The following is a 72,089-nucleotide window of genomic DNA, read 5'->3' as shown; positions in this document are numbered from 1 at the left end:
ATGCAAAGGGAACTCTAGAGCTTTTGAGGGTGTTCCTACTATTGTCTTTGTGCCAAACCCCCCACCCACAAACAGAGGAAGCCTTCTTGAAAGCGTACAAGGAGCTATAGTTAGAAAAGGAAATCATGGAAGCACTTGTGCCTAGACATAATCGAGAGTGTATCCATGAATTTTTTTGGATCAATATAGCTCCTATTTGCATGCATTAAATTATAACCATGTACTCCAGGTGCAGCAATGGTAGGTATATTTAGACCTGGGACTTAAAGGCCTTATGGGCCCCTGGTCTTTAGATGGTAATGCATATTACTTCACTTTCTTCAGTCTTGCCCTCTTGTATTTTCTTCAGAGTGGAACTCTGCCCCAAAGTCCTGCCATGAAGACACCATTGAATGGGGGGCAGTGGGGTGGTCAGGGGATAGGACACCCATACCCTTCCTATTGGGTGTCATCACATGATGGAAGAGGTAGGGGTGGCTGCATCAGCACCATCCAGGTTGTGTCTACTAAGTGTACACTGGAGTTCTATATCAGATGTTCCTTACATGGTCACTAGACAAAGATGGTCTGGGTCATCGCGATCCATCCCCTCCAGACAACAGATCTATCAGATGCAAAGTAGGATAGGGGCAAGTTTTTCATCACACAGTAGCAGTACTGGCTCTAGGTTTTTGAGGGCCCTTGGGCACGGACTCCGGTAGTTGCAGCAGGGCTCTGGAGAAATCTGTGGGACCACATGCACCCATATCCTGCTTGTGGGTTTCATTAAAAGCTGATTAGCCACTTTGTGAACAGAAAGCTGGACCAGATGGACTTTTCTAAGCAACCTAGATTTCACTGCGGTGGATCCCCCTAGACTGGAATCTGGAGGTTTCGCCGATCCCTACTCATGAACATTGGGCAACTGTGTAATAAAAGATTCAGGTAGCTGAAATGGATTTCAGAATATGGCTTTTGGGATCTATGCTTTGTAGAGCGGAGGTCCCCCCCTGTTTTCCTGTTGCTAGCTAATACCTTCATCTCAAATACAAATCCTCCCAAAGGGTCCTTTTTTCTACTTCCGTATGACTCAAAGCACATCTCTTGGGTAGCATCTGGTTAGTTTATATACTCGCCGGAAAACAGTGGTTGAACCATTCCTGACCTCACAGTTTGTAATCAAAGCCTAGCACGGTGGACAAGCAAAAAGAAAAACATCTAATAGGAAGGTATGAACCTGGCATCCTTTCGACGCTTATGCCTTGTTTTCCCTTCACCCTGCTCCCTAAAACTTTAAGCCCAACAGCATTCATAATTGGAATATGGGGTGGGGATGAGGGGAAAATAATGGACATTTGTGTGAGCAAATTTCACCAAGCAGAAGCTGTTTCAGGTTTCCTGCATTCCCATTTCTCATGCTTCCTGAGGTGAAGCAGGCTTCCATCAGAAGTGACCAGAACCAAAGCTGGACCCTGAATGAGGCTTTGCTTGCAATTTGGCCTCAAAAAGTCAGGCTGTGCCTTTCGGAAAAAAAATAACATTGTTTGCTTTCTTTCTATAAATGCTGATAGCGGAGGCGGGTGGCTCTGATTTCGGTGGGGCTGTGAATCCATTCCACCCTGTTATATCCTACTTTGGGGACAGTGTTCAGCACCTTGGATAGCTCCTTTAGAGTTCAGACTGAAACCTAGAGTGGTTTCACAGCCCCACTAAAATCATAGCCTCCAGCCTCCACTGAATGCTGATGGGGGCAGATGTGATGGCTAGACCAACTTTCTAAGGGCATGTCTACGTAGGGCGATATCCTGGGGATCACCCTGGGACTGTCCCTGCGCGTCCACATGACACATAGGGGATTCTGGGAGCAGGGAGAGATGATCCCTCCATTTCCCCGGGATATCGCCCTACCCTTTAATCATGGTTTTTCCCATGGTCTCGGGATGATCCCGAGAACGCGGGAGGTGTGGCCCGCCATCGCGGTTTCATACTGGCTCCTTGCGAGTAACCATGAGGACCCGAGACCTGGGCACAGGGTTTTTCAGGAGCTCTGTGCCCATTGGGGTTGGGGTGGGGGGAGCGGGAGTAATTTTTTTTTTTAAAAAAAATACTTACCTTTTTGAAGGAGCACTCGAGCGCTCATCTTGAGTAAAAACAAAAAAACAAAATGGCGTGTGCGATGTCCTCCATCCTCCCGGGATGCCTCACTCCACGTGTAGACTGAGCGGGAGGATCTTGCGATCATCATATTGTGAGATCCTCCCCCTCCACCCCCCTCGTCTAGCCATGCCCTAATCCTAGGATATTGTTTTTACCAAGGGCTCTCCAGTCCCTGTGCTTTTGGGGAGGGACTGTGAGATGACCATTCTTCCATTGCCTTCAACATGCATTGTATTGAATGTTATTTTCTAAAATATATTATTGTATTTTATATTTTAACTGTTTTATAGTATTTTGGTGTTTTTTGTTTTGTTTTGTTTTTTTAATAATTTCTAATACACCCAAAGAAAATTAGTTACTGGCTGAATAGAAATGTAATAAATAAAAATAAAATAAAAATATGAACAAAGAACTGGATTTCAATTAGAGCTATGCACCGCTTAGGTTCCAAATCCTGAGCTGAAGCAGGGCAATTTGGACACATCTGGATGAGGCCCATATCAGTCTGGATTGGCCCAAAGCAGGTCGTGATTGGTCCAAAGTGCCCTAAAGTGCTTCAGACTGATCCAGATGATTCAGAGGCCCTGTCTGAATTGTCCACTCGTACCCAAGAGTTGCCAGACCCATTTTTTCACACCCAGCAGCTGCCTGCTCCTCTATGGGAGCCACCATTTTTACCAAAGATGGTGGCTCTGTATATTGTGTACAATGGCAGCCTTAAAGGGCATTTCCAGAAGGAGCACCTACCTTCAGTAAAAATGGTGGCTCCCATGGAATAGTGGGCAGCTGCTGGGCATGGGAAGATGGGTCTTATAAACAAGTCAAGAAGTAAATCTTATATACACTTATCTGGGAAATGTAGTCTTTCTGGAGTGTGATGTTCTGGGGGAATTTCATTTCCCATCATCTGGGAGGGGGGCTGAGCCAGGTTTTGAGGGGTTCAGGAGGTGAGCATGGGAGGGAGGGTAAGTCTAGAGCACCCTTAACCTCCCTCAGCTTCGTGCCTGGCTGATCCAGATCTGGATCCGAAGCGTGTTGGGCCCGATTTGGGCTGAAGTGGTTCAGGGCCAATCCACCAGCCCCGAAACAGCCTCCAATGCAGGCTGGAGGTGTGTGTCTGTGCATAGCCCTAATTTCAATCAACATGGCCTCCGTAATATCATTAGCACTGCAAGTTTCTTGTCTGGAGACTAGGGCTGTGCAAGCCTCAGCTTCGGATTTGGATTTCCGAAGCCGAGGTGGCAATTTTATGACGAAGCAGCCAATTAGTGCACTGTCCTAGACCAAGGTGGAGAGAAAGCCTACAACTCCCAGCATGCCTTGAATATGTTTAGGTGACATTTAAGGACATACGAGAGGGATCAACAAGTTGTAGTTGCATGATCAGTGTCATCCATCTGTACAGTTTGTTGTAAGACAGCAGGACTAATGCAGACCATTGAGTTTTTCTTTCTTTCTTTCTTTTTTTAATGATATTTTTTATTAAGCATTCCAGAGTTATAAATTCAAATGAAAAGTAAAGACCTTCAAACAGACTGAACAACAGTTACAAAGTAGTACACTGTGCTAGCAAATAAGCCAAAAAGGAGAGTCACACATAGCATTCTCAAGGAAGCCTTGATGATGCATGTATAAAGTGCAGATCAAGGCTTGCTGAGCACCTTTTTCCAATTCTACTCTAAGAGACAGAACAAGCAGGAGTGACAGCTAGAACAGCTGCTGAATTGAATTGTTCTTTCTCAGTGTGGCAGCTGGGATCATGTTCCTGCTTCCTCGACAGTGAGGCAGGGGGGAAGGAAATGAGCCACACAAAATAAATCAAAGCACTAACTTAGATTTGATTGAAAACGAGATAAACTGTGGGGAAAGAAGTACCTAGTTGTTGTTTTGCTTTAATAAATGTCCATGATAGGCCAGCCCAGCATGGCACAAAATACTCCAGGAAGTCCTGTTATTTAGAGACAGTATGGAGAATGCAACATCTGCTAGAAAGTGGAAAGCACTCACGGGGTAATCGCTAAGAGTTGGAAAACTGCAGGACTTCTAACACAGAAGTCTTGGTACATGGAGCTGCGGCAAATAGCCGTGGCAGAACAATTGATCTACTAACTGAAATTAGCTAAAGTAAAAGTCAAAATCTCTGATTTTTTAAAAAATAAAATATAAAATGCGGCATGATTTTGTTTCATCTCAAAATCAGAGGCACATACAGCAATATTTATCAGAGCCTTTTTGCAGATTTTGGAAGAGAGGCTGAAGGCACAATCCTATGTATGTTTAGACAGAAAAAAAGTCCTACAACTCTGAGGATGCACCTTATCTGGCCTGCAGGCTAGACATTCCCCATGCCTGTTCTAAAGACCTCGATGTGTTTAGTGCTAGGCCTGCACAGGATTTGTAAGCATGTTTAGCTGACTATACTTATACACCATCAGGTTTCCTGAACTACACATGAAGATATTTGGGGCAGCTGGGCATGTGGGGATGTTGAAGTTGGGTCTTACATCTAGCTGCCATGGATACATAGCTTTTGACAGACCTATTCTCCATGGATTTGTCAAATTCATCTTAACTACTAGCTATCACCACCTCCAAAGTTTCCATAAAAGTACATTAGACTGCTTTTGTGCATTTCCTATCAGATTTTGGTGAGTGGGGCTTTCATTGTGTGAGGTGACACCTGGCCAGAGACTTGGATTTGACAAAAGAGGATCAATAGCCCAACAAGGTATTTCCATGGGAAGTAATTCTTAGACCATGACTGGGTTCAGACAACACAATAGCCAATGGATGATTAAATAGTACACCATTGCTTAAATAGTTCATCAATGACTATTGTGTCATCTGTTGAACATTTTTACACACTGTCAGGTATAGGTTTCAGCGAGGCCATTGAGGCCTTGCAAGTTATAGTTAGATTTAGTTAGAACTAGTTTGGAATGTCAGAATCTGTACAAGCTTATCTCTGTCAGGGTTCTCAAGGAAAGAGTTGAAGGAAGCAGTTTCATTCCTCTTGCCACGACCTTGAGGCTGCAAGACTTCTCTGGAAACCTGAAGGTGGAGGCGCTTTCCTGAACAAGTCACTCAGGCCACAGCTAGACCTAAGGTTTATCCTGGGATCATCCAGGATTCACCCCTGCATGAGCGCTGGATCCCCTGTGTGTCACCTAGATGAACAGGTTTGACCCTTGGACGATCCAGAGATAAACCTTAGGTCTAGCTATGGCCTCAGATTGTAACATCATCTTGGTGGGCTGAGCAGTACTGCCCTGTTTGGACAGGGGCATGATAGTCCAGAGCCCCTGACTGTCAAGTGGTTTTGAACAGGCCCACGCTGTGGCGTTACACCCCACAAGTCAATTCCAAATGTTTGTCTGCGGTTTATAAGTCTGTGGTTTTTAGAATGTTGGCCTGAGTGGGCGGAGTTAGAATGTCTTGGGAGCGGGGAGAAGTGATATATAAGGGAATGACTGAGAGGATTGAGAGGCTTTTCAGGGAGACTTGTTAGGTACTCTTAGAGTGTTTAGTGCTCTTTATGGTACTTAAGTTCTGGGAAATTTGAGAGTCAGTGTAGTGAGTGGTGTCTTTAGAGTGTAGTGTGCACGTAGTGGATGTATATTAATCAATACTGAGAATAAAGAAAGTTCAAGAGCGATTGTGTGAGAAAAAGGAAAGCGTGTATGTGAATGAGTGACAAGATTGTATGAAAGGTTTCAAAAAAGTTTTTAAATGTTGTTATTTGAAACAAAGCTTATGAACTTTTAAAAATAAATTTTGAGTGTTTTGTTTTTAAACTACCACAAAAAGCCCACGTGTCTGTTTGGCATTTATCATCTTAAGTTTACACATATAACACCCACTCTGACAATCATTCACCTAAGCAGATATAACTCACAACGCATTATTATATATATTAAAATCCATTCTTCATTTTAAACCCCTTTCTCCACATAGTTTGGAGGAAGGTAAGTTTTATCCCTTGCCTCAGGCGTAACAAGTGGTGGTGCTTGACTTGAGCAGAGAGTAGCTGTGGCCGGGTCTGGTGTTCAGAGCCTGTGTCGTGGCACACGCCGCCCTTTATAAGCAGGAGGAAAGGCGAGGAGCCTTTGCGAGAATCATCTTTCAACTCATGGCCCAAAATTCCGCCCCCCTGTTTGGATCCATCACCATTTGGGACTTTGAATGCTCTGTGCACATGGACTCTCTTCTATTTGGACATTGGATTACTAAGGACTGTGCCATGAAAAGTATTGTGAGGCTTTTTATAGACTTGAACTCTTGTTTGTTGTGGATTGTGTGTTTGTTCATCAACCGCTCAGTGTAAGGGTAGACTGGGGTTGATTTTTATTGTTGGACCTTTTCTCTGCAGGCTCAGGTGGCGGGGATGTTTATTTATTTATTTATTTATTACATTTATATACTGCCCCATAGCCGAAGCTCTCTGGGCGGTTTACAAAAGTTTAAAACAGTAAACATTAAAAAGTATACAAAATTTAAAAACCATCAGAAACATAAAAACAACAGTATAATGTTGTAATGTTGTATTATGTTGTAATCCAGGTCTCCGTGTGTGGAGTAGGGATGGACGAATTGGTCAATTTCCTTTTCTCTCAAATTCTCATTTTTCCCCCAATCTGGTATTTAGTTCATCTTGAACTTTGAGATATTTTCTAATCTCAAATTAAGTTCGTCCTAAACAGTGAGAATTCCTCCTCCTCCTCCTCCTCCTCCTCCTCCTCCTCCTCCTCCTCCTCCTCCTCCTCCTCCTCCTTTTTTTGAAGTTTGCATGAGAATATGTACCCATTTTCATGTGCGTTTCTCCTACTGTGTGCATTTCTGTATGCGATGTTGCCCAATATACACATTTTGGCAAACAATTTGCCTGATTTGCAATTCTGAACATCGTTCAACCTTGCCACTCCAGTGAACACTAAGGCCATAGCTAGACCTAAGGTTTATCCCTGTATTGTCCCGGGGTCAAACCTGTTCATCTAGGTGACACACAGGGCATCCAGCACTCAGGCAGGGGCGAACCCTGGATGAACCCAGGATAAACCTTAGGTCTAGCTGTGGCCTAAGTCCCAGGTGCAAGCATTGAGGAAAATCAGAGCTTCAGAATGAGGCCTCTGCTTTCTCCTCATTTATTAGCAAGACATTGAAAACAACAACAACAACCCACAGTTCTTCAGAAAGTGTTGACATATTTTAGTCCTCCTGCTTCAATAGTGCCTGTGATGCTTGAGTGTGAAGAGGAAACTCCTAGATGCTATTAAATCTTGCACTTCGGATTGAACATGCATGGAACAGCCATGACTTTCCCCTTCTTAGGCAACTGGCAAGGCATTAAAATGGCAGCCTCTCTCTGGAAACTTTGGATCCTGGCCTTTACATCCGATTAACAGGTTTATTAACTAGACCTAAGGTTTATCCCTGGATCGTCCAGGGGTCAAACCTGTTCATCTAGGTGACACACAGGGGATCCAGTGCTCAGGCAGGGGCAAACCCTGGATGATCCCAGGATAAACCTTAGGTCTAGCTGTGGCCTTAGTCTCTGCCTGATGCCTGAAACCTCTGTTTTCATTGCAATTGATGGATGCAGGGAGTTCATGGGTTGTTGTTTTTTGGCTTGGGTTACAAGAACAGAACTTCATGCAAGGCTGGACTGGCCATGCAGCAAGGTGAGTCAGGCTGCTTCAGGGGGAGAAATTGATGATGATGATGATGATGATGATGATGGCGATGATGATGTGATGAATGTATGTAGTGCCATTAGTGCGCATAGCATTTTCCAGGGTACAAGAGATGCTTACAGTCTAAAACTTGCCACAGGGGCCCTGTCAGCTCCAGATTTGTGAGGGCCCTTGGGTAAAGCACCCTCAGTGCCCCACTTCCTTAGTGAGTCTCCTTTCTCACCTCTGTCTGGTCTGATACTTGAAGCTTTATTCAGATACTGAACATTCAGGAGAGCTGCTCTTGCTTGTCCCTCCTCACTGGCTTGCTTGACAGGCAGAGAGCAAGGAGAGGCAATGGCATCTATTTATTGTTTTATTATTTATGTATTTCATTTATAACCCACCTTTCTTCCTCCAAGGAACCCAAGGTGGCGTACATAATCCTCCTCCTCTCCATTTTTTCCTCACAACAACAACCCTGTGGGGTAGGTTGGGCTGAGAGTCTGTGACTGGCCCAAAGTCACCCAGTGGGTTTCCATGGCCAAGTGGGGGGCTAGAACCTGGATCTCCCAACTCCCAGTCCAACACCCTAGCCACTACACCACACTGGCTCTACTTCTCTTTTCATCACCATCCTTGTCTGGCCTAGGGAAACCAGCCCTGGATTAACCTTTAAGCAATATCAGCATGTGCTTAGGGCACCAAGGGAAGGGGGCACCACAGAGTACCGGTTCCATAGCTGTAGCCCTCTAATTTTAAGGAGTTCCAGATTAAAAATCATTCTCAATAAATTTTTGCATTTGCATTTCACCCTTATAACACTTTTATTAAAAAAAATGCATACACAGTGATGAAAATTTGTATTTTTTTCTGTTGACCTAAGTAATTGGCTTATATTGCTTGCTGCTATTTAGTGTTAAATAAATATAATAAAAACAGTTTCTATTTAATATAGTTGTGTGTTCTGGCATAGGGGATGGCCTTGAAGAAAACTGAGTTTTTCATTCTTATTTCACCTTCAGCACACTTATTAAGTCTTAATGTCTTGCCAGCTAAGCAATGGAAGGGCCAAGGAGGCACCATTACTGTGCTGTGCTGAGGGCATCAGCTGGCCTTAATCCAGCCCCGAGGGGAACAATCAGGTTGCAATGGTGAAGAGGAGGAGTAAGCCATGGATGCTGTAGTCCATGGACCCCCGCCATGGTGTGGGCCCTCGACACGTGCCCAGACATGCCTACCTTTGATGCCAGCCCTACACAGGGGAAGCAACAGAGAAAAGGGAAGAAAGGAGTGAAAAAGGGAGCAATATGCAATTGTGGCTGAGTTACGGGGCAAGTTAAAGTGGGACAGGGTTGGGCAATACCATTTTCCCAGCACCCGCCATCCCACCGCTGCCACAATTTTCCTTTGAAACAAGGCATTCTGGAAGCACGCACATTGTTGGGAGCAGAGTTGCACTCCCAGACATCTCCTGGAAACACATTTTTAAACTTCCCAACAAGGTGTATGCTCCCCAATGTTCTTTCTTTCTTTCTTTCTTTCTTTCTTTCTTTCTTTCTTTCTTTCTTTCTTTCTTAATTACATTTATATACTGCCCCATAGCTGAAGCTCTCTGGGTGGTTTACAAAAGTTAAAAACAGTGTACATTAAAAACAAAAATACAAATATAAAATTGCAGATTTTGGCCACTGCAACTAATGTTGACGTTGGCAGCAAAATTGGTGATTTGGTGATGGTGGAAATTTCATCATCAGGGAGGGGGTGACCCCAGTGGTGTGTGTGTGTGTGTGTGTGTGTGGCCTGGTTCAGACAACACTCTGGGCTAAATGGTTAGCTTAACCATGTTCAGCTGTGGTTAATGCTAACCACATGCGGAATGCTTGGAGACAATACTTTTAACCCTTTTGTGGTTTAGTTTCCCTTAGTGAGCCTATTCAGACGACATGCTAAACCTTGCTGCTTAACCACAAAGTGGTTAAAGGAATCCTTAGCCATGGTTTAGCATGTCATCTGACACATGTTTTGGCTAAAATTTTGGTCTGTTAACCACATTGTGGTTAGGCTCACTAACCACGTTCTGCAACGTGGTTAGTGGCACTAACCATAGCTAAAAGTGTCATCTGATTCTTGAATGTGGTTAATGGGCCAAAATCATAGAGCCCGAAGTATAGAGCGGCTGAAATTGCCATGGCTGCGCTATACTTTGGGTTCTGTGCCCATCAGGGGGTGTCTGGGGGGAGGGTGAGCAGTTTTAATTTAAAGTGCCCATCGGGATGTGTGTGTCTGGGCTAGGGGGAGGGTGCGTTGTTTATTTTTAAAAGTACTCACTTCAGCGGAGGAGCGCTCCTGCGCTACATCCAGCCCCAAAAATCCATTCAAAATGGCGGACGTGACATACTCCGCCCTCTAGGCATAAATCATGGTTAAGCATTCCATTAGCCATTTTGTGGTTAAGCAGCATGGTTTAGTGTGTTGTCTGAATGGGTTCTCTGTGTGTTAATGCCTCCCTGGGCCCACCAAGTTGCCCACCTTTGCAGCAGAGCAAGGAAACAAAGCAGCAATTGATGTCTGAATGGTGCAGTGACACTTTTGAAAGTTTCGGCCCTGGCATGGGGGTGGAGTGGTGCATTTGGATCTCTGCCTCCAGCAGCAAAATATCTTGGGCTGGCACTGACTTTACGGATGAACCCTGAACACCTACCTCTTTCAGAGACAGCAGGCCAATCTGGTGTTTCTAGCTGACAGCCATCACATAAGTATTTATAATGTATTGCTACATGTTGTGGCACATTTTCAAAAATCAGATCTGATCGTAAAGCAGGGACATGCGAGCACAGAGCTTCAATGCAGAATCACCTGGCTGCAAAATTCGGAAAACATTTGCCAAGGGCGGTGGGGAGGAAGACAATGTGATTTGGTGCCCATTTTAAAGATGAAATTGGAGTCATACATCCACTCAATTGAGGCATTAATCCTTGAAAGTGGTCTTCTCCAAATAACCTGAAACCATGTTGCACGCAGTGGCGATATGGTCAGCCAGAAACACCTAACTGGAAAGAAATCCATCTTCTTGTCCAAACCACAGACCATTTACAGGGAAAACACAGAGACAACGAAGAAATGGCATCATTCTTCCCCCCCCCTCCAAATATCAAATGGTTCTCAGTAACGTGGGGGCGGGGAAAATAAGATTGTTTGTGTCTTAACTCATGGAGTCAACAACGTAATGCTGGAATTGACAGTAATACAGCAGCTTATAGTTTGGCACACAAACCTTTCAAAGAGCAGTAAATGCTTGTTATGCCATCTCAGCAGGTGACCATGTACTTGACCTCATCACGCTGAGACATTTCTTCTGCTCTTCCTCCCTTAAAAGTGTTTGGTGAGTGAGAGAGTTAATTTTAAACCTGTAGATGGCCATTTTCACTCAGCATCTGAGGTTTACACAGGACAACCCACAGGGCGTAACCCAATGAGGAAGCCATAAAGGGTCTCTGGGGGGGGGGATATATTATTATTATTATTATTATTATTATTATTATTATTATTAATTTGTATGCAAAAAAAAATAGCTGAAGCTCTCTGGACGGTTTACAAGTTGGTGGTTTTGACTTTAAAGCCTTGAAGAGTTTGAGACAAAATTATTTCAAAGGCTGCCTTCACCCATATCACCCTGCCTACACTTTAAGATCAGCAAGAGAGGTCCTCCTCATTTCCCCATCTGTAAGAGAAACCACAAGAAAGAGGATCTTTTCTGCAGTGGCTTCACCTCTAGAACAAGATGCCATCGGGGGTCCACCAGGCCCCATCATTGCAGGCTTTTAAGAAGGCCCTAAAAACATACTATTTTAGTATCACCAATGCTGATCTCTTAATGTTCCAGATGTCTGCAAGCAAGCGTGTGCATCTGTCCACCTCTGACTCCTTAACGGCTTCATTGGACTGGGCAGGAGAAGTACTTAGGGCAGGGTGACCATATGAAAAGGAGGACAGGGGTCCTGCATCTTTAACAGTTGTATTGAAAAGGGAATTTCAGCAGGTGTCATTTGTATATATGAAGAACCTGGTGAAATTTCCTCTTCATCACAACAGTTAAAGCAGCAGGTACCCTGCCCTCTTTTAAATCTGGTCACTCTGGCATAGCTCCTGCACCTTTAACTGTTGTGATGAAGAGGGAATTTCACCAGGTCCTCCATATATACAAATGACACCTGCTGAAATTCTCTTTTCTATGCAACTGTTAAAGATACAGGAGCCCTGTCCTCCTTTTCATATGGTCACCCTAACTTAGGGTGGCCATGTGTCCTACTTTATAGAGGACAGTCCTCTATTTGAAGGCATCCTCTGTTTGAAGGGCTGTCCAGTCCAATTCCAGTTTAAAGATAAAGGACCACATGGACCGTTGCCCATCACTAGTTATCACCTGGACGGCAGACTGAACAGGCAGGCCCACCAGTCACCTGGTAAGTAGGCATGTGCTTCGCTCCGATTAGAAGCGTAGAAGCAGGAGCGAATTGGCCTGCTCCGCCTTGCCCAGAGGCGGAGTAGAAGCGGACCACAGACCCCTAGAAGCAAGGCAAAGAGAAGCGGCCATTTTCGGAGCGCTCCGGTTTCCACGGTCCGATCCGATTGCCATCTTGAAACATTTCACCCAAAGGATTGCATTGCGGAAAAGAAAGGGGGATAACTGTGTTGTTTTTGAAGCTATCTTTCTAAAAATTCTTGTGCTTGGAGAGTCGTGGATGGGGGTCATTTTGAGACTGCTCTCAACTCTCTGCGTGGTGCGGGTCGTGTGCTATAATTTTTTTAAAAAAATGGCGGGAAAATACCTTTTCCGAAGGGCTGAGGGGCAGAGTCAACTCCCGGTCATGATCACATGATCCCAAAGTTGGAGGAGGGGATAGGCAAAACGGGTAACTTGGGATTCTGGGAACTTCTCTTTTCCCAGTGTTTTTTAAAACAGTAGCCCCACCAAATGCACAAACACAACCTGAAATCATATACTAAGCCAATAATAAGAGATAGAAACACAGCACTGCTACCCACCCTAACTTTGGGGAACAATTGAAAAGATGTGGTGCAAGGGGATGAGCTCCCCTAGGGCATCCCATGTGGACATGCCCCCACTCTCTCCTGTACTTGGAGGGCTATCAGAGCCCTCCAAAGAGAGTAACCCGGTGGAGCAATGCCAATCATGAGTTGAAGTGAGAGCTCTACTCCTCAGCTCTCGTGGTGAAGCAATGGCTTTCATGAGTTGAACTGGCAGCTGCTTCCCCCTCCCCTGGGCACGTCCCCCTATTGCTGGTAAAAGACAGATATAGCCTTTTTTTTAAAGTTCTTCTTGTTGTTTATTCAGCAACACTGCTGCTTTTAATTCCACCCCTCCTTTGTTTATTTATTTATTTATTTATTCCATTTTATATGCATTACTGGCTTTGAAACTATCCTTGGCTCACTTCCTTGTGCCCCCAGAAATGTCTGCTGCCTGCCTGCCTTCCCTCTCTCCTCCCCTGCCCGCCTCGCAGCGATGTTGTATGTGTCTGGCTTTGACTCAGGGGAGAAGTCCTTCCTGCACTTACTTGGAGTTTTGGAAGTTCCAAATCCATTTTTCAAGTGTGGAAGAAGATTCATATAGGTTTATCTCTACTCCCCAATTCATGGCATGTTGGGATTTCCTTTGAAATGGCCCCATTGAGATGTCTGCAGGTTTAAGCCCCGCCAATAAACAGGGGATGATGGGACTGCCTTGAGTGTGGGCGTGCGTGTGTATCCCTGGATAAGCTATCGTGGTGGCGAGTTTGAGGTTTTAAACGTGCAAATTGATGGAGCTATGGAAAGGGGTGTGAATGGGGTGTTGGATTTTTATGAATTCCCCAAAATTCAGGGGATGATGGGACTGCCTTGAGTCTGGGCATGCGTGTGTGTCCCTGGATAAGCTATCATGGTGGCGAGTTTGAGATTTTTAACGTGCAAATTGACGGAGCTATCGAAAGGGGTGTGAATGGGGTGCCCGATTTTCATAAATTCCCCAAAATTTAGGGGATGATGGGATTGCCTTGAGTCTTGGCGTGCGTGTGTATACCTCCATGAGGTGTCATGGTGCCAAATGTGAGGTTTCTAACTTTCACAGAAAAAAAGTTGTATACTTTTTAAGCTTAATGCAAGCCTATGGGGGAGAAACAGAGCTCCGATCCGGATCCGGAGCTCCGCAGCAGAGCGGAGCGGGCATGGGCGGAGCGGGGGTGGAGCAAAGTGGCCGATCCGCAAACCGCGGATCTGGAAGTGAAGCGGAGCGGGGGGTCCGTGCACACCCCTACTGGTAAGCCTCCTGTGCTATGGTGAGATGCATTGTATTTCTATTCAAATTACAATCACAAGTTCTAAATTTGCATCTATGCGCATGAATCGGCCCCTGCACATTTTATACAAATGTGCGTCCTCTTTTGTTTCCTTTACTTGGTATTACATTTCCTCTCTTTCGGCCATTCGTAAGTAGCCACCCTAGAGTCAGAAATGTTTGAGATCATGGTGATTATCCAAACTCCACCATGAAGCTCGGATTCCATCACTGCTGTTTCTGACTGCGATTTTCTTTTCTTTTCATTCGAACAGGAAAAGTTTGGGATGCATTTTTGGAAAGTGTACATCCAAATACATGCTCCCACCACCGCAGACTAAAGTATGAAAATGCATTTTGGGGTGGGGGTGGGGAATGCAAATTTTTTAAATACTCTTTTTTTGTACTCTTTTATTTTTTTTTAAAGTGTGCATTGCTTCGAATGCAAACACAAGTTCGGGAACATCTGAGCTTCCCCCCCCCCTTCCAAATGTACTCACATCTGTGTTCACATTCAGAGATACGAACGGGACAGATTTGAAATAAAAACAAAGCAAAATGACACCCTCCTGCATTCCAACCTGGAGGCGCTGTCGGAAAGTTGAGAGGAGGGGAAGCTTGCAGACTGCGTTTGGGGAACCTGTTGGGCCTCTCACAAAGATGTTCCCTTCCAGAAGGAAGAGCAGTAAAGCCAAGCCTTTCTCAATGCACACTCAAGGGCCGTTGTGAGACCACAAGCCTCCCTGGCCGTCCACCCTCACACCCTGCCCTTTCTCCTATTAGCATAGTTGAAAATCCCAAGCTCACAGTGGCAAGCTGTGCTGAGCTACATATCCAGTGATCTCAAATATTGCTGCTGTTCCCTTCCCTAACTCTAAGGTTGCCACTTATCCTCCAATGTTGCCAAAGCAGCATAGCTATGGCCTGAACAGACAACTGAGTGACAGTGTATTATCTTAGGGAAATGACTTCATATCCCTTGCCTGTGGATGACAACAACAGCAGTAGCAACAGCAGCAGCAGCAACAACAACAGCAACACTTTCCTATCATACAATGACCCCCCTTCCAATCCACATTTTAATATACTTTGCCACCATTTGGAGATTGCCCCACTAGCCTGGACGCAGTACTCTGTGGCAAGAGAAAACAAATGTTTCAGGTGTATCTGCCAGAATTTATGCTATTTATTTATTACATTTTTATACTGCCCAATAGCTGAAGCTTTAGTTTTAGAAGTTCATGAAGTTTTAGAAGTGGAAGGGGCCTTGAAGGTCATCTGATCAACCTTACCCAATTCAGATCTTACATGGCTCTGGGGAGTGTGTGGTAAATGTGGTTATCCATGGTAGACACCCAGGTACTTAAAGAGATGCATGTCTAAGGAGTCTAGGCTAGCACAGAAGCTCTGGGGTAGCCTTTCCCAACCTGATACTTTCCAGATGTTTTGGACTTTAACCTCCACAAGCCACAGCCAGCATGGCCAATGGCCAGGATGCTGGGAGGTGCAGTCCAAAACATCTGGAGGGTACCAGCATAGGAAAGGCTGCTCTGGAAGAAGGTAGAAGCTCCAATTAACACCAGGCTCTCTGCAATAGCTACAGGTGTTGGGCTATCCAGTTAACTGTGCAATCATACACAGGTCTACTCAGATGTAAGCCCCACTGAGTTCAAGTGGACTTACCCCAACTTTGTTTTAGCTTGGAGCCAGGCTCTGTGCCTCTATGGAGGCTTTTTAAGAAAAAAAAATTAAAGGGGGAAGGGGGCGGATGGGGGGGGGGAGGAACGGAAAAGCAAAGGTGAGTTCAGAGTTAGGAGAGCCAGCTGCCCTGTTCCTCCCCCCTCCACGGTGTTCACGGATGCAGTAGCTGCTGAGAGAGGAACAGGGCAGTATGGAGACAGCTGCTGCTGCCAGGAGCACCAGGGAGGGGGGAGGAACAGGGCAGCTGGCTCTCCTAACTCTCAGCTCACTCTGGCTGCCCCGTTCCTGTCCCCCCCCATCCTTTTTTTTAAAAATCTTTAGATCCGAAGGATTGCATCTCCCCTCCCCCCCAGTTAGCTGTAAATGCGATCCTTCACATTTACAGCTAAACAAACAAAACAAAAAAAACTTTTCCTATTTTTTTTAAGAAACACTTACCAGAGAGGAGGGGGCGCGGATTCTCCGAAGTGCCTTGGGAGGGAGGGCGCAGCACCGCCGGCACCTGTAAACCCGCAACTACACTCCTTCCCATATAGATGCTGGGAAGGAGAGTCAATGCAGCTGCACCCCGGCTCGCTCTGCCGGGTGCAGCAATACCGCCATGGTATAGACGAGGGCCAGATTAAGACCTTCTTTTTCCAGCAGCCATTTAGGATGCAATCCTATGCATGTTTAGAAAGTACAAAAGTCATACAACTCCAGTCAGAAATTGCAGGACTCCCCCCCCCCCGTCTAAACATGCATGGGATTGAGCCCTTAATTTTTTAATCCGTTGCTCAGGTTAATAACTTTACTGCTAGCACTTCAATTTTTTTTTTTTTAAAAAAAACACGTTTTAATATACGAATAGTTTGATATTTTGTTTGTTGTATTTATTATTTTGGGGTGTGTTTTTTTAGGACTGTACACCACCCCGAGGGCATACGCCAATTGGGCAGTATATAAATTTAATAATTTGATAGCTATAACCTGGGATTTTAAGAAAGCTGGAGGGTTTCTTCAGGGAGAGTGTATAATGGAGGAGGAACTTGTTTTAGGTTGGTTGCTAGTTCATATGGAGCTCTCAGTTGTAACGTTTTAATTACATTGATTATTTTGAACAGCCTTGGGTTTTTGGAGTGCCCTCGATGCGGAGTTCACCATCTGGTTCTTTCCACTGGCTCTGCCTTCTATTTCCTCCAGCTCTCTGGCATTCAAAGGGATTTTCTTCACTTTCCAGCTGTGAACCTGGTCATCTTGCTCTGGTATACCCATGTGAGGAACATGCCCCAACAGATGTCAAGAATTTTCATGTCATACACTGATTATAAGTTCCATGCATACCCAAAAGAGCTCATCATAAATCGAAGCTCTTTCCATACTTACTTAAAACTAAATAAACAAACAAATAAATCCATATTAACGTCTCCTCTTCCAACCCTTAAAGACAACCTCAACCGGGATTTCCTGATTGTGGTTTTTTTTACTCCATGCATTGGTGTGATCGACGGGTTGCTTAAATAAATAATCTCTTTTACACACACACTCACACACACTTGATAAATCTAAACAAAAGCTGGAATTGACTGAGCTGAAATCCAAGCTTTGGGCTCTCATTTGGCATAAATCACTTAGCAGATGGGGAGATAATCCAGGTTACTAACACATTCTGCTTTGGGGATCATCCCTGGCGCTCGAAACATTGTGTTTGCAACAGAATGAATTTTAGTGTCTTCCAGTGGTTAAAAGAGATAAAGCCAAAGGGCGAAATGTTATGACTGTTGTCACAAGTTTTGACATTGGTGCCGATCACCACTGTAGGGAGGCAAAGGAGGCGATTCATCAGAAGAGGTCTAGGGCCAAGCAACCATTGCTGTCAACACTTCCTGGTTCCTCCTCCCCACTAAATGGGACTTCTGGTGGGGTTTTGTCATCAATGGCTTCAGACTTATGAGGACCTGTGGGCAAAATAACTTCAGTGGCGTATCCTCTGAATGCAGAAGAAGGGATTGAGCTGTATGCCTCTCGATACCAGTTACTGGGGAACAGAACCAGGAGGGTGCTGGGGCACTTGTGTCCTGCATGTGGGCTTCCTGTATGGCTATTTTTTTTCTCTTTTGTAGTATGCAAAAGATCCATGAAAGACTGTATGTTTGTGTCTATTTAAACAAGTGATTACATTTAGCCAGAGCATTAAGATGAACTGGGCATGTTTAGCCTGGAGGAGAGAAGATTCGAGGGCAGACATGATAGCACTCTTCAAATACTTGAAAGGTTGTCACACAGAGGAGGGCCAGGATCTCTTCTCGATCCTCCCAGAGTGCAGGACATGGAATAATGGGCTCAAATTACAGGAAGCCAGATTCCGGCTGGACATCAGGCAAAACTTTCTGACTGTTAGAGCAGTATGACAATGGAGCAAATTGCCTAGGGAGGTCGTGGGCTCTCCCAGGGCCTTGCTAGACCATGCCGGATAAGCCGGCATGGAGGCGGGGCGACGGTGCGCTAACTTTAGCGCGGGCTGCCCCGCCTCCTAGACGGCTGATGCGCAGGGACTACGGAAGCCCTGCAGTGTCGGCCATTATTATTTTTTTGTTAAAGGGGCCACGTGCATCCTGAAGACTCCGGAGAAGGTAAGGTTTTTTTTTACTTAAGCCCTCCACCCTTTTTTTAAGTAAGCCCCCTGCCCCCTGCCCACTCTTTCCCCACCCGCCCTCCCCGTCCCCGTCTCCATCTCCCGTGTCGCCCTCCGCCATCCCCCTCCATCTCCCGTGTCGCCCTCCGCCATCCCACTCCGTCTCCCGTGTCGCCCTCCGCCATCCCCCTCCGTCTCCCGTGTCGCCCTCCGCCATCCCCCTCCGTCTCCCGTGTCGCCCTCCGCCATCCCCCTCCGTCTCCCGTGTCGCCCTCCGCCATCCCCCTCCGTCTCCCGTGTCGCCCTCCGCCATCCCCCTCCGTCTCCCGTGTCGCCCTCCGCCATCCCCCTCTCCTGCTGGTCCGGCCTTCCCCCCTTATGTCCCCCCCCCAGATCCCCCCTGGCCCAATGGGCACAGCGCTCGAATAAGCGCTGTGCCCAGTCCATGGCTTGTCCCGGCTACTCGCGAGTAAGCGAGTAAGCGAGTAGCCGCAAAAAGCCATGGACCTTGCTAGATGTCATAAGTGACTTCGCTTATGGCGCGCTAAGGGCGGCTTCAGTGCGCCTTGACCCCAGATTCCCCTGTGCGTCATCTGGATGCACAGCAGGGAAACCGGGCCTCAAAGCTCGCTAAGGCCTCGTCTAGCAAGGCCCCCACACTAGAGGCATTCAAGAGGCAGCTGGACAACCATCTGTCAGGGATGCTTTAGGGTGGATTCCTGCATTGAGCAGGGGGTTGGACTTGATGGCCTCATAGGCCCCTTCCAACTCTACTATTCTATGATTCTATGACAAGCCAGAATTCAAAAGGAGCTATTCAAGGTGCTGAACCCTATCCCTAAAATAGCTTCAGCACTTTCAACAGCTTCTTTAGCATTCTGGCTGGTTCTGATTGAAACCCGGAATGGATTCACAGCCCCCAAATTGGAGCTACCAGCCTCCACTGGCCCACATGAATGTCTGAAAAGCAGGCAGCCATTCTATGCATGGCAGAAGTGGTTTTAGCTTCTGACACACGTTTCCTACTCTTAAAACAGCAATTATGTATCAAAACCACTTCTTCTATCACACTTTAGGACCTATGTTTGCCTTCTCCATCAGTGGCCGCTTCCCTGGATAGTGGCTGACTTGGTTCTGGTTGGCAAATAATTGCATAATGATTACACTGTCAAATAGAATTGACCTCCCAGGCCCAGATCCACACTTGGGCTTATTGTCAGCTAAGCAAATGCCCAACCCAGATGGAATGTTCAGTTCCTTACTTTTAAAAATGAAAAATAATAATATGTGCTTTGAGAAGCATTTCTTTTTTCCTACCTTTTTTAGGAATGTCCATCTCCGCTTTCCTCGTCCCAATAAATAAAACCTGAATGGCACTTTAGCGTCCAAATCAGATTTTTTAAGAGCAGAAATATTTCACTAAGTGTATATACTGAAATTGGATGGCATGCAGGACTGTAATAACATCTGCACTAAAGTCGTTGCCCTGCAAATGGAAATATATGGAAGGAACCTTCGGTTGAGAATTAGCTGGAAAGTGAACGCACTTACTTATTTGGGAAGGTGGGAAAGCAATAATAAGTTGAGAATGTATTTTGAGAGTTAAGAAGAAAAATGGTTTTGTGTTTTAAAGCAGACTTGATGACAAACTATGGGGTACAGAATTGTTACTACCAGAGAGTACAGATGCTGAGTGCCATAATATCCTTTTTCTTGAATAAAGATAGGTTTAAGCTGCAATTGTATACCCACTTTCCTGGGAGTAAGCTTCACTGAACTCTGTAGGGATTACTTCTGAGAAGACATGCATAGGATTGCACTGCCGGGTTTAAATCCTGTACATGCTTCTTGGGAGTAAGTTCCATTGAAAACAAAGAGACTTGGAGCATTTCTACACAAACATTTTATTGCATGAACATGATTGGTCACCCATGGAAGTTTGCAGGTCCTTTACATGATGTTGTCAACCTCCAGTGCGTTTACCATGCATTTTTACCTTTATCCCACTTTTAAAAAGATTGGAGATAATGTGGCAAGGAGCGTTAATCCAATATATCGGCAGTGTGTAATGATGGAGTTGCGCTATATGGCAGTGCAATCTAGTGCCTGTATAATCAGACACATAGAATTTGCAGAGAAATTAAATCCCAGAAACAAAGTATTTGTCTGCTCATGTAAAGGGGTGATCTTAATCCCACAAAGAAGCAAAAGACCCAGTTGCAGGACAAAAAGCCTGGTGTGATTTTAGCTTTACTTCTAAGTAGTCATGTTTAGGATTACAATGTAGGGCTGTAATCCTATGTACACTTATTTGACAGTATATGTCACTGAACTCTGGAATTTGCTTTTAGGTAAACGTGTATAGGATCAAGCTGAAAGTAGAAAACTTTCTGGAATTTTCTCCATCCAAATGTTTACAGAATTTTAAAGTTCTAAATGACCTACCCTTGTTTCTAAAGTGAAACTGATGTGTTCAGACTTTTCAATTGTTCTTTTTTCTTTTATCTCCTGTGCAGATTATAGTCCATAGTAGGAATGGAGGAATGTGTGAATTTTGGTTTCTCTCACTTTCTCAATCTTAAATTTGGTTAATCTTGAACTTTGAGAATTTCTCCAGTCTTTAATTTGGTTCATCCCAAAGACCGAGAAAATTCATAAGCATTCATGAGCACATTGCTCCTAATATATGCATTTTGTATGCATTTTTGCTTAATATACACTTTTTTTGCAAGCATGTTCCCCGATATAATGCATTTTAAGTGCTATTTCCCCTAATACAATATTTTATATGCATTTTTTTAAAAAAAATAGAACTCCAATGCAAAACCAGGGCTGAATAGAGGGGAACCAGTACCTCGCACAATTTGGAAGCTATACATCTATTAATGCAACCCAAAATAGCATTTGCTTTTTTTGCAGCCACATCACACTGTTGGCTCATATTCAGCTTGTGATCTACAACAATTCCAAGATCCTTCTCATTTGTAGTATTGCTGAGTCAAGTGTCCCCCATCTTGTAACTGTTCATTTGGTTTCTATTTCCTAGATGCAGAATTTGGCATTTATCCCTATTTAATTCCATTCTGTTGATACAGAGAAGCCTTCAAGCAAACCTCCAGACGTCTCAGAGTTGGACACATTGTGCCTTCCCCACCTGAGTGGGTTGTTGCAGTGCTGAATCATGATGCAAAGTTTGGTTGAAATCTATCAAATGATATTTGAAGTGGCAAATCTTTGAAGTGGCAAAAAATCGTTTCCGGACGGCAGTCAAAAGTTTCATTATGCCTTAAACCATCCCAGATGAAGGTAGAACAAATCCTAAACGTTTCATAAGAATCGGATGTACGGTTTTCAAATATACAAACACTTTCTTTGATTTATATAGAAAAGATATGATTGTTTGTCTTTGTTTACTTAGTTGTGTTTTCTGGTGTTTTATAGATATATTGCTTTTTGTAACCATTTAGGAATCTATTTTTGTGGCCAGTGATGTGGCATTAAAATATCAGTATGACTCACTGACTGGCTGAATAAATAAAGCACTGCACTCACGTTGCAAGTGGACTGTGTTCCTAATCAATACATTTTCTCCCACCCGTCTCCACATCTTCCCAGTATTTCTTTCCTCCATGCTTATACCCTTGGGAGTGGGGCTGTAGTTTGCGGAGAGCGCACATGCGTTGCATGCAGAAGGTCCCAGGTGTGATCCCCAGTTGAATGGATCTTTAAAAGACTTCTGTGTGAAAAGCAGCGGCTGGTGATCACAGCAGCCGCTGGATTTCAACCTCCCTTTCGACTTTGCGATGAGAACTTCCTTGCAATTGCTTAGCAGTGCTGGTGCTTCGTGGAGCTCCTTTCACCTGTTCGCCTCCCTTTCCTTTTCTGCTCTGCTCGCTACTTGAGGGTAAGCAGGTTTCTGCATTTCCGCATCATATCCAACTCAGGTTTTGACAAGGAGGCCTTCTAAAATAGCCTGTGTGTGACGCAGCCCAACCCTAAAATAAACCAATCCTTTCGGTGTTCGGTGCGTCATACCTCCAAATAACTTCGTTTAGCTAGACAATTTTTTTTTTAATCTTAATGCTCATTGTATATAAATACCGGTATCTCTTGGCACACTTGCCCATGTCAGCTGTCACTTGCTCGTGTACAATGAGTAATTGACTAAAGCCCGTGTTACTTGTGTTTTGTACATGTCTCTGCCTCGCTCAGTTCCCACATGTATCGCTTCATCACTTGACAAGTGTACAAGTGTGTGATAAAGGTTACTCCCAATATTACACAGCTACTAAAGCCGTGATCTTCGGGGCTACAGGCTGTTGATCCCAGCACCAGCTGCGTTTTCTCACCTATCGTTTTATTGAACCACTCATCAATTTACTGGTGAGGGTGTGTTGTGTGCACAGCTGTGCACATCCAGCATTCTTTGAGAGACCAAGAAGATCAACTCATTATCTTGGGGGAGAGAGAGAGTGCGCGCACATCTGGATGGGAAATAGACAAAGAGCAGAGGAACGATCAGGGACAAACCAAAGCAAAACAAAAGATCAACAGAGAGAGGGATGCAATGGTGGTGTTTCACTAGTGTAGCCTTCCCCAACTGGTGCCCTCCAGATGTGTTGGACTACAACTCCCATCAATCCAGCATGATTTGGCCTAATTTATTAATTAACATCACAGTTGCTGAGGCAAAGAACAAGATGGTGTCTCCTCCCCATTCCACACCTAGAAGCAAATTGGAAGCGAAAGGGTGACCATATGGAAAGGAGGACAGGGCTGCTGTATCTTTAACAGTTGTATAAAAAGGGGGATTTTAGCAGGTGTCATTTGTATGCCTGCAGCACCTGGTGAAATTCAATCTTCATCACAACAGATAAAGCTGCAGGAGTCCTGCCCTCTTTTGTATCTGATCACTCTAGTATAGCTCCTGCAGCTTTAACTGTTGTGATGAAGAGGGAATTTCACCAGGTGCTGCATACATACAAATGAAATTCCCTATTCTATACAACTGTTAAAGATACAGCAAACCTGTCCTCCTTTTCATATGGTCACCCTAGATGAGCAGCTGGATCTTAATTCAACAATGGTGAAGGGATTGCATCCTTGCGGCTGTGGTGACGGGATTGCACCTGGGGCAGCAGGCTATTTTAGGCCCAACAGAAGAGACTAGCTGGGGACTCAGGAGGAAAATCTGGGGGAATGGTAATGCTGCCCCCCAACATCTACTGTCTGAACAGATGGCTCACTCTGCCTAATAATAGGCTTGGGCTTGTGAAGCGATTTTCACGAACTTTTCTTAGCATTCCTTGTCCTTACTGAAGGATAGCCTGTTATTGTTTGTAACAATCACTTGGTGTTTGGGGCAGAAGAGTTTAAAACATAGAAGACACTTTTCAAAAGCAAGTGGTGTCTTGGGACTGATTGTCTTTTGCAGAGTTTCAGAGAAAAGAACACTGAAACAAGAAACATCTGCCCTCCGGGTTACCTTGGGAACCTGATAACTGAAGATGTAGGTGGGTAATTTCTTTAAGAGTTACTTAAACATGCTCACATTCTTTTCAGAGCTACTCCCACTGGTGCAAGAAACATAGTTTAAGATCACCAACACATATATCTGTAATCCTGCTTGCTAGTAACACTTAACCCATTCCCATAAAACCCGAGCAGGCTATGGCCAGCAAGAATGTGAAGATGAGAAAATAGCCATTTTCCTCTCTGTCCATCCCGTCCCAGGAATGGCTGCCCAGGAGCTGGTGGTGCAGTGGCCATATGAGCAGCTCAGCCTGCTCTGAGTAACCAAGGCCCTTTCTACACCTAAGGATTACCCCAGGCAAATGGAGGGATCATCCCTGTCTGCTCCAGGGATCCCTTGTGTCATTTGGATGCACAGGGATGATCCCAGGAAAAAAAGGCAGGTGTAGAAATGGCCCAAGTTGCTCAGACAGAGGAGTCAGCCCTGGGTCAACAGCTTTATAGGCACAGATGAAATTCTATTGGGTACTCATGTCATCCGATACCTGCTGGATTGGAAGCTGTAGTACCAACATCTGGCCATGCTCAGTGTGGCTGGTGCAGTGACTCATCTAGCAGTTCCCTTTGCTTACAATGTGGAGCAAGGGGTAGTATGCCCGGGCCAGGCTAGTGGAGGCTGAATTAATGCAATGTGCTCTTTCGGTCTCTGAAAAGTGAAAACCACCTTCAGCTGGTTCAAAATGTGTTAGCTAGGGTGTTGACTTCTTTTTACTGTTTTGATCTTGTATTTTAGTATTGCCTGTTATTCTTTTTAAATTCTACGAAATGCTTGAAAAACATTTGGTATTGGGAAGTCGTGCAAATATAGTCAAAGATAGGGTGACCATATGGAAAGAAGGACAGGGCTCCTTTATCTTTTACAGTTGCATAGAAAAGGGAATTTCAGCAGGTGTCATTTGTATGCAGGCAGCACCTGGTGAAACTCCCTCTTCATCACAACAGTAAAAGCTGCAAGAGCTATACTAGAGTGACCAGATACAAAAGAGGGCAGGGCTCCTGCAGCTTTAACTGTTGTGATGAAAAGGGAATTTCAGCAGGTGCTGCATGCATAACAATGACACCTGCTGAAATTCCCTTTCCAATACAACTCTTAAAGATGCAGAAGCCCTGTCCTCCTTTTCATATAGTCCCCCTAGCCAAAGAGATCAATAAAAATAAATTGACTGGAGTCAGGTGTCAGGATCATGTGACATCCTTCTTACAGGGCAGCAAGCCCAGGGCGTGGTGTGAAGGCACACGAGGAAGCCAACTTGCTCAAGCTAAGCAGGTCTGGGCCTGGTCAGTGATTGGAGGGGAGACCATCTGGGAACCACATGTAGCCCCCTTGAATTCCAACATGGAAGAAAGGTGAAATATAAATGCAATAAATAAATAAACAAGTCTCTGAATATCAGCTGCTGAGAAACAACATGTTGTGCACATGTCCTGCTTGTGGGCTTCCCATGGCCCAGGCATCTGGTTGGCTACTGTGAGAAATAAGATGTTCGACCAGAGGAGTGTTTGGTCTGAGCCAGCACATCTTACCTAGGGAGGCTCACCTTGCTCCCTCTCTAATGGCTTTCCGCCCCCTTACAAAGGTTGTTCTTTCTCAGCAGGCTTTTGACCTGCTAACTTGAACAAAATAAATAATTGATCCCCTGAGTTTATGTCTGTTTCATTCACTACCCTCCTGTCTTTGAACTTGTGATTTTTACTTGTATTCTTGAAGTGTGGATCTTGTTTTTGAGACGTCATAAGCTGCCTTGAGTGTAATGGAAAGGCAGCATATAAATATTTGCGGTAACTTATCAAATGAAGTCCTTGATTCAAGAGCCCTACGGCCTTTTTCACTGTATGAAGTGATCTTCTAAGGGAACTGTATTCAAATCCTGATCCTTCCGGATGGAGAATTCCTGTTCTTAGCTCTAATATCAGCCTCCTGTTTACATCTGCCTTAACTAGCGGCAAGCAAACCCAGAGGAGCAGGCTCTTTTCCTTAAGACAAAGATACTCTAGTAGTACACTAGAAACAGAGCACTATAGCTGCAATGAAAGCAACATTATGCAGGTGCAGTAACATCAGAAAGCATAAGAGTTAGGGCTGGGATACTGGGAGATACCATAAGCAACTGGCAGATACCATGAGCAACAGATGCCCAAGAGAAGACAAAGCCCTCACAAAAGGCTGGCCCACCTGAACAAAATTCAATAAATAATATTAATAATAATAATAATAATAATAATAATAATAATAATAATAATACGTATTTCTTCGATTCTAAGACGCCATCGATTCTAAGACGCACCCCATTTTTAGAGATGTTTATTTGGGAAAAAAGGGCATCTTAGAATCGAAGAAATACTTCCCTCACCGCCCAGCCAACCTCCTCCCCCCTCCCCGCGCTTTCTTCTAATGGTTGTGTCCTTTTCTTTTTTCCCTCTGTGAGAGAAGAAACCGCCGTTTGCGTGGGAAGAGGGGGGGCGTTGAAACAAAGAGTACACAATATTTTGGGGCGGGGAGAGAGAGGAGAAGATGCAATTAAGGAGCTAAAATGCTTAACTCTCCAGTCCCGCTCTTTACTTGTCTGTGCACCAGGGGACGACGACATGCGAGTAAGTCCCATGGAAATCGATGGGACTTAGGAATAAATTTGACTAACAAAAAACCAGGCGCTTACCCTCCCAGCTCCTCCTCGCTCGCATGGCTCGAGGCTGCTGCAGGAGCTTCCTCTTTTCCTCTTACCATATTGCTTCGATTCTAAGACGCCATCGATTCTAAGACGCACTCCATTTTTAGAGCTGTTTATTTAGGGAAAAAAGTGCGTCTTAGAATCAAAGAAATATGGTAATAATACACATACACACATACATACAATAAAGTATCATCCCATTTTACAGATGGAGAACTGAGGTGGTGCATTAGATAAATACATGCAAGATGTCCTGGGGCAAAAGAGGGGTGCTGGATATGCCAAATCAGCCTTCCTCAATCTGGAGCCCTCCAGATGTTTTGAACTATAACTCCCAGAATTCCTCAATATTGCTCATGCTGAGAACATAGGAGAGCCTTGAACAGGCTGCACGCTGGCAGTGTGCCAGGCACAATGGTTGCATGCTGAGCATGGAGGCAGCTGAGTGAGGGGGATCAAAATGGAGCCATGTGAGATTCTGCTCTGCACCAATTCCAGCTCCAGGTTTTTCTGGGTCCTTGGGCAAGATGCCTTCAAGGGTAGGGTGACCATATGAAAAGGAGGACAGGGCTCCTGTATCTTTAACAGTTGCATAGAAAAGGGAATTTCAGCAGGTGCCATTTGTATGCATGCAGCACCTGGTGAAATTCAATCTTCATCACAGCAGTTAAAGCTGCAGGAGCTAGAGTGACCAGATTCAAAAGAGGGCAGGGCACCTGCAGCTTTCACTGTTGTGATGAAGAGGGAATTTCACCAGGTTCTTCATATATACAAACGACACCTGCTGAACTTCCTTTTGCTGTGCAACTGTTAAAGATATAGGGTCCCCTCCCTGAGTGAGTCTACCTTCTCACCACCATTGTCCCCAGCTGCTATGGCTCCTCCTCCTCTTCCCCATCATTGCTACCACTTAGTTGCCTGACAGGCAGAGGGCCAAGGAGCAAGTAGGCAGGGGTGCCTCCTCCTCCTCCTCCTCCTTCTTACCACTATCACTGCCTGGGCCAGAGTGAGAGGCAGGTGAACAAGCAGGTTGCAAAGGTGAAGAGGAAGACCAACTCCAGGAGGTTCATTGTCAGTGCGTCCCTGCTTGGGTTTGGGCCCTTGGCAGGTGGCCGGCCATGCCTACTTTTGACATTAGCCCTGTTCTGCTCCCTTGGGGTGGAGTGTAGAACTGCAGCATCTGCATATTGAAAACTTCTTGTATACAAGGAACTTCACTCTGCAAATCCAGCACTCCTAAACACGGGCCTTCTGTCATGCTGCATTAGGAGCTGTCATGAAATTACAGGCCAACTGTGGTTTTTATAAAGGTCAATATGTGGCACAATTAATGTAAATTACATGGCAGTGTCAAAGCGTGCCACAGCCCATCGTTTGAAATTCAGGCAGCCTAAATCCCTACAAGCAGGTACAGCAGTTCAGGTATAGTTCAACCTGCAATTTCGCATCGGCCTTGAACTCCAGAACCTCAGATATTGTTGGAAACAAATGGAACAGCAATTCTTCCTCTCTCCTTTTTTAAAGCTCATAATGGCTCGAACGTAATTGTCATCCACCCACATCAAGCTCGTTCGCCCTCGTTCTGCGCAGTGCCACCATTTCTTCTGTCTAAGTAGACAAATCATCCCCAGAATGAGCACGTGCGCAGCCCCCTAATTGCAAGGGATGAAATGGCTTGAGGTTGTGTCAAGTACAGAACATTCGTAGCACCTGTGGGACTAATTGTCTGCTTTAAAAAAAAAAAAAGCAGAGTTCTCTATTTAATTATATTAAAATGTACTTCTTTTCCTGTTGAGGATAGCTGATTTGGCTGACATTTATCTTTCACCAGAGTGAGATCATTTTCAATAAGAACAGCTGTGCTGGATGAGAATGGCAGCCTGTCCTGCTCAGGTATGCACTCTTTTCCTCTCCCCACCTCTCTCTCCCTCTCCTTCCCCCCCTCTCTCTCACACCCACACACCCACCCCACTTATTTTCTCCACACATAATCAGTAACTCAGACCCACAGACACATGAGGCAATTATGGCATGAACCAGCCAAATATACAGGAACACCAGCCATTTCTGGAACTGTGTGATGGTCGCTTGGTCACATCCCATGATCAGGCGGTTGACCCCACATGACCAGTTGACCTGGATGTATGTAGTCACATAAGCAAGAACAAGGAGAATAAACATGTCTTGTTTGTGTGAACCAGCCAACAAAATGTATAAAGACCTATAATTAATAATTTAAAAAATAATGATACATTTTACACACACACACTCACACACTAGCATAGCATGCACACAGTGGAGTTACTCTGTCATACTTGCCATTAAGTTGACATTCTGTACCATTTCAAGCTATGGGGTTCTGATGATGCTTTGTTGGGTTGTGGAGTTCTGTTACAGATCTTGAGCAGGGGCCAGATTCCTCAGGAAGCAAGGCAGAAAGAGATCAGCAACACAGAAAGCTCCAAGTGGGGCTGGAGCTGTAAACCAGACACGGCTGTCTGTATGTTGCTCCAACAAAGGTCAGAGCAAGACTGACACATAAATAGGAAGTTGTCTGGATTTAGGCTGGTTAGCTCCACCTCTACACTAACTGAGACTTTGATCCTTAAAGGGGCCCAATTTGTTTCAACAACCTCAGGCTGCAATGATGTGGGAGTGGTTGTGACATACTAGTGACTTCTTGACCTGAGTTCTCAGAGTCTGAGGATAGCAATGCAACCTCCTCTGGATGCAGGGGGCACCGCCTGGGTTCCTTTGGACAAGTGTGTTCTGGGTAGATGGGAGCCTTGCAATTTCTTTCTGATGCTGAGTCTTCTCCTCGTGACTCAGGAGCCTCTGTTGGCATTGAGGGATAAAAATCTTCTGGGGATGATGGTTCAGGGAGCTAGGAATTGTAGGCTGGTGGCTCCGGTTTTGGTGGGGCTGTGAAGCCATTCTGGGCTTCAGTTAGAACCACGTAGAACACTAAAGGAGCTATCCAAGGGAGGACTGAATCTATTTTGGGGCTTGGGTTTAGCACCTTGGATAGCTCCTTTAGCATTCTGGCTGGTTCTGACTAAAGCTCAGAATAGATTCACAGGCCCTCCGAAATCAGAGTCACCAAACTCCACTGATACTAGTCTATGTCATATTCTTTGATAACAGGGGTGGGTCCATGGGCCACATGCAACCTCTGAAGGCCTTTCCTGCAGCCTGCCACAGATTGCTGAGGTCTGTTGCCAAACGGCTGCTGAATAGTTCTCCTCTCTGGATATGTCACTGCAGCTTCTTGGCCAGCACTGCAGCCTTCTCACAGTTTGTCTCTTCCCACTCACAGAATGGTGGCCTTCGCCACGTATGCTGCATCAGCAGTAGCGTCACATACCACACTTCCGATCTCCATGCTTCGTCAGTCCCATGTAGCTTATACCCAGATCTTCTAAAAAAAGTATAGTTAAAGATGGAATCCTATGCTTCTTTCGACAGTAAAAAGTCCTCCAGTTCCCATAGTGCCCCACTCAGCATGGCTGACTGGAAGGATACTGGGGTTGTAGGACTTTTTTCAGACTGAACATGCATAGGATTGCACTTTCTTTAACCATTCTCTCTTTGATGTTATATACGGATTCTTCCAATGCCCAGTTAACAAATACAGGATCATCATACTCTGCTGGTACAATTTTACATAAATTTACATAATTTATTAATAAATTAATAGTCAACATTTCATGGATTGCTTTCACCACCATTAACCAAAAAACCCTTCTTTTGGAGCATCTCTACCAAAAATGAATGCTAAATTTGGGTTAAATATGGCAGTTCTATCACTTCTTTATCCTTATCCCAAAATGCTGAAATCTGAAATTCTAAAATCTGCTATAATTTTTGTTGTGTTGGTTTATGAGTCATGATTACACAGATGACTTTTCTTTCTTTGTTCACATATGTGCATCTTTTTGCAATATTTCATCCAGCTGAAGCTAAACCTGCATGAACCCAAATGGGCTGAAACTATAGTTTCCTTTTGAAACTATATGGTGTACCTGAACAATATATGCAAGCATATTGTAAGTAAACTGTTTTACCTTTCTTCACCCGAGAAGAGTGTGGTCTCCTTTTTAACCTTGCAAGCATGTGGGACTGGTAAATGCTCATTCTGTCCTTCCTTTTATTTTTCTCTGCTAACTGCCTTTCTGACAGAAGGCATCAATACTAAATAATTCCCATCAAGTATAAGGTAGCTTTGTATGTTGCAATAAGATGGTGACTCAAAAACATTTTAAACAACAGGAATCAAAACTTGAGCAAAGAGAAGTGAAGTGACTTGAAGAATTTTTCATGATACTGAGCTCCATCACACCAGCATTTTAACACACTCTCAACATGCCTGGTGTCCGGTTTTACAGTGCAGTGTCATATCCATCCTGCTGTGATTTTGCTGTGATCGCGCCATTTCCCTCTCCTCTTCTGTTTTATTTTTGTGCCGGGAAAGTCTAGTTCTTTGCTCCATGCACAATAACATCACTGTTCCGTCCCCATGTAATTTCCTTTTTGATGCTATTTTGTATCACCTGAATTTTTCTGCTGGGGAAGGGGATGTGTGTAGGGCGGTGTCACTGATGGAAGCAGAGGGCAGGGTGGTTCTCCTCCAGTGCACCATTTCAGTTTGTTTTCCTCATCATTGTCCTTGGGAATGCCTGCTGGATCGTTGGTACAGAATTCGCTGCGTCGGTCCATTGTACTTTCAGTCCTCCAACTCGGTTTATAAGGGTCTTAGGGAAGTCATTGTGTATTCTTTTCCTCCCCCACCTCTTCTCCGAAGTTTTAGAGTGCAACAATACTTCGTTGAAACAAGGATAGGTAGACCAGTCCGTGGAAATGCAAGGGGTTGATTTTCTCTAATCTCTTAATCCCTTAAATACACCATTGCATCAATACACCATTTCAGCCTTCCAGAATTGCATTCAATTGCATTTGCACAGAAATAATAATAATAATAAAAACCAGAACATTGGAAAATAAGAATTAGGGTGGGGGAAGGAACCCAGTCCAATGTCCATCTCAAAGTCCCTCCTAGCCACAACAACCAATGAACTGCAAGGGGAAGGGGAAGGGTGGAGACAGGGTGGTATGTTAGCAATGCAAGCCCGCACAGATGAAAGGATGCACATGCTGAAATTGCACAACAATGCACACACATGCGAGTGATCTGTGCTTGATGTGCTGTCAAAACGGAGACAGATAGTGTGGGGACAACCTGGGGGGAAAACCGTGGTATGATGGAGCTCACCATCTTGTATCAACTATCCTTCACTTGGGTAGAGAGGCAGAAATAGGACAATTTAACACACACACACACACATTTTATTACATTAAAGGCCTTGTTTTATTTGAAAGCAGAAACAGTATATTTCTTGACCCCTTTAGGGATTTCACAAATGCCTTTTTAATTGTTAACCAAACCTTTACAGTTAGTTCAGGGACAAAGTTAAATTTTGTGAAGTGCCTAAGGCATGGTTCTGGGGAACCAGAGTCTCCGGTGATTTGACAGAGTTCAAGGAGATTGTGTGGTGTCCTCGAGTTTGAAGTGTACAGCTGACTGGGTTAAGAAGTGGAGGACAAAATTCAGACACATGTAGCCAGGTTTGATTTCCCCCGCCCCATTTTTTTTATTTTAAAATATGTAACAATAGCAAATGGTCACATAGTAAGAAGGACTAGAGCCAAATCGAACTGTTTAGAAAAAAAATATTGGGAAGATTCTGGGGAAAAATAGCAACTGTCAGCTCAAATCAGAGCTCATAAATTGGGGTGTTGAATCCCAGACCTGTGGGTCACATTTAGCCCAGACAAGGTTCCCCTGAGGCCACACCTCCTTCCCCTGACCCCATCACCCCCTTTCCCTAACAGCCAATGATCTTGTGGTTTCTTTGCTCTTATGCAGGTGTTTCCCTATTCAGAAACGTTGAAATGTGTCCAGTGTTTCTTAACCATGAACAACCAGACTTCACAAGCCAACGACAAACTATAGGTTCTCTTCTTGGTTTGTTTGTGGTTAACAACCCATAATTAAAGCACAGTGCAGGGTTCGCACATAACAGCAAGCCACAATTCAACAATAACCCATGATTCAATGACAACCCATAGTCAACCCATACTCTGGGTTTTCATTATGTGTGAACCAGGCCCATCTCTATTGTTATTAACAATTACAGTGGGTTTATGTACTAGGTATGCATGCCCAAGGCATAAATCCTTCTGTTTCATTAAAGAAAATGGAGGTGGCTAACTCGTATGAATGAACTTGACATAGTTTAATGAAGTATAAAGAGTAAATAGAGCAAATGCTCTGTAGATACAGTGCCTCCTTTCAATGTAAGCTGCTATCCAATGCACACTAACTTGAATGTAACTCCTGTTAAATTCTGTGAGATTTACCTCAAGTATGCATAGGATTGGTCTCTCTGGCCTTAGCTAGACCTAAGGTTTATCCCGGGATCGTCCCGGGGTCATCCCTGCCTGCTCCCGGGATATCCTGTGTGTCATTTACATGAACAGGCATGACCCTGAGATGATCCCGGGATAAACCTTAGGTCTAGCTAAGGCCTCTATCTTTCCTAAACTAGGAAGTTGGATGGGACCAGGAGTGTTTCCCCTCCCTCCAACAACTTCTCTTGCCTCCACTCCCCCACCACTGAAATCTGGAAGGATGTGCCCCCCTCCCATTTTTTTTGTCTGTATAGCAAAACCCATTTCACAGCATGGGGTCAGCCTATTTTAAACTTGAACTACCAGACATATGAACGCAAAAGACTTCCACATATTTTCCACTGATTGACAGTCTGGAATGATGTGTTTTGTGTTGAGTTATAAAGGGATTCCTTTTATGGTAACCAAGCCCAATAAGCCAGTAGGGTCAAACAAAATGCCCCATCAAAGGCATTCCAAAATACCAGCTTCACAATGTGCATTAATTTACTTTCCAATTGGAGAGCCAGAGAAGTGATAAATTCTGACATTTTTATTGTCACACAATATTTCATTCTTAAAGTAGTAGCATTTTCAGAATGGGAAAAAAAATGTTCACACTAGCAAAATCTTGGGAACCTGTTCCCAAGATGGGCAAACAGGATAAGGCAAGGCAAATTGCTGCAGTTAGATGGTAAGTTCAAGTATGTGGTACAAAGCAGAGACAAAAGGAAAATACAGGAGAAAACAGGTACCGCATAACAGAACTGATTTGTCTGCCATTTTATCATAGCCTCACACTCTGGCTGACGAAGAGGCGGATAAGGACCTTCTTCAGATAACACACTAAGCCATGGTGGTGAAGCATTTTGAGCTTAACATTGGTGCTGTTCAGACGACACTCCAGGCTCTGTGGTTAGCAAAACTGTGGTTCTCTGGGCACTAACCACAAACCGTGCTGTCGCACACAACATTTTAAGCCATGGTTAGAGCTGCTAACCCTGCTGCAGATGGTCTGACTGTAGTTAGTGAGTGAGCAGGTGTTAGCAAAACACATCGCACAAGACACTTTACACCCTGCTGCTTGACCAAAAGCCTTAACCAGCAGGGTGTAAGGTGTCTTCTGAACAGGCTCATTATGGCTTAGCATGTGGTGTGAACCATTCCTAACCATAATGACGGCTACATAATGACGGTTTAAACACACTCACTCACTATTTGCTGCAAAAAGGTTAGAGGCCTAACTATGGCTTAGCTTGTTGTCTGAACAGGCCCCATGAAAGGGTTTGGTTCTTCAGCTAGCCATTGGGAGTTTGTTTGTTTTTAAGGAAAAGGTGCTGTCAGGAGACTTGTGTAAAGTTCTTCAAGGAGAGAAGGAAGAGTACTAGAATACAACATAGCCAACCAGCCAATATGACTGCTCCCACAGACACAACTGGGTGTGAAAAGCTGGGGATTGTAGTCTAGCAACATCTTCAGGGCCATAGATCATGCACGGCTGCTCTAGTTTCTGCCAAGCTCTGCTCATGCTCCTTTCAGCTCTGGTGTAGGAGTTGCATTCTTCAGGGCTCCCAGGGATTGGATTTAGGTGAGCCAACCACATGGCTCTGAGGTTCTCCCTTTGAGGGGCTTCTCATCCCTCAGTGCTTCAAATAAAGAGGGACCTTCCTTCACCTCTTCCGTCTTTTCTGCCATGGCTTCTGTCTTCATACTCTTCTCCATCTCCTTCCCTATCTGCCATAAATAGCGCTGCAGACAGTGCAGTTTCAGGAGAGGTTACTCTCTTTTTGCAAGGCATCCAAGCCACCTGTTGCATGTCCATATATCTTCAGAGCCATGGCAACTGGTCTCAGAGGTGTGCAGTCACATGGTGACAGCAGATGTCTTCAAGGGGCCATCTCTGCTTCTCTTGGCATTGGAGGGATTGGATACAGAGGAGATGTTGAGGACATCCTGGACTAACAGGAAGGAAGGGACCTCCTGACACTTCATTTGTCAATAGCCATGATCCAGTGTCTCCCCCCCCCCATATTAAAGCTGTGAAGTTAGGATTTTCCCATCTACCAGTGAGACAAGAGATCTGTCCAGCAGGGCTAGGAGCATGTTTTAGAACAAGTTTGCTGGGAAAGCAGGGGGAGATGTCCAGTGAGGTAGCTAGAGCTTGGGAGCAGAAACAAAGAGCTGGTCAGAAACGTTATACCAGTACTGGCTGCAACTAAAGGACTTTCTCGTTGGCTCTGCAACTCTACCATTTCACAGTGGACTTGTGGGGCTGATCCTAAGTCAAAGACCTTTTCTCAGAAGTGGTGCTAGTGTGCCTTCTAATGTCTGCTTCTACTCAGTCTCTTTGGCCTATTTTTCCTGGGCTATGGATGGCAAACCTAGTCGGTATCCTGTACTGAGGACCAAATCAAAACTTGGGGGGGTAACAGGAGCACAGCTGGCTCCTGGCATTGAGAAGGGTCTGAGCTTGAGGTGACATTGACAGCTGGTATCTTTGAGTCCCCACGAGGAAGTATGCTCTCCTTCCAAAGAGTCTACAGGATCCAGGTGCAAAGGGAGGAGATAGTGCTACTGAGAGAAGAACCCCAAATGAAGAAGCTGGGACCTTGCATTAACCAGGTGGTTCAGAGAGGAGGATGAGGAGAAGGACAGAGATGGACAAATTTTCAAATGCTGGTTTCTCTTTTTTCTTAGTATTAACTCCGGTTCATCCTGAACTTCAAGGATTTTATTTTTAAAGTTTGCACGAAAATTCATAAGCATTTTTGTGCACATTTTCCCTAGCACACACATTATTGTAGACAATTTTGCCTAACATACAAATATTTTTGCAAGCAATTTTCCTAATATAATGCATTTTAATGTCATTTCCACTAATATATGCATGTTTGCTTGCACCTTTCCATTACTATATTTCTTCAATCCTAAGACGCCATCGATTGTAAGATGCACACTAATTTCAGTACCACCAACAGAAAAAAAAAAGCTTTGATTCTAAGAAATAATAAACGCACCCACGATTCTAAGACTCGCCCCGTTTTTAGAGATGTTTATATAGGGGGAAAAGTGTGTCTTAGAATCGAAGAAATACGGTAATAATATACACACTCTTAAATGCATTTTTCTTAAATTGGAGAACTCTGTTGCAAAATTCATAGAAGTGTGAATTTCAAAGGATATCTGATTTTCAGTTTGCTTATTACTTCACATGCCAGTGTGGTGTAGCCAGTGTGGGGAGGCAGTGTGGTATAGCAGTTAGAGTGTTGGACTGGGACATGGGAGGACTAGATTCTAGTCCATGAAGCTCACTGGGTGACTTTGGGCCAGTCACTGACTCTCAGACTAACCTACCTCACAGGGTTGTTGTGAGGATAAAATGGAGAAGAGGAAGAGGACCATGTAAGCCACCCGGGTTCCTTGCAATAGGAAAAAAGGCAAGATAGAAATGTAATAATAATAATAAAATTCCAAATTAGGCAAGCATGCATTAAAATGCAAACCAAATGAATTTCGCCCTCATCGCTAGACAATAGGATTTGGCCTCTGCTCATCTCTTTTGGTTTCTTATTGTACTACTCAGATTTACTGCCCAAATTAGTGTCACTACACCAATGCAATGACTAATGTAGGGTTTCCTATACAAATATATTGGAATATTTGTATGCTGGTGGCTTCACAACATGTCCAAAGAATGGATAAATTTTAAGTGCCATTGAATTTGTCTAAAAGTGAACACACACACACACACACACACACACATACACACACATACATACACGTTGCGTTTACATTTAACCAAATGACTTGGTGATTATTATGTCATTACTATAAATGAGGGAGCTTTTCCTGTAAGCGTCTTACCCCTGGGTCAGGCTGATCAGGATATTTCCAATTTGCATGGATGAATGGAAGACAAGTACAGATTAATGTTTCCTTATTAAATATCTCTGCGTGGCGTACGGAGTTTGTAATTCATAATCACTGTTATGTTTAACAAAGCAAAGAAATGCAAATTGCTCCAGTATTTAGAATCTTTATTCCCCCCCCCCCGCCATTTCCTTATGATAAAATACCTTGAGCAATGAAAGGATCCCATATGATGGCAGTAAACAGATACCATAGTTATGCTAATAGAAGTTTAGTTGGTTTTTATGGCTCAGGTCCAGGTTATCTGAAAGACTGTATTCTCCCATATGAGCCTGCTCGTGCTCTGAGATCTTCTGGGGAGGTCTTTCTCTCAGTCCTACCAACATCCCAGGCACACCTGATGGGTACGCAGGAGAGGGCCTTCTTGGTGGCTGCTCCAAGGCTCTGGAACTCCCTTCCCAGGGAGGCGAGGCTGGCTCCCCCTGTGCTACACTTCCAGAGGCAGGCAAAAACTTTTTTGTTTCAGCAGGCTTTTGGAGCTACTCTGGACCTGTGTTGCTGTATTGGATTCCCTCCTCCTTTTTGATCTGTTACTGTTTTTAAATTTTTTAACATGTTTTTAATTTTACTGTAGGTTTAATTCTATTTTAAGTTTTGTAAATTTATATTTATATGTTCTAATTGTACATGTTTTAATTTTGTAAACTGCCTTGAGTCTCAGTACTGGGGAAAAGGTGGAATTTAAATAACAACAACAACAACAATTTTATTGGGCCAGCTTCTCTGGACATAATCAGTGATGGCAGTTCTGAAGTTGGGTCTCAGAGAGACGTAACGAGTTCCTGTTCAGGACTTTCCTGAACACCCCGCCTCCCCCAGCTGCTCCAATAGTGTTGCTAATTGGCTTTGGGCAGGCTGTAGCCAGGATGGTGGCCTGATGGTGGATCACCCTTTTTGCTGCTGATGAAGTGGGAGAGAGCCCAACTCATTCCCCTCCTGCCCTCACATGCCAGCCATAAAGGGACTCCCCCAGTAAGTCGGAAGTTCATTGAGAAGTTTCATTAATTCACTCCAGTTCTTCGGTATTGCCTTTCTTTCCTCCCAGTGATGCTGTGAAGGTTAATTGCAATGAAGCTTTGGATAAATGCTGCCATCGAGAATGTCTGTTCCTGGCTGAAATTGGGCTTTCAGCAGTGAAATACATATGAAAAGTATGTGTTCATTCCTCCACAGCAATCAATGCTTATTTTGTAATGAGGAATGTGCATTTTATGGAGAAGATCCTTTCACTTCTATCCCAAAGTCTTAATTCCGCCCCCTCCCATTGATCCAAGTGTGAGGTCCACAACTTTTCTATTTCATGACATCAGTTCTGTTATGAAAACTGTATTGTGCCATTTTGTTTAAAGAGCAATTGTCTGAATTGGTTGTAGAAATAAGCCTTGAAATGCCAGATAAACTGTTCCTTCCCACCTTAGACTGTTGAGACCAAATTGCCCAAGGGCTGCACCAAAATAATTCTCATCCAGCATAATGAAAAGTATTGATCCTTGGTAATTCAGAAGGATCTGAGATATACATTGAACAGATGAGACACATCTGTTTGTGCCGAGAGGAAGTTCTAAGTCTGAAGCAGCAGCAGAGGAAATCCACAGCTTGCTTTTAAAAATAGAAGCAAAATACACGGATCATTAGGCAGCACTGAGCTATCCTGTCCATTTGAAAGGAGAGGCATTTCAAAAGCAGAGATGGCCTAAGTGTGACAGAGTCCAAAAAAACCCAAGCTCCCCACCCCAAGTTGTATACGATAGTGTACAACGTGTTAATACAGTTTTGCCAGACCCATTTTGCTCCTTTTTTGTTTTAAACTGAAGCTTGAGCAGTGTAGATGTGCAGAACTTTTTGAAACTTTGAAACAGCTCGAAGCGCGAGCTTTGGGCAGCTTGGAAAGGGAAAAGGGAGAGGGATGAGGTGAAGGGGGAGGTTAATGCATATGCCCCACACCGGGCATGAAATGAAACATGTGACACAGTGTAGAATGCTCACATGTAATAATGCTTACTCCTGTGAGTTCTCAGAGTGCTGCGCCAATGAAAAGGACAGGTACCAAGCGTTTGGAGAGGGATGAAGAAAAGTCAATTGGGGATAGTTAGAGGAGGAGGAGCTGAGCAAACAGAGCTGAGGGAGAAGAGAGAGAAGAATCTTATGTGATTTTGGCCTTTGCTAGACCTACCTTTGAATCCGGTTGGTAGGAGGGGCCAGCCCGCGCTAAAAGTAGCGTGGGCAGTCGCCCCTGTCTACATGTAAGATGGGCTGGGCTGCCGGAAGGACCTGTCGTGTCCGCCATTTTTTTTTACTTTAAAAGGGCCATGTGCGCAGGAGCGCACCAACGATAAAGGTAGGCTTTCTTTTTTAAAAAAGGGTTCCCCGCTACGCCCTGCTCCTGATTTCCCCCCCGCCTGCAATCTCCAATCCCCCCTAGCTCTGTTTACCCCCATCTCCCCACCCTGCCCTGATGGCCGCAGCACTCCTGTGGAGCGCTGTGTGCCGTCCGCCGCATTTCCTGGCTACTCGCAAGTAAATGCGGTAGTCGGGAAAAGCGGCGGAATGGACTACACGCCCGTGGTCTCAGGCTCAGCCTGAGACTGTGGGAAATACCGGGCCACAACCGGTGCTGGTTATCCTGGGCCAAGGGAGGGTTACCCCTGCCTGAGCCTGGGATCCCCTGTGTGTCATCTGGATGCACAGGGGCCGGGCCGGGGCTCGCACCGGGCTACCCCATCATCTAGCAAAGCCCTTTGATAGGGGTGTGGTGGGTGTCCAGTTGGGTTTGAAAATCTGGCAGGCAGCCCATTGTCCAGGTGCTGGGCTGAACCATGGGGTTCTCGCATAAGTGGGTCCTTTACATCTCTATTCTTGTGGAAATGGCCTTTTACGGCAGCCATTGTGCACAAGATCAGATATGCACACTTTTGGGAGCCCAGCTTTTATGGAAAATGCCGGCTCAGAGCCAGCTCGCAGGGAGAAGTGGGTGGCTGCCGGTGCTCACAGAACACCCACCGAGCAACCCAGGGTCTCACGTGGCCCAGTTCACACAAGTGAGAGGCAGCAGTAAGGCCATGAGCACACACAACAGCAGACCCAAGTGTGTCTTCCCATCCCTAGTTTTTGACCTCAAACTTCCAAAAATGGTAGACAATCTTTTTAAAAAGAACAAGGGAAACGGGCAAACATGTTTTTATCCAGTCATTCTCAGACTACTGGCGGCACGGGATTTTTACTAGTAAAGATCATAATAGAATAAATCATTAACAATTTGCTGCTCTTGAGGGTGGAACCACAAAATCAGCTGCCAGAGGTGAGCCACTGCTCATCTCTAATGGCTTGTCCAAGGGAGAAAAGTACTCAAGACCAGTATTTCCTAACCTGGTGGCCTCCAGATGCATTCGACTATGATTCCCAATCCATCTTGAGAGCACCAGATTGGGGAAGGCTGCTCCAAAGCAACCTTCTCCAACCTGGTGTTCCCCAAATGTTTTGGATATCAATTCCCACCAGCCTTAGCCAGCATGGCCTATGGCCAGGAATGCTGGGAGTTGTAGTCCAAAACAGGCTCCCGTTTGGAGAAGGCTGAGCCACATTGTCCAAACAATGGAATTCCAATGAATTCCAAACATTCCAGGGGCCAGTTCACAAAAGGGAGAGCTTGAATGACAATATCCCTCATGTTGAAAACTCTTACCCCATAGGAACATAGGAAGCTGCCTTATATTGCATCACACCATTGGTCCATGGAGCCCAGAATTGTTGACATTGATTGGCAGCAATAGTTCTCCAGGATTTCAGGCAGGAGTTTTCATGCCCTACCTGGAGATGTCAGGAATTGAACCTGCAACCTTCTGCATGTAAAGTATGTGCTCTACCACTGAGCCATGGCTCTTTCCTATGTCAAGCCGGGCCCAGACTCCTTTGAATTTGTTTCAAATCAGGTTTGCTTCTGCCACCAGTTGCTCCTCCTGTCAATCCAGCACCTTCCCCATCAAGCAAAAATTTTAGGAGTGGGAGGGGGTTCCCAGTGATGGAGAAGGCACACTCCTTAATTGGAAACTCCCAATTTTCTGCTGGGGAGATTTATAGTTTCTTCCGCTTCCCAAATTGAATTTTGTTACAGCGAAAGCTGCAAATCATAAGATTAAACCAGCCTAGATGACACTGCCACACGTCAACAGTTTGGAAACATGAAACATTAGTAGGAAATCTTTACCATAAGTGCTCAGTTATTGACTCTTATTCACAGACCAGGAATACAATAAGTGGGAAAGAGTAGTTCTCCATGATGTCCTGAAATCCTTCTTACAAAGGATGACTTTTTGACAGCATGAGATACTGACATTTTTTGTCCCTTGAATCTATGATTTCTTCAGGTCTTGCCAAGCACTTTGACAACAACAATAAAGTAATGAGTAGACACAAGCCTCTTCCTTTCAGTAAGGACTCTAACTGGGTTTTCAGGTCCAATTTATGGATGCTTCTAAGTAGTTGCATGCAGAGTTTCTCTAAGGCCATAGCTAGATCTAAGGTTTATCCCTGGATCATCCAGGGGTCAAACCTGTTCTTCTAGGTGACACACAGGGGATCCAGTGCTCAGGCAGGGGTGAACCCTGGATGATCCCAGGATAAACCTTAGGTCTAGCTGTGGCCTAAGTAGCCATATAATTTCCTTCCAGAAAGCATCTTACTCTAGTTTTCTATGCCACATGGTTTGATTTGAAACTTGTACGGCCGTCCCTACCAATCGGCACAGTGAGGTGTCTGCCTGAGGTAGCGGATGATGGCGGTGGGCCAGGGGCAGCAGTGAGGTGTTGGAGGACAGAGTTGTGTGTGGCATGTGCAGCTATTGCGTTTGGGGTTTCTGGACCAGTACAGCATTTTTGTCTCCAAGTCTGAGGTAACTTCTGCACGAGAGTCTTCCTGAACAAGCTGGAGTGTGTTCAGAGGACGGCAACCAGGATGATCAGGGGTCTGGAAACAAAGCCCTGTGAAGAGAGACTGAAAGAACTGGGCATGTTTAGCCTGGAGAAGAGAAGATTGAGGGGAGACATGATAGCACTCTTCAAATACTTAAAAGGTTGTCACACAGAGGAGGGCCAGGATCTCTTCTCGATCATCCCAGGGTGCAGGACTCGGAATAACGAGCTCAAGTTACAGGAAGTCAGATTCCGGCTGGACATCAGGAAAAACTTCCTGACTGTTAGAGCAGTACGACAATGGAATCAGTTACCTAGAGAAGTTGTGGGCTCCCCCACACTAGAGGCATTCAAGAGGCAGTTGGACAAGCATCTGTCGGGGATGCTTTAGGGTGGATTCCTGCATTGAGTGGGGGGTTGGACTCGATGGCCTTATGGGCCCCTTCCAACTGTACTATTCTATGATTCTATGATTCTATGGTCCCGCAAGTCACACATTTACCAGCTCATTACTGTCATTCAGTGTTCAACATGCTGTGTCTTTTCAGTAAGCTTGTGAGAGTGGATCAGTGAGGCTTGCATAGCTGAGCCCCTTGCTGTGCCCCCAAATGTATCCCTTTAACAAACATCCTCTGAACAGCAAAGGACCTGGCTATCTATGGGACCACCTGTCCTGCTCTGAACCTGCCCAAGAAGTAAGATCTGCAGGAGAGGTCCCTTTGAGGGCACCATTACCTACAGAAGCCCTTTTGTGAGGCAAACGTGAAAGCCCTTTCTCCTGTGTTGACCCCAAACTACGGGATGCGCTCCCACAAGAAGTACGATTCGCCTCTGTGATGTTACATATTTGCCCATACTGAATACATTGTTTATAACTATGTGTTCTGGTTATAGATCTATGGATTGATAAGTATCCCTAGTTTGAATATGGTGGATTTGCATGTGTGAACTGATTGGCTGAGAGAGTGAGGAGGGGGTGAATTGGGTACTTGCTATATAAACTGGATGCTGTGTTTGTAGGAGGTAGACCGGGATAAGAAAAGATGGGAGGAGGTTTAGATCAGGGTTAGGTTTGAGGGTGGGGGAGAGAGAGAGGTCTGTGATGAGTATGCATGGATTGTTTAAGAGAGTGTTTTTGGAGTATAATGTATAAGAGAGAACCTATATTGATAGAAGAGAGCCTCGTGTGGCGCAGAGTGGTAAGCGGCAGTTACTGCAGCCGAAACGCTCCCCACGGCCTGAGTTCGATCCCAGCGGAAGCTGGTTCTCAGGCAGCCGGCTCAGGTCAACTCAGCCTTCCATTCTTCCAAGGTCGGTAAAATGAGTAACCAGCTAGCTGGGGGAAAGGTAACTGCGACTGGGGAAGGCAATGGCAAACCGCCCCACTACAAATTCTGCCAAGAAAACGTCAGCGAAAGCAGTTGTCCTTCTAGGAGTCAGCAATGACTCAAGTGCTTGCACGAGAGGTTCCTTTCCTTTCCTTCATATCAATAGAGCCATTTAAGAGTTACTTGTTTATTATTCAATTAATAAAGTTTAATTAATAAAGTTTTCTTTGCTTTTCTTTACGGGAAAAAAGTTTTTTTACGGGAATAAAGTTTTCTTTACGGGAACTCTGGGGGAAAGTGACCACGTCATACTTGAATTCTTGATTATGAAGGAGACAAAAGTCGAGCGTAGCCATACACGTACTCTGGATTTTAGGAAAGCTGATTTTAATAAACTCAGAACTATAATAAGTAAGGTCCCGTGGCAAGGGAGCCTAAAAAGAAAAGGAGTGCAGGATGGGTGGGAGTATCTAAAAAATGAAATTTTAAAGGCACAGTTACAAACAATTCCAACAAGGAGAAAAGATAGAAGACAACAGAGGAAACCAATGTGGCTCCACAAAAAGCTTATTGATGAACTGAAAACAAAAAGGGATACATATAGGAAGTGGAAGGAAGGCCAGGCTACAAAAGAAGAGTACAGACAAGTGGCGCAGAAGTGCCGAAATGGCGTCAGGAAGGCTAAAGCTGTGAATGAGCTGAGATTAGCGAGGGATGCTAAAAGCAATAAAAAGGCTTTCTTCAGATACGTGAGTAGTAAAAGACAGAGGAAAGAAATGGTGGTTCAACTGCTTAATGAGGATGGCAAATTGATAACAGACGACAAACAAAAGGCTGAAGTGCTCAATTCCTACTTTGCCTCGGTCTTCTCCCAAAAGCGGATCTATGACCCCCCTGGAAAAAGTGAAGCAGAAGTTGAGGGGGCAGGATTGCAGTTTGAGATTGATAAACAAATGGTCAAAGAACACCTAATTTCCTTGAATGAGTTCAAATCCCCAGGGCCCGATGAACTGCATCCAAGAGTAATGAAGGAGCTAGCGGAAGAACTCTCAGAACCTTTGTCTACTATCTTTGCAAAATCATGGAAGACGGGTGAGGTGCCGGACGACTGGAGGAGGGCTAACGTTGTCCCTATCTTCAAAAAGGGCAAAAAGGAGGAACCTGGGAACTACAGACCAGTCAGCCTGACATCCATCCCTGGGAAAATTCTGGAGCAGATTATAAAGAAGTCAATCTGTAAACACCTTGAAATCAATGCAGTGATTACTAGAAGCCAACATGGATTTGTCAGGAACAAATCCTGTCAGACTAATTTGATCTCATTTTTTGATAGGATAACCTCCCTTGTGGACTGTGGGAATGCTGTGGATGTCATATATCTTGACTTCAGCAAAGCTTTTGACAAAGGACCACATGACATTCTGATTAACAAACTAGCTAAAAGTGGGCTAGATGGAACAACTATTAGGTGGATCCACAGTTGGCTACAGAATCGGACTCAAAGAGTACTTATCAATGGAACCTTCTCAAACTGGGGAGAGGCAACGAGTGGGGTGCCGCAGGGCTCAGTCCTGGGCCCAGTGCTCTTCAACATTTTTATTAATGATTTGGACGAGGAGGTGCAGGGAACGCTGATCAAATTTGCAGATGACACCAAATTGGGTGGGATAGCTAATACCCTGGAAGACAGAAACAAACTTCAAAGTGATCTTGATAGGCTGGAGTGCTGGGCTGAAAACAACAGAATGAAATTTAATAGGGATAAATGCCAAGTTCTACATTTAGGGAATAGAAACCAAATGCACAGTTACAAGATGGGGGACACTTGGCTCAGCAATACTACAAATGAGAAAGATCTTGGAATTGTTGTAGATCACAAGCTGAATATGAGCCAACAGTGTGATATGGCTGCAAGAAAGGCAAATGCTATTTTGGGCTGCATTAATAGAAGTATAGCTTCCAAATCACGTGAGGTACTGGTTCCTCTCTATTCGGCCCTGGTTAGGCCTCATCTAGAGTATTGCGTCCAGTTCTGGGCTCCACAATTCAAGAAGGACGCAGACAAGCTGGAGCGTGTTCAGAAGAGGGCAACGAGGATGATCAGAGGTCTAGAAACAAAGCCCTATGAAGAGAGACTGAAAGAACTGGGCATGTTTAGCCTGGAGAAGAGAAGATTGAGGGGAGACATGATAGCACTCTTCAAATACTTAAAAGGTTGTCACACAGAGGAGGGCCAGGATCTCTTCTCGATTCTCCCAGAGTGCAGGACACGGAATAACGGGCTCAAGTTAAAGGAATCCAGATTCCGGCTGGACATCAGGAAAAACTTCCTGACTGTTAGAGCAGTGCGACAGTGGAATCAGCTACCTAGGGAGGTTGTGGGCTCTCCCACACTAGAGGCATTCAAGAGGCAGCTGGACAACCATCTGTCAGGGATGCTTTAGGGTGGATTCCTGCATTGAGCAGGGGGTTGGACTCGATGGCCTTGTAGGCCCCTTCCAACTCTGCTATTCTATGATTCTATGATTCTATGAATAAAGTTGTGTGTAATAACAATTTGTTGCACAATTCGTTACACAGTTTGTTTGTGTAAGAGGGTTATACAGTCAAGTCTGTGTGTCCTCGCAGATAGAGGGATGAGTAACGGTTGGTCCTGAGCCTTAAAGGTCTTGGTGGCAGTGAAACCGAGTGTGTGAGGGGAAAAAGGTTTCCAGCTTAGAGAAAGGGAATTCTCACTGAGGAAAGGTGGGAATGCCACAGCCCCCACTCTCTTGGCCTTTAGAAAGGGTGTAAAGACAGGTATTTCCAATTTAGCCTTTTAAAATGTGTAGATTTTAATGTCTGTAGAGCTTTTTGTGTTCTTGTTTAATAGTTGCAAGGCTTCATTAAATTGTTGTATGCCACCTTGATGGCTTTTTAGCAGATGAGATGGCATTTAAATATTAATAATAAAGAACAATAAACAATAAACGGAGGATTGACCTCAAACAGCCCTTGAAATAGTGAGTTGTCTGACCATTATTTCACCAGGACACCTGACCATCACATTGTAACATGTGGTTATCAATTGCTCCAATCCTGATGGCTAAGTGCTACCTTCAGCATCTGAGGCAGAATGCCCATGTACATCCGCTCCTGGGGAACATGGGTCGGAGGGTGGTGTTGCACACATGTCCTGCTTGTGAGTTTCCTGTGGGCAGCTGGTTAGCCACTGTGGCCATAGCTAGACCTAAGGTTTATCCCTGGATCATCCAGGGGTCAAACCTGTTCATCTAGGTGACACACAGGGGATCCAGCGCTCAGGCAGGGGCGAACCCTGGATGATCCCAAGATAAACCTTAGGTCTAGCTGTGGCCTAGGTGACACACAGGGGATCCAGTGCTCAGGCAGGGGCGAACCCTGGATGATCTCAGGATAAACCTTAGGTTTAGCTGTGGCCCGTGTGAAAAGAATGCTGGGCTAGATGGACCCTCAGTCTGATCCAGCGTGGCTCTCTTTATGTTCATATTTAACAGTGACATAAACAGGAATGCTGCTTTTTAGGTAATCAAAGAAGAGGCCTACCATTCGGATATGTAGGGTTAAAAGGACAACCTTTGGTTAAAGGATGGCTAATTAGTTTTTCATAATTTGTTTGTCTTGTAGTAAACTGCTTTACAATTTAATTGCATTCCTATGTCCATGTCATGCCATATCAGTCTGTTTAGCGTATGTTAGGCTAAAACCAGAATATTTTCACTTTCATTCCAGAAGCATGAATACAACAACCTGTTTACATATGGTGCATAATTCATCTGCTCTGTTGCCACTTATTCTGGGAGAGAAAAGAGTTTTATGCTGCTTTGATTTGCTGGTTGGTCAAGTGTTACCAGCAATGCCAGTTTATTGCTGTGGACGGGCTGCATTTATCTTCTTTGCCACATGATTGTTTAATGCTAATAGGTGGTCATTACCTTACTGTGGCAATGCTAATTAATTGCCAGGACACTTGGAGGAGGATCTGTGGATGGTGTGATCTCTCTTTTCCTCTTCCATTCTAAAGATGGTCAATAAAATCCTATACATGATGCATCTGCCTAGTCCTTATCTAAGATTTTTTTTAAAGAAATATTATGTCAACCAAAACCTATCATGGGCATATTACTCCAGTGCGTCTGGTTGTTTCCAATCCTCATTATAGACAGTACATGTAAATAGCTCATGAGAGCAGAGTAGGCAATCAGGGATAATGCATACAAAATATGTCCTTTTTTTATCAATCACAGTATGAACACCGTATTAACATGGTATCTCAGCAACAACTTGACAACAGATGTAAAATACTCCCTAGGAGAATAGGAGGAGGGGGAGAACTCTCTTTGTTCATTTATCTCCAGGAAAGGTGTTTAACATTCAGAGCCATCCTTTGCCTAAATTAATTTGCAGTTTAACTAGCAGTGTTTTTACATGTATATTTTGCATTTGTATCAAAGTGCTTCCCAATAAACTGGGACACTTGCTGCTTTTCTGAGAGCGTTAACTATTCAGTGTAAGAGCTCAGGTTAATAAGCTATGTGCTTTAGGATCAGCAATGGCTTCTCCCACTTATGTTGTGCATCGAGTCTCCTGAGGATAAAACGAGCCCGCAAATGGAAGTTTAATAATGTGTTCTGATGCATTAGTTGACACAAAATTGCAATCCCTGTTTGACATACAAGCATGTGACAAGGCCTTGGGAGGCGTCGCCTCCCAGCTCCACCATCGCGGCTGAATACAGTTATGAAATTTGATTCTTTAGAAAATAGGATGAAATAATAGATCTGTTCCGTACTGGTGTCAAGAAGCCGGTACAAGAGAACCTCCCCATGGCCCATAAATATGGGACTTTGGAGGTTGTTCTGCACTTTAAATAAATAAATGAATAAAATAGAATCAATATTTTTTTGCCAATTTTTTTTTGTCTGTTCATGGGGGAAGGAGGGGTACAAAGAAACTGCCACTGGTGAAGGTTGGGAGAATTTCAACAAAATTTTGGGATTGGGCTGCTGAGGTTGTCACTTAACATATTGAATTACTATACGAGGTGGTTGAAGGTCTTTAATTCTTCATTTTCTCCTCTCATTTTTTAACCTTAAAAAACCAAACAAACTCAGGCCATGTCTACACCAGGGATTATATCGAAGTCATCCCTACCGAGCCACGTGACGATCACCTACTCCCGCGGTCGTCTCGGATCCACAGCTCAGTTTTCCTAGAATATCGCTGACTGGATTTGTAGCAGCTTTTCTGGCTCTCTTGTGACAATCCCGAAGTCTGCTGCCAGTGTGCCCCCCACTTTGTGAAGCTGTTGCTGTTCAGCGCAAGCTCCTGGCACAGCAAACAACCAATCCACTGTCAGGGGAGTGTGCTTGGGCATCAGCGTGTTGCATTGCTGAGTGTTCCTTTTTTTTTTTTTTTTACACAAACGTATTGATGCGCAGGAGGAGAAAATGTCCTGGGTTCAGACAGCATGCTAACCCACAGTTCAATAAACAACCCCCAGTTCAATAAGAACCCATACTCAAACAATGAGTGGGTCAACATGTTGCATGAACTCATTCACTGTCTGGAAGTGACAGCCCAATTCAAGTTTAAGGATAAAGAACCCCAAGAACGTTGCCCATCACCAGTTAGCACCTGGACAGGTAGGCACACAAGTCACCTGATTGTCTTCCCCGCCATTATGAGATGTATTGGATTTCTATTTCTAAGTTTCCTGACCAAGGCAATCTGTTTTATGTGTCTTACTGTTTAGCTGACACCATTGCTGTAGTTACTGGAAAAGTTGCTAAGTTTTCTTTTCTGCTGAAGTTAAGTTAAGAGCTCAGCTAGCCTATTTATGATTTGCTCAGCATGGATGATACACTGTTCTCTATGTCTTGTGTGTGTGTGTGTGTATACACAGAAAGAGACAAAAAGAGCTAAAACAATGAAGTATATGTTGTTTTATCTGTTTTTGTATCTATATTGTGCTTTTTCAATATAGACTGCAATAAACACATTTGGATTTGGATTTCTCTTTAAATTATAGTATATCTTTCAAAAAGTACTTCTGTATACAGAAAATAGCGTATGCCAATTTTATGCCAGTCCCTGTATTCTTTTGGTGATGCATAAGTTGTCATCCTAAACTGCATCCAGGCCCCAGATATCTAAGGTTTTGAAACATTGCATTAAGAGGAGGGATGGCTGCCCAGGGGAAATCTGGCGCGTTTGGAGCTCTCTGGATTTCCCTGCAGTCCTCAGCTTGGCTTACATTTGCGAGATGAGCCGGGGGCTCCCCCACCCCCAAAATCCAAGAACTTTTGTGTCTTTCCCCCCCTCTCATTAAAATCAACATTTACGCAAATTGCAGCCGCAATGCAGGTAATTGACACACATTTCAGTCATATTTAATTGTGCTAACTGCAGCTGTAAATATGCTTAAATGGAGCAAATTGCACCTGCACAGGTGTAATTTTCTGCCAGTGAAGCATATTTATGCCTACAATTTGCGAAATTCTGATTTTAATTGGGGGGAGGGAAGATGCGCAATTCCATGAGCTGGCTCAACTCAACACAGATCAAGTGGGGCCAGTTTGCGGGTAGGCGAGCTGGTGTCCAGGGGGCTGAGCTTTTAAAAGCTTGGCAAATAATACCCCTGGATGGATTCCCCCAACATCCCTACTTAAGGGTAGGAGAATACGAGAGAGAGAGAGAGAGAGAGAGAGAGAGAGAGAGAGAGAGAGAGGCCAACTTTTGCAATTGAAGGAATGGAATCAGCAAACTGGGAAGTGTATCTGGGTTGACTCCAAAAATTGTTTAAAACAAGATACTCCTGTAATACTAGGGCCTTCTCACCTATACACTCAATTTATCACTGTGTCTTGGAGCTGTTCCATCTGACTGGGGCAAAGTAAAGTTATCTCCTTGCAGAAGAGAAGGAGAAATTAGTCAATTTAGCTCTCTCTCTCTCTCTCTCTCTCTCTCTCTCTCTCTCTCTCTCTCTGGCCATAGCTAGACCTAAGGTTTATCCCTGGATTGTCCAGGGGTCAAACCTGTTCATCTAGGTGACACACAGGGGATCCAGTGCTCAGGCAGGGGTGAACCCTGGATGATCCCAGGATAAACCTTAGGTCTAGCTGTGGCCTATCTCTGGCCTTAGCTAGACCTAAGGTTTATCACGGGATCGTCCCGGGGTCATCCCTGTTCATGTAAATGACACACAGGATATCCCAGGAACAGGCAGGGATGACCCCGGGATGATCCTGGGATAAACCTTAGGTCTAGCTAAGGCCTCTCTCTCAGAGCCCATCATCCAATTCTTCATCAGATTGCTACTGCTGCTTTAATATTAAGTGCAGATTGGCCTGTGCTTTACTTTACAGTCTTACGATATGATTGGACCATCCCCCCTCCTTGAGGTGTGGGGTGGGGAAAAAAGTTTACTTATGGTTGAAAACATTAAGCCTTTGGCTTGGCTAATTTTTCATGTATGTAAAATATACACGTCGAGTCAGTTTGTATATATGTTCTACTGTACCTAAGGAATGATCAACATTCCTCCCCGCCCACCTGTATGTCATTATTATTTATCTATTATAGGTGCTTTAATGCCACCATTCAATCACATACCCAGGTGGTTTGCAAGAAAGAATCAAACAATTAAAATGTAAATACAAACAAAACATAATAAACTAAAAGGCTGTAAGAGCATGAAAGCACCATAAAACAGTCAGCAAGATTAAAATTGCATCTAGAAAGCTCAGGGAAGATTTTAAAAAAACAAGGTCTTTGCTTGTGGCAAAAAAGACAACACGGTGCCAGGCAAACCTCTCTGGGGAGAGCTGCACTTATTTATTTAGAAATATTTTTAGATTGCCCCTCTGCTTAATGAGCACTTGAGGCAACGTACAAATATACAGATGTGTACGGAATTTGTACCTAATATTGGAGCTTGCCTTCCGTTGTTCTTGTTCTCTCTCTCTCTCTCTCTCTCTCATTGAAATGGTCACAAATAATTGTTTTACTAAATCCTGGATTTTACCATTTTATGTTCTGAATTTTGGAAGCCTGACGTTTCAAGACACAAACTAGGCTATTTAGTCCTGTGCCGAAACCTCACCTGCCCTTTTGTGAACCTCTTTGGGTTTTTTTTGTCTCTTTCACTGGGATGTTGAGAATCCCAGTGCTTCCCTTACTGGAAGGAAGTGGCTGAGGGTTTCTATGTGCTTTTTCATTTACCAGTCCCTCCTTCCCCCTGCCCCCTGGTTCTGTCTTCACAGCCTCTCCTGCTGCTTGAGCTTCTTGGAAAGGGAATTTCAGCAGGTGTCATTTGTAGGCATGCAGCACTTGGTGAAATTCCCTCTTCATCACAACAGTTAAAGCTGCAGGAGCCCTGCCCTCTTGACCAAATACTAAAGAGGGCAGGGCTCCTGCAGCTTTAACTGTTGTGTTGAAGAGGGGATTCCACCAGGAGCTGCATGCCTACGAATGACACCTGCTGAAATTCCCATTTCAATACAACTATAAAAGGTACAGGAGCCCTGTCCTCCTTTTCATATGGTCACCCTACTACATCAACTTCTTCACAGTCTGAACAATCTCTTCATAGGAAGTTAGGAAGCTGCCTTATACTGAGTCAGACTTTTGGTCCATCTAGCCCAGTGTTGTTAACACTGACTGGAAGCAGCTCCCCAGGATTTCAGGCAGGATTCTTTTCCTGCCCTACCTGAAGAAGCCGGGGATTGAACCTGAGACCTTTTGCTATGGCCCCTCATTTTCCTCTGAGAGTGTGGCAGAAGACTCAGGCATGACAAACGCCCCCACCCCAAAAACTTGGCTGTTAGGCTGAAAGAGGAAATGCGATTTAACTGCGTATGGTGATGCTGGAGAACCCAATGGGGTCATCCCATGAAGCTGTTTGGTGGGTGATTCAGGACAGATAAAAGGGAGGACTTCTTCATACAGCGCAGAGTTAAACTATGGAATTCACTATCACAAGATGTAGTACCACCAATTTGGATGGCTTTAAAGGGGGATTGGACAAATTCCTGGAGGAGAAGGCTATCAATGGCTACTAGCCCTGATGGTTATGGCTTCCCCCAGTATCCCAGTGTCCTACTTGTGGGTTTCCTGTGGGCAGCTGGTTGGCCATTGTGTGACAGAATGCTGGACTAGACAGACCTTTGGTCTGATCAAGCATGGCTTCTCTTATGTTCTTAAGAGTTCTGTACAGGCCTCCCATATCTCCAACCATCCCTCTACAAAATTCTCACACTCTGAGAGGGAGGACTGCCTGGAGATATGCGAGCCAATCCTGGACCTCATATCCTGGTTTGTCTATGCACTTATGTGTACACTCCAGCAGGAGGAGAAATGATTGGCTTGCACTACTTGATGATGAGCAGACACATCTGGATTTTTTCAGACTACATCTCTCAGTGGTCCTGATATATCAGGCCATATATTGATTGTTGTATGCTTGCAAATTTCTACATCTTGTGTTAGCAACTGAGACATGGGATGTTACAGTTTGTACTAGGGGTGTGCACGGACCCCCCGCTCTGCTTCACTTCCAGATCCGCGATTTGTGGATCGGGCCGCTTCGCTCCGCCCCCGCTCTGCCCATGTCGGTTCCACTCTGCTCGGAGCTCCGGATCTGGATCGGAGCTCCGTTTCCCCCCCCCATAGGCTTGCATTAAGCTAAAAAAGTATACAACTTTTTTTCTGTGAAGGTTAGAAACCTCAAGTTTGGCACCATGACACCTCATGGAGGTATACATATGCACGCCAAGACTCAAGGCAATCCCATCATCCCCTGATTTTTGGGGAATTTATGAAAATCCAACACCCCATTCACACCCCTTTCGATAGCTCCGTCAATTTGCACATTAGAAACCTCAAATGCGGCACCATGACAGCTTATCCAGGGATACACATGCACGCCAAGACTCAAGGCAGTCCCATCATCCCCTGATTTTTGGGGAATTTATGCAAATCGGGCACCCCATTCACACCCCTTTCCATAGCTCTGTCAATTTGCACGTTAGAAACCTCAAACTCACCACCATGACAGCTTATCCAGGGATACACATGCACGCCAAGACTCAAGGCAGTCCCATCATCCCCTGATTTTGGGGGAATTTATGAAAATCGGGCACCCCATTCACACCCCTTTCCATAGCTCCGTCAATTTGCACGTTAGAAATCTCAAACTCGCCACCATGATAGCTTATGCAGGGATACAGATGCACGCCCAGCCTCAAGGCAGTCCCATCATCCCCTGTTTTTTGGCAGGGCTTAAACCTGCAGACATCTCAATGGGGCCATTTCAAAGGAAATCCCAACATGCCATGAATTGGGGAGAATGAATCTTCTTCCACACTTGAAAAATGGATTTGGAACTTCCAAAACTCCAAGTGAGCGCAGGAAGGACTTCTCCCCTGAGTCAAAGCCAGACACACACAACATCCCTGCGAGGCAGGCAGGGGAGGAGAGAGGGAAGGCAGGCAGGCAGGCAGCAGACATTTCTGGGGGCATAAGGAAGTGAGCCAAGTTTAAGCCAGTAATGTATATAAAATTGAATAAATAAATAAATAAACAAAGGAGGGGTGGAATTAAAAGCAGCAGTGTTGCTGAATAAACAACAAGAAGAACTTTTTTAAAAAGGCTATATCTGTCTTTTACCAGCAATAGGGGGACGTGCCCAGGGGAGGGGGAAGCAGCAGCTGCCAATTTGACTGATCAACCAGTCTTTTAAGAAGCAAGGCTGTCAGTTCAACTCATGAAAGCCATTGCTCCACCACGAGAGCTCTGAAAAGTGGAGCTCTCACTTCAACTCATGATAGGCATTGCTCCACCGGGTTACTCTCTTTGGAAGGCTCTAATGGCCCTCCAAGTACAGGAGAGAGTGGGGGCACATCCACATGGGATGCCCTAGGGGAGCTCTTCCCCTTGCACCACATCTTTTCAGTTGTTCCCCAAAGTTAGGGTGGGTAGCAGTTCTGTGTTTCTATCTCTTATTATTGGCTTAGTATATGATTTCAGGTTGTGTTTGTGCATTTGGTGGGGCTACTGTTTTAAAAAACACTGGGAAAAGTCCATTCAGACTAAGAAAGAGAAGTTCCCAGAATCCCAAGTTACCCGTTTTGCCTATCCCCTCCTCCAACTTTGGGATCATGTGATCATGACCGGGAGTTGACTCTGCCCCTCAGCCCTTCGGAAAAGGTATTTTTCCCGCCGGTTTTTTAAAAAATTCTAGCGCGCGACCTGCACCACACAGAGAGCTGAGAGTAGTCTCAAAATGACCCCCATCCACGATTCTCCAAGCACAAGAATTTTTAGAAAGATAGCTTCAAAAACAACACAGTTATCCCCCTTTCTTTTCTGCAATGCAATCCTATGGGCGAAATGTTTCAAGATGGCGATAGAAGCGGACCACGGAAACCGGAGTGCTCCGAAAATGGGTGCGTCTCTTCGCCTTGCTTCTAGGGGTCCATGGTCCACTTCTACTCCGCCTCTGGGCAAGGCGGAGCAGGCCAATTTGCTCCTGCTTCTGCGCTTCTAATCGGAGCGGAGCACATGCCTAGTTTGTACATATCAATGCCAAGTCTTTCCTAAAATTGAGGGTAAATGTGGAGTTGGAATTAGATTCTGTAGTACTCGCTTGACTTTTTATTTGTTAAAAATGTGTATCAACAAAGATCAGAAGCAAATCCATGGCAATTGGTGGGGTTAAACTGACACAGAATTGGTGAGATGGAGGAAACCAGCTTTTTGGCTTATGTTTTAAAAAAGAAAAATCAGCAAAGGGGCAAAAACCCAGGGCCATTTCTAACAGGGTGGATGCTGGTGCCTCTTTTTCCCCAAACGGCGCGTGACCAGCTTTGCACTTTGTAAATGTTGATCTTCTGTGTACTATTTGAAGTCATCCTCTTGAAGGGGGTAAGCCCAAAGAGCAACACACCATCAATCCATATGCACCAGAAGCATTTAACAGCATAAACCTAGGCATGTCTACTCAGAAGTAAGTCCTGTTGATTTCAATAAGATGTACTCCCAGGTAAGTGTGAATAGGATTGCAACCAAACATATGATGAAATGAATGTTGCCGCTCAACTTTCAACAAGAATATATATATCAAAAGAAACTAATTTTGGAGAAGTTTTCAGAACTTTACATAGGAAGGACCCCATAGCAAAGTTGGAAAACAGATCAAGAGGGTCTCAAGCTCCATCCTCACCATCTGCTGGTAAAGGACTTTGAGTAGCACTAGCAGGGTTACACTATTTTCTGTTGCTCATACCTCACCTCCGGATGTATCCAGTTCTGGGCACCATAGTTGAAGAAGGCTATTGACAAATTGGTACCTGTCCAGAGGTGGCTGACAAAGATGGAGAGGGGTCCTAGAGACCAAGTCGTAGGCTGAGTTTGGACGACACGCTAATCAATGGTTGTTTTCCATTTTGTTCCTATTAACACCCACCCTGCCCCCGTTGATTAGCGTGTCATCCAAACTCAGCCCTAGAATCTGTTTAGCCTGGAGAATAGGCAATTAAGAGGCTGCCATCTTCAAATATTAGAAGAGCTGTCAGATTGATGATAGAGCAAATTTGTTTTATGTTATGTTCAAATTACAAGAAAAGAGATTTCAGCTAAACACTAGAAAGAACTTCTCAACATTACAGGCTGTTCAGGGATGGAACAGACTTCCCTGGAAGATGGTTCACTATATTTTGCTAAGGCTGGCTGGCCACCTATCAGGGATGCTGACACAACAGATTTCCTAGTGGGGGCTGGACTAACATTGGAATTTCCTAGGAATCCTTCATCAGTATTTATAACCAGTGGAGGCTGGTGGCTCCAATGTCAGTGGGGCAGTGAATCTGCTCTGGGTTTTAGTCAGAACCAGTCTGGGTCTGACTAAAACCTGGAGTGGATTCACTGCCCCACTGACATCAGAACCACCAGCTTCCACTGCTTATAACATTACAAATTCTGCAAACAGAATTTGAAAATACGCTTTGGAAGGTAAGTTCATCTCCTTTAAATTAAACCTATGGTGGCTCACATGTTCCAAATGGCAGATGTTTTAAAGAACTTTCCCCCCTGTAGAATGTGACCCACTTACTTTCAAAATGGGGATTGCATTGTCAGGTGTTCTAGAAAGAAAGTCCTTAATCGTGAATTTGAGTTGACTCATTCATAAAGCAGACCCAATGAATGGGCCCATTGAATGGTCAGAGAACATTTGAATTTCTTGCATTCTTGAATATAGGGTGGGCTTGATCAGTGAGTTCCAGAATGGGTGCCTACAGGAAGCCTCAAATAAGAGATGGAAACCATAGATAAAATAAATTATACCAATTGGCTGCATAAGAGCCATGCCAGATCATACGAAGGGTCGATTTAGCCTGGTTCAATCTGTTGGCACAATGGCTATCTAGTTGCACACAGTAAGCCCACAAGCAGGTCATGAGTCCAACAGCACCCTCTCACACATGTTCCCCGGCAAGTGGTGTGTTGCCTATTATATTGGAGGTAGCATGTAGCCATCAGGACTAGTGGCCAGTGATAGCCTTCTCCTCCAGGAAACCTCACATGTGAAAGTTGGGCTTCTCTGTTGCTGGCAACAAAAGGGGGAAAATGGAACCGTCTGTGTTCATGGAATCTCATCTGCATCATAGTAAGTAATGAAGATTCATGCATGTGGAAGTCCCATTGATTAAACGCTTTAATGGATTGTGCTTCCGATTGGGTTTTACAGCAATATGCCGAAAATGTGGATAAATGCTGTAGCTGTTCCTCAGGATGGATGAACTCTGCTGATCAAGTCTTAACTTCGTAATAAAGTTCACAAGTGTAATTGAACTGATAGGCTCAAAGAATGTAAAGTTAACAGAACAGTTAGTTCAACAGATTTCTCTTGGCACTAGAAATTATGACTACTTAGGAGATCTTGGAGTCATTTTGGATAGCCTGATGAAATGAAAATGTATTGGAGAGCTGAATGAAAATGTCAATGAGTGTGCAATGGCGGTGAAAGAGGCAAATCCCGTGACAGGGATGTTGCAGGCCAATAGCATAATGCAATTGTAAAAATCTGTGCTGCAGTCACAGTTGGGAGACCTCTCTGCAGCTGTGGTTGCTTCATCTCAGAAGGGATATTGCAGAATCCGAAAAGGTACAGAAAAGGGCCACCGAGATGATCAAGGGACTGGAGCAAATTTCTTATGGAGAAGAGCTTCTAGCATTTAGGGCTTTTTAGTTAATAAGGGAGATGAAGGGAAGACATGTTGAGGTTTATACAATGAGGCATGGTGTGGAGAAAGTAGACAAAGGCCTTAGCTAGACCTAAGGTTTATCCTGGGATCATCCCGGGGTCATCCCTGCCTGCTCCTGGGATCCTCTGTGTGTCATTTAGATGAACAGGGATGACTCCGGGACGATCCTGGGATAAACCTTAGGTCTAGCTAAGGCCAAAGACTCCCCACCCTCCAGTCCAACACATTTAGAGGTCACCAGGTTTAGGAAGAAAATAAGAAGAACCAAGCTGGATCAGACCAAGGGTCCATCTGGTCCAGCATTCTGTTCACACAGTGGGCAACCGGCTGCCCCTGGAAAACCTACAGGCAGGATACGAGTGCAACAACACCTTCCTGTCTATGTTCCCTAGCAATTGGTGTACATAGTGCCTTGGATACTGGAGGTAGCATATAGCCATCAGGAGTAGTAGCCATTGATAGCCTTCTCCTCCAGGAATTTGTCCAACCCCCTTTTAAACTCATCCATATTGGTGGCCATCAGTACATTTTGTGGGAGTGATTTCCATAGTTTAACTATGTGCAGTGTGAAGACACATGTCTTTTTATCTGTCCTGCATCTCCCACTAATCAGCTTAATGCAATGACCCTGGGTTTTTTGGACAGGCAAAACAAAGCACAACACAGTATTATACTTGTGGCATTCACTACTAGAAGATGTGATTATGGCTACTGGCTTAGGTATCTTTAAAATGGGATTAGAGAAATTAATGGAGGATAAGGTTATCAGTGGTTATTTGCAATGATGGGTATAGAATAATAGAATCATAGAGTAGTAGAGCTGGGAGGGGCCTATAAAGCCATCGAGTCCAGCCCCCTGCTCAATGCAGGAATCCACCTTAAAGCATTCCTGAAAGATGGCTGTCCAGCTACATCCTGAATGTCTCTAGTGTGGGAGAACCCACAACTTCCCTAGGTCATTGATTCAATTGTCGTACTGCTCTAACAGTCAGGAAGTTTTTCCTGATGTCCAGTCAGAATCTGGCTTCCTCTAACTTGAGCCCATTATCTGTGTTCTGCATTTTGGGAAGATAGGAAAGAGACGGCGACGTTGGACAGAATGTCTCTAAGGAACAGAGAATTGGGCAGTCTGCCAGAGCAAACAGCATTTTAGGAGCAGCATCAAGAAGTTTACCCGGGCAACATGCAGGGCCCTGCAGGAATGGATGGACATCTATTTAGGAGTTGAGACAACTCAGGGACTCACAGAGTGTTCATTGTTAAGTTATTAATAATAAATTCATAAGTTTTGTAAAACAAAGAGTTTTCCATGTTTGACTAAGTTCTGGTGCCTCACCCAGATTCCTTACTTATGATTACACCATCTTGAAGCTCACTCTGACTCTAGTCCATGTCAGATTGCAAACTTTCTCCCCCCCCCACATGAAAATCCATGAGTACTTTCCTAAATATACACATTAATTGGGGGGGCATCTTTGATAGTTGTTGTTGTTATTATTATCGTTGTTGTTGTTGTTGTTGTTGTTGTTGTTATTATTATTATTATTATTATTATTATTATTATTATTTTGTATCCCGTCTTTTGCCCAATACTGGGCCTCAAGGCGACCATACTGGGCCTCAAGGTATGCATTTCCCTCCATTGATTAAAGAGTTTAGGGGGCTCATTTTTTTTCAAAAGCATTAATTTTTTCATGTGCATTTTTCATGTGCATTTCCCCAAATGTAAGCAACTGGTTGGCACATTTGTTGTGGGTTTGTGAATCACATAGCAAGGTCAGAAGTGCATGGACTTCAACCACAGATTGAATCTGAGTGTGTGTCCAGTCCAGAAGGTGAGAATCCTGATAAAAAATGAACTGAAACAGTTGAAGGGGGTTATAGCAGAATTCAGTAAGCGGCACTAGCCAAATAATCCATCTACCGTGGTGAGGGAGTTTCTTGGCTAGAGTCACTTGCCAACAGCTTGTGTACATTTGGAAAAATGTACATGAAAAAATGAGTACTTTCAGGGAAAAAAAAATAAGCACCAAAACTCTTTAACCAATGGGGGGAAATGCATACCTACCAAAGATGCCCCCAATTAATGTGTACATTTAGGAAAATTCTCATGGAAGGCTGACCAAGCAAGATAGTTGCGTAATGATATGGTTTCCCTTTTTGACTTTTGTTAACAAAAAAGAAAATGACTTCAGTCCTCCATTCACGCAGAGGTCATTTTGGAGAGCTCTAATGTCTTAAGCTTTCAATATATACCTGGTGCAACTCTTTCTATCTTGTGTAACTTTGGCACTACAAAACTGAATGTGGATGTTTATGCAGTATAATAAGTTTTGTTTTTTCTGTTTAATGGAAAATAATACAATATATGAACTGAAACGAATTCCTCATACTTTCCTACCTATGCCATTTTCCTGACGAAAATTGCTCCCGTCACAAACTGCTTTTACCCTGTTGCTATTTACTGCACCAATTTCAGCTTCCGCTTGCCCCTAGGGGAACCTGAACTCCTGCTTGTGGGCATCTGGTTGGCCTCTGTGCAGACAGAGTGCTGGATTAGGTAGGCCATTGGCCTGATCCAGTGTGGCTCTTCTTATATTCTTCTGACACCCACACGCCACAGGTAACGCACAAGCAGAAACTCAGGCCCCTACATTTCCTCCCCAGCAAATGGTATTGGCAGCCACAGTGCCTCTGAATCCAGAGATTCCATATAGCCATCATGATAAATAGCCACCAGTCCCCTTATTAAATAACTTGTTTTTGAGACATTGTCATAAAATCTATCAGGATGGGTAGATATTACACTAAAAACACTCTGTATCTTAAAATGGTATTATACTTCCCCATCTGATCCTGTTCATTACGGTAAATTCTGGACATGTTAGTTTATGCATGACCTGTTTTCTGGAACTTTATCAAGGATTTCCTGAAACTTGCAGATAAATTACATTGCATCTTCTGTCCTTATTAATTAATCTGCTGTCAGATAATTAATTAACTCTGTCCAAGGCTAAAACCATTTTCAGATGTATGCTTACCTGTGCATACAAAGATGAAATTACAAAGTAACCCAGTTTGCCTTGTATAGTTGGGACTAGTAACTTACTTTCAGTAAGTTTTTGTTATTTTTGGGAAGGGAGTCTCAGGAACTGAGAAAAATAGTAGTGACAAGAGATGAAGTTCTCAACCTTATTGACAAATGGAAAGCTGGGTCCAGGTGTTATCCATCCTACAGTTCTTTAAAAAATCACTCACAGTTGAAATTGCTGATTTTCAAATGTTTGTGTGTGTGTGTGTTTGTGTGTGTAATGTGCCCCTAACATCATCCTCTGCGCCAGAGGACTTAGTGGCCAATGAAACACCAATTTTTAAAAAGGGATTCGTGGGGAACCACTGGGAAATTACAGGCTGGTGACTGACCAAGAAAGAGATCTATGGGTTGCGATGGTTAGCTCAATGAAAATGTTACAGTGAAAAATACAAATTCGATGTTGGGTATAATAAGAGAAGGAATTGGAAAAAAAATTACCTAGGTCAGAGCACCTAACAAGGATATTGTAGCATTGGAAAAGGTGCAGAAAAGAGGAAACAAAAAGGGAATGGAAGAACATCCCTATGAGGAAATGTTACAATGTCTTAGGTTTATCTTAGAAAAAAGGCGAGTAAGTGAAGACATGATAGGAGTGTATAACATTATTCATGATGTGGAGAAAGTGGATAGAGAGAAGTTTTTCTCCCTTTCCCATAATACTAGAACTTGGGGTCATCCCATGAAGCTGAATAATGGGAGAATCAGAAGAGATTAAAGGAAGTCCTTCTTCACATGGTGCACATTGTTAAACGATGGAATTTGCTACCACATGATTTTAAAGGGGATTAGATAAATTCATGGATGGTATGTTATCAATGGGTGCTAGTCATGATGGCTAGCTATTCATCCCCAGATTCAGAGGAAGTATGCCTCTATATACCAATTGCTGGTGAACATGAGTGGGAGTGTGCTATTGAACATGAGAACATTAGAAGTGCCATGCTGGATCAGACTGAGGGTCCATCTAGTCCAGAACTCTGTTCAGAAAGTGGCCAACCAGCTGTTGATGAGGGACCAATGAAGCAGGACATGGTGCAACAGCACCCTCCCACCCATGTTCCCCAGAAACTGGACCATGCTCCCCAGCACTCATGTGCTGCTTGTGAGCTTCCCACAGACAGCTGGTTGACCATGCTGGACTGTGTGGGCTTTTGGCTTGTTTCAGAATGGCTCTTTTCATGTTCTTATGTTGACAATGATCATGATCTCAAATGGAGTAAGCGCCCCAAGATTCCACCTATGGTATGGATGGCAAGTGATCTGTCATAGTGTGGCCCAATAACTGTAATGTCATTAATAAAGGGGGTGAGTAGGGGTAAAACCTCATGGACTTTCAGAAAATATGTAATCCACTTTCATCACTGAGCCTCGGAAGCCAAATGTCCTTTAATCAAGCTCTGATAATCCTCCAAAAGTCCATGGAAAAACAACAGCCACTTCATAGATTTGAAAAAGCATTCAGCATCCTACTTCATGAGTCATTATAGAACATCTTGAAATGTCATGGTGTGCCAACAAAAATAATTAACATCATTAAGGCTTTCTAAGTAAATGCAGTGTACAAACTCAAAACGAAACGAGTGAGTGATTCAACACAGACACCATCGGCATCAATCAGGGAGGCCTCATTTTAACTTCCCTTATCAGCTTTCCTATCGACATTCCTATGAGACGAAAGTAAGTGTACAGATTTCCACGGTGGGCTTCAGAGGAACCTATGAATGGGGCAATCTCTTTTGCCCACAAAAAAACACAATAGGCTTAGAGTGCAATGGACAAAGTGACCTATAAAATGCATGGCATTTATTGTGGGAGTTAAAGAAGAAAATGTACTAAACACTCTAACCTTAAGGGGAAAGCTTCAATCACAGTCTGAGTGCAGTAATGGACTGGATGAGGGCCAGTCAATAAGCTCCAATCCAGACAAGTGGGTGGTTCGTCTACCTAGCCAAGTGAAGTTCACCCTGTTCTGATCCTAAAGGATCAGGTTTGCAGTTTGGTGGCGCTCTTGGATTCAGTATTGTCACTGGAGATACAAGTCACCTCAGAGATAGCCTTGCTTAGGGTGACCATATGAAAAGGAGGACAGGGCTCCTGTATCTTTAACAGTTGCATAGAAAAGGGAATTTCAGCAGGTGTCATTTGTATATATGGGGAACCTGATGAAATTTCCTCTTCATCACAACAGTTAAAGCTGCATGTGCCCTTCCCTCTTTTAAATCTGGTCACTCTAGTATAGCTCCTGCAGCTTTAACTGTTGTGATAAAGAGGAAATTTCATCAGGTTCCCCATATATACAAATGACACCTGCTGAAATTTCCTTTTCTATGCAACTGTTAAAGATACAGGAGCCCTGTCCTCCTTTTCATATGGTCACCCTAAGCAAGGCTATCTCTGAGGTGACTTGTATCTCCAGTGACAATACTGAATCCATTTGACCCATCAATGCAGCCCACTGGGCATGGACTGAAATACAGGAGTTTGGTCTCCTGTATTTGCTGCTGACTTGGGCCCATGTAAATGAGGGAGATTGTCAAGTGTTTTGCAGGCCACACAGTACATAGCTTGTGGATGACACTTTGCTTGGTGGGTCCATGTTGTGTAGACCTGCCATAAAATATCATTGTCCACAGCACAGCTCTTCTAAAAATACAGAATGAACTAGCATCACCTTGACTAATTCCACCCCCTCTCCACCCCCGGTGCAGTGACCTATAGGATTGGCGATGAAGCATTCTGCTCTCTTGGTCCACCAATCAGTTAATATTGCAGTTGTCCTTCCTTATGCATCTACACTGAACCCTCAGCAGTTATGCCTTACAGCAAAGACGGCGATCATCAGAAAGCCATTACCAATGTCCTGGCTAACCTTCAGGTTCAGGTACACTTAAAATTGACCTGTATGAACAATGAATCATTAACACCTCACCCCACAGCCAGCCCTAATTCATATTTGACAAAAGATGACTAAGAGGAGGCCAAGGGAAAATCTCAATGATCCTTTCTGATGGGTATGGGAGGGAATGTCTTTCCAACCACGCAGAAGCATGTCTGACAGCTCATGCTGCTTTAGAACTATTCAGATCAGTTTGTCATAGAGAAGAGCAAAAGCTGCACTAGTTGAACTTCAGGTGGTGAGTGGTAGAAGATTTCAGGGTGCGGACTGTGGAGGAAAAGGGGTCCTTTACTGGTTTTAATTGATAATTTCTCCCTATCTGAATGGTTCAGGATAGGTAATGATAGAGATGTCCATAACGGGGAAATCTGCCCCCTTTTGGGGCTTGTTGGATTTTCCCAGTGCCCCCGCCTCAGCTTCCATTTGTGAGTTGAGCTGCAGGCTTCCCCCGCAAATCCAGGCAATTTTCTCATTCCCCCCTCCATAAATATCAACCTATGTAAATTTGGGCCATAACTTGGAGTAATTTGCTGTTGGAATTTGTGTAATTTGTGCAAATTACAGCCGTAATTTGTGCAAATGGTGCAAATCGCAGTTGCAATTTGCACAAGTTGCTATTTATGTGTATATGTGGGGTGATGGTGGATGGAAAATCTACAAGGTGGCCTGACCCGATGCGATCAAGTTGGGCCAGCTCTTGGGGAAGTGAGCCAAAATCCTGGGTGGGTGGGACCAGCTGCTGAAAGCTTGACAAACATCTCCCCATGACAGATTTCTCTGACATCCCTACTTGATGACCATTTTATTCAGAATATGGAACCCTTACGCCCTGCAAGGATTCAAAGACTAAATTTTGAGGACAAGATACACCTCAGTGTCAGAACATCCATTTTGTATGCAGAAGATCCAAGATTCAGCTGTTACCATCTTCATTTAGGAGGACAATGGAGTAAGACCTTGGCCTGAGACAACCTTTAAGAACACAGACCACTTGCCAACTGCTTGAAAACCCATTTTATTTACTATTTTTGCAGCCCTGAAAAGGCATCAAAACCAGGTGGCTAATCCTATCCCCGGTGGGCTATCATATGTGGCTTGCTCCTTTCTGGATCAGAAGTCATTCAAACTTGCACTTGGATATGAATGATGTTCTCTTCTTAGGCTAAACATGCAACCATAGCCAGCATCCCCTGGGTGGGTAATTAACTACTGTGGCAGTGTGTGATATAATGGGTGAGTGACAGATTAGGACTGGAGAGACTCAACCTCCAGTTTCTGATCAAATGGGAAGCTTGACTGGGTAATGCTGGGCCAATCCCTGTCCTTCAGCCTCATTTCTTTCACAGAGAAGATGAAAAGATAAAATGGAGACCCAGATATTTGTCTCTGAGCAACTTGGAGCAAGAAAGGGGGTACTGATGTTATAAAACAGGGGTGAGAAACTGCTTTCAACCAGAGGGCAAAATTCAATTTCAGAGAAGCTCCTGTGGGCCACATTCCAGTGGTTTGTAGGGCCAAAGGCAAATGGGACAGGATTGAAAATACAAAAAAGCAACAACCCAACCCTATCATATTTTATCTTAGAGCGCTTACTATCAGTAACTGAGCCTTAGGAGTGGCCTTTCAATCTTTTAGAATGGGGGGAGTGTGGATGTGCAAACGGGAGGTACCGGTCAAGGAAAGGGGCGGGGCCCAGAGGAGTAAGTGTGGCCATTGGTGGAACCCTGGACAACTAGGTTGGGATACCAGGCAGGCTGTATTTGGCCCACAGGGTTGGGGTTCAACACCCCTGTAATAAATAAACTGGATTTGAAAGACTTGCATATTGCGTCAGATGTAAAGGTGCATGCTTTAATTGCTCCTTTAAATACACAGAAGCCACAAATAGAAAGGAATAGATGCTTGTTCGTATGAACCTTGAGGGGAAAAGTGCTTATTGATGTTGATGGGTGTGCCCTTCATACGTTTCCTCATACACTTGTATATAAGAACATATGAAGAGCCCTGCTGGATCAGGCCAAGGGTCCATCTAGTCCAGCACTCTGTTCACACAGTGGCCAACCAGCTGTCGACTAGGGATCCATGCGCAGGACACGGTGCAACAGCATCCTTCCACCCGTGTTCCCCAGCAACTGGTGCATATAGGCTTACTGCCTTGGATACTGTAGGTAGTGCATAGCCATCAGGGATAGTAACCATTGATAGCCTTCACCTCCAGGAATTTATCCAACCCCCTTTTAAAGCCATCCAAATTAGTACTCCAGCATCGGAACACCACAGTCAGATGGCATTATGACTTGTGCCACTGTGTGAAAAACCATACATTTCTGGCTACCATAAGCATATTGCAGGTGTATGCTGCATGCATATGGAATTTTGCAAATCGCCTGGGAGTCCCTTTTGCACATAGCTCAGTCTTAGCAGGGGAGCTGTCTGGCAAGGAAAGAAAGATTAATACTAGAGACAAGTTCTAGCAGCCAACGGCTGAACCAGCAGGGGAGTTGCCAGGAAGGGAACTATGGCAAGAAACCCATGGAGTGCAGGTGTTGTACGAACAGCAGCAGCTGTTTCCTGGCTTTGCAGCATCACCCTTCATGCTGGATCAGGGGGGTGTCCTGATTCTGGAGGCACTTCAGTCAGGGTCCCTTTCTCATGGGTAGGGATGCATGAGAAATGTGTTTCAGATTATTTTTGATCAGGATTTACCTGGTTCCCATCTTCCAGGCTGAACATGGATTCGGACGCAATCTACAGGCAAAATCCCTACATTTCTGAATTGGCAATGTAATTCGAAGACTCCCCACCCCCCCCAAAAAAAATGTTTTTACAGCATGCAGACATAAAAACGTGCATGAAAAAAATGTGCACAAAGGTGATGTACTCAATGGGAAAGAATGCATTCATTTCAAAGATGCCCACAATTGATGCCCACAAAAATATGCACAGATTTTCATGCGAAAATAAAATAAAATGAAGTTTGCGATCTGATATGGACTCAGGTTAGAACATGTTTCAAGACAGAATTTGAAGAGCTTTGGTGAGCTTAAGTTCTACTGATTCACACATCCCTGGTCAGGAGCAGAGGCTGGCAAAGGGAAACTGAGGGCTCATCTACACCAAGCAGGATATTCCACTATGAAAGTGGTATGAAAGTGGTATATAAAAGGCAGGAGCCACATGACTGCTTTATAGTGGTATTGAAGTGCACTGCAGGATCTACACTACTGCTTTATAGTGGTAATGAAGTGCACTGACAACTGGTGGGGCCCATGACACTTCTACACCAAGCAGGATATAACACTATGGAAGTGGTATGAAAGCGGCATATGGTTTGTGTCAATGGGCCCCAACAGTTGTCAGTGCACTTCACTACCACTATAAAGCAGTAGTGTGGCTCCTGCCGTTTATATACCACTTTCATACCACTTTCATAGTGGAATATCTGCTTGGTGTAGATGAGCCCTGAATGTTACCAAATGAGCATTCTGGTTTTGCTGCTTCTCTTGTTTCTGGAACCCAGGTGAGAACCACCCAGAGAGCTCCGGCTATTGGGCGGTATAGAAATGTAATAAATAAATAAATAAATAAATAAATAAATAAATAAATAAATTGTGGAGAGTCCTGTGTTATATACAAAACCTAGGAAATGGTCAAGGAATGCATATTTGTGGTTTTTTCTTTCGTGGGGTCCAAGGAGAAGGCATCTTCCACAGCTTCCATCCAAGAAGTCTCATGAGGGGTATAGAGGCCTCTTGGCCTCAGAATGTCCTGGAGTCTATGATAGACTCCCCCTTTCCTCTTATAAAGACGTCCCATTTGACTCAGGCCTTAGCTAGACCTAAGGTTTATCCCGGGATCATCCCGGGGTTGTCCCTGCCTACTCCCAGGATCCCCTGTGTATTTACATGAAGAGGGATGACCCCGGGATGATCCCGGGATAAACCTTAGGTCTAGCTAAGGCCTCAGTCTCTGGACACCAGCAAGTCTTGACACTCCAGAGAGTTAAAAGACTCAGAGCTCTGGAATGTCCAGAAGACACACATGATTATTTTTTAAGGCATCTCTCTGAATCTCTCCCAAAAAATTGTGACTGTGATTTACCAGTAAATAGGGACAGTTGAAGCACATGAGTTTTGTATATCCATACACATTCTGGAAGCTTCAACAATTTCTGCCTTTGGGCCTGTGAATAATCCATATGCTCAGCTGGAAAGGCTTTGGCCTGTAGCAGGATGGGTGACTGCATGTGGATGTTGTCTGCGATGGATTATTCACAGACCATGGGCATGTCTAAACCAGGGGGCTGGAGGGGGAGGATCTCATGATATGGTGATTGTGAGATCCTCTCCCTCAGTCTACAAGCTAGAGGCCTTCAAGAGGCAGCTGCACAACCACCTGTCAGGTATGCTTTGAGGTGGATTTCTGCACTGAGCAGGGGTTGGACTCGATGGCCCTGTAGGCCCCTTTCAACTCTACTGTTCTATGATTCTATGAATAAAGCAAGATCTACGACAAAGATGCTACCTGTATGAGCGCCGGCTGGCCCTTTGGGGACCCCACGACATCGGGGGTGGGAGTTGCTGCATCCCAGATGTCACTGATGGTGGCTCAGCTCCTGGCATCATCCAGCCCATGGGAAGGTTCCAAAGGAGTTTGACATCCCTGTTTTAAGCTGTAAAAATGCTACCTCTTTTTCCCCATAGGTTAAATCAATATATGATAGAAATTTACAGAATAATGATAACATTTCACATGCTGCACCGGCAGTTGTACTTCCCTAAACACCCTCATGTAATACATCTATTTGGGAAAGAGAACAGATTGTGTTATTTTAAATGGAGTTGAGAATATAGATAAGGGTGCTCATGCTCTCAGAGCAACAGTAGATTAAAAAAAAATACAGCTACTTATGCTTGTCATATTCTGAAATTTTTTTTAAAGAGTGCAATCCACAGAGACTTTGGCATATCTAAGGCTGCAATCCTATACACAGTTACCTGGAAAGAAAATCCCATGGAACTCAGTGGGGCTTACATCAGAATATACACATAGAAGATTGCATTGTTAAACCAATTAGGCTGCAATTCTTGAAACGCTTACCTGGGAATAAATCCTATTGAATTCAATAGCACTTAATGTCTGAGTTAATGCACAGGACTGGACTGCAGATCTTATTAAAACCCATGGGATAACTTCAAAGTTATGTGCTAAAGTTACATAGATTTCAAGGGGATTTTGCCATGTCTAACCTTATCCAGTTTGTGGCTGTACTGATAAAAAAAAAAGAGTACAAAATATATACTCCCTCCTTTTCTTCTTATGCATTCCACCTAAATCTCTTCCTTCTCCTTCTCCTCCTCCTCCTCCTCCTCCTCCTCCTCCTCCTCCTCCTCCTCCTCCTCCTCCTCCTCCTCCTTCTCCTCCTCCTCCTCCTCCTCTGTATAACACTAAGGTGATACATGGCAATGCATGTCATAGAACTTTGTTGACACTGGAGGTTCCGAACTATGACACGCTGGAGGTTCCGAGCTATGACAAGAACTTTGAATGCTGGAGGTTCTGAGCTATGAAATGAACTGTTGCTAAGCAACAGGATATATAAACACAGCTGGCAGCAGTGGGGGGAGCAGCTGGAAGGGAGCAGGGGGGAGCAGGGGCATTGAAACGTAATTGCTGAAGTGGTTCACGTGGAGGCCTCAGGTAAGTCCCATGGGTAGGCAGACAGGTGAGCAGGGGGGTAGTGCCTGGGAGGGAGCGAGAGGAGCAGCTGGGAGGGAACATGGAGGGGAAGCTGAGAGAGGAGGTTGGGTGGCTTGTCATCACACATGGATGCCTGAGGTAAGTTGTGCAGGTCAGCCAGCAGGAGAGGGGGGTGGCTAGGAGGGAGTGAATCCAATGGACTTCCAGTTGGCCTCACACCTGTGGAAAAGCATGATACTGAACAATACTTGTGCGCAGATGGTCTGCACGAGTCAAACTAGTTATTATTATTACTGTTATTATTATTAAACTCCAGGCACTTCAATAATAATAATAATAATAATAATAATAATAATAATAATAATTGCATAGATTAATCTTCAAATCTTTCTTCTTCAATAAGAAAAAAAAAGAGTTGCAACCATAAAAAATTGAAGGGAAATATATTTTCCTTCATTTTTTTTAATGTTTGCAAAAACATTTGTTGCTAGTTTATTATTTCTTTCATTTTCCAACACAATACAAAAAGTAAACTGCCGCCATCTCCCTCCACCCACATTCCTTACCCTTTAGAGCTCCTCCTCTTCATATAGTCCTGTATTTAAATAATGAAAGGTTTCATGTCTATTAAGTAAAATCGTTACACAGAAATGGGATGATTTAACAGTTGCTGGGAAAAAATAAAATTAAAAATGAATGAAACAAAAGGGTTGTATCAAGCCTTTCTCTTTGCTGGCTTGCACTGGTTTTGCAGTGGGTCACTTTACTCTGCATATAATTCAAGAAACGTTCCTGAATCCAACTGTGTATATTTGGGGTTTGATTTACATTCCAGGGTTGCAGAATAATGTGCTTAGGCATTTGGAAAAATTATAAATCTTATTCTCACACTCCCCCCCCCACTAACAAATTAAGAAAATAAATACTATAGCATCAAACATCAAAACGTCATTGGAGATAACTCTGCCAGTGTGGAGGAGGCAAACAGAAATACAAGCTCCTTCACTCATTTCTTGTAAGCTATGATTCACCAATGCCTTCAGTCACTGTCATGTGTGTAGAGATTCAGTAGAAAATGCATATACACACACCGACTTTTTTGTATTCTTGTTTATCTGCTCTGTCTCTGTGAATACTGAATTTACCTTATTTCAGGCACCACAGGTTGATCTGCTCAGCAAAAGGCAATGTCCTTTGCGCCTTCTCCAAGAGATGCTAAGGGCCAGCCGGAAAAGGCCAACCCAGATGATCAAAGCCCAACTCTATCAGCATAGGCATGTGCAGCACATATCATTAGGGAGTGCACCCAGGGGTTTTATATATATATAAAAAGGTGAACATTTATTGAATACTCAAGCATAATGGACCTTATTTTTATTCATTTATTTATTAAACACTGTAGACACCGATGCCCTGATGCACGTTTGGGTTGCCTGACCATTGGAGGGCCGTTGCAGATGTGTGTGTGTGTGTGTGTGTGTGTGTGTGAAGAAATGCTCCTCAAGCCCCAGCATTGGTGGGGCTTTGTGGTGACACTGGCCAGAGGAGGGGCTTCTGAGGTAATATTAGCCTTTGGGGGCCCTCCTTCCGGCCTCCTGGCAGAGAGGCTTCCAGCAGAGCGATTCCTTGAGGCAGTGGTTTTTCGGTGCGGCTACAGAGCGTCCGGAGGGTTGTTCCCACTGTGTTTGAATCTCCCTCTGGATCCCTACTCAATGGCCCCCTCAATTCAGATCTTATTGCTTGGGGCATTAGGGTGTGCCTGGGCACACCCGGCACACCCCTTGCATGCGCCTATGGCTACCAGGAGAAGTTACAGTGCTTGAGGCATTTTAACTTGGCTAAAAGGAGAGTAAAGAGGTGCGTGTGTGTTGATTGTGCATGTGACAGGACTGGATTAAGACATGCTGAGGCCCTAAGTGGTGTGAAGATCCAGAGCCCCCATATCAAAATAAAGAGAAAAAACAAGTATTACATTATAATAGGAAGGGTAATGAAAGGATACCACTCAGCCTTAGGGAGTGCTTATAGCGAAACAGTATTGGATAACGTTCTCTGAAGATGTGAATAAAAGGACTAATAAAGTAATTTGATTTCAACTTCTCTTAAACTGGCCCTAATCTGTGCTTATTGCCTCCAATACAAAATGCGGCATTGCCATTATTTCTTTGAATAAAGCAACTCTGCTATTAAGCCACACCAGATTTTCCAACATATTTAATCCAAACTGATTTCATTTTAGTAATCTTACATCTTAGGCCTTAACTACACCAGGCTTTATCAAGGGGCAAACCCCGGGATCATCCCTGTGCATCCACATAATGCACAGGGGATCCCGGAATCAGGGAGGGATGATCCCTCCCTTGCCCCAGGATAGAGCCCTCCCCTTTGGGCCCGCTTTTTCCACGGTCCCAGGCTGAGCCCGAGACCGTGGAACGTGTGGCCCATTGCCGCAGTTTGACCCAGCTCCGCGCAATTCCTCGCACGGAGCCAGGAGCACTGCGCCCATCGGGGTTAGGGTGGGGGGAGTGGAAAAGTATTTTTTTTTAAAAAAAAAAACACCTTACCTTTAGTGCACGAGTGTTTGTGCACTCCATCCTCTCTAAGAAAAAAATATATGGCGGGTGCGACACCTCTCCTCCTGAGGTCGCCACGCCTCACATGTAAACTGAGGATCTTGTGTTAAACACAACGCGAGATCTTCCCTCCTCCATCCTGGGTTAAAAGGTAGGTCTAGCTAAGGCCTTAGTCATCTTCAACATATTAAGAGGCCCCTCATCATAATATGAGGCCCTAAGCCATGGCTTGTTCCTAAATACAGGACTGGGTGTGTGTGCATGATATAAG

Source organism: Elgaria multicarinata, chromosome 8 (assembly GCF_023053635.1).
Source record: "Elgaria multicarinata webbii isolate HBS135686 ecotype San Diego chromosome 8, rElgMul1.1.pri, whole genome shotgun sequence".
NCBI classification, from domain to species: Eukaryota; Metazoa; Chordata; class Lepidosauria; order Squamata; family Anguidae; genus Elgaria; species Elgaria multicarinata.
The sequence above is the reverse complement of the archived record's forward strand: the minus strand, read 5'-3'. Positions refer to the sequence as shown.